Raw genomic sequence first — 72,089 nt, 5'->3', positions numbered from 1 at the left:
GGCCTACATAGGACAGGCTCTGAAGGTGGGTCAGAGTATGTAGATTATAGACTCAACTCCTTGTCCACAGCAGAGGAAGCCATAGATCTGCTCAAAAGGACACAATGTATGCATTCTAAGGCCGCCTGCACACGGGCGGAAATCCCGCTGCGGGATTTCCCGCGGGATTTCCGCCACTGAAAGTTTGCATAGGAGTGCATTACAATGCGCACTCCTATGCAGACGCCCGCAGTTTGGCCGCGCGAAGTTTCGCGCGGCAAACAAACCGCAGCATGTCCTATTTTTGTGCGGGACACGCACTCACCCGGCCGCCGGCTCTGGTCTGTGCATGCGCCGGCTGCGCGGCAGCCGGCACATGAAAGAGCCGGGGCCGCCAGGCGTGGGTGAGTACGCGCTCGTCCCTGCAGGCTCTCGGGTCGGGTCCCGCGGCGAGAATTCTCGCTGCCGGATCCGACCCGCTCGTGTGCAGGCGACCTAAGGCTCATCTGAGGTTATATAAAATTACTTCCAACAGTTCTGTTGTCATGAAAGCCTTTTAATTTAGCAATCACGCTATAGAAGTCAGAGACTTTATATCTGGGCCTAGACAATCCACCAGTACAGAGAAGTCTGGGCCTGAGATGGGACTTGTTGAACGAGTGCTTCAGCTTTCGAGTTAGTTGTTGAGACAAATCATTCACTAAACATGAAGTTCTCTCAGTAATGAACAGCCTATATGATCCACTGGGATTTGTAGCACCCTTGACTATACAAGGCAAATTTATGCTAAAACAGTTCTCAGAGATACAACCCTTTTTAGTGGATCATATAGGATCACCAATGAGAGATCTCCACGCTTAGTGAATGAACATCTCTTCCCACGTTTCAGAGAAAAGAAATCCATGTATTCTCAGATGCTTCCGCTGATGCCACAGCAGCTGTCACTTATTTGGAATTAACAGACTCCAGTAGTAAAACAGTTAATAAGTCCCAGATACCTTGCTATGAGCTCCTTGGGAGACATAGGGGGCATCCTGCAGGAGAAAGACCCTATCTATTCCTGAACATCGGGCTAAAGCTAGTCTGCCTGGCAACCACTCGCTTCTGATTGGCTGCTTGCTGTTAAATTCCCTGATTGGTGGAGTGGGAGGAGACGAGACAGGCCCGGGAAAGTGAGCAGGGTGGAGAAGGAAATGAGTCAACAGAGGGAGAAAAAGTGCAGGAAACTACAAGAGGTGAAGGAGTTGAAGGTGGAGGAGAGAGGAAGCAGCGTGTGGAGCTGCGGCAACCGGTGGTCAGGATTTGGAGTAAAGTGACCAGGAACAAGCCACAGTGAGTAGTAGGAAACAGACAGGAGGACTTCTGAATAGTGAGTGTAACTTGCCCCTGCGTAATTCGGAGACAGAGGGAGTACAGTCAACCCTACACCAGCCCCTCCATGCTTCTACAAATAACCGTCCGGAACAATCCCCAGATAACTGAGACTGGCGGGCTCATCCTCCCTAATCGAGAGAGAGAGTAAAGGAAATACTGTGTGTTATTTTCACCAATGGAAAACTGTTGCAGTTGATGCTGTTCTGGAATCTACAAAGTGTGAACTGTTATTTATCCACTTCCAAGTGTTGAGTAAACTTGGATTTATCCCTAAAGCAACATGGACTTGTCTCGTTATTTCTTCACTACAAACATGAGTCCACCCTCAAAGGTACTGGTATCATGATCAGAGGTCTATTGTAATCCTCCTACTGCACGAGAAGCCATTTTCGTCAGAGTAGCCACCTCTGTTGATCGCGCTAAAGTTAGTACAATCCACCCAGGCTGTCTATGTGCCCTTCTGCTCCCTGCAACACTTGCAATTTAACCTATGTTGGGTTCCTGTTTGGGAAAGCTAGATTAGCCTCTAAGCCTGAGCATACTACCATAGGTTCGAACTTTGTGGAACTGTACTAACTATAGACTTTGCAAACTTTAGACAGCGCAAGCTAGCTATCCATATAGATGACATTAGATTCTACACGGACAGCAAAGTTGTCCTGAGTTACATATACAACCAGACAAAACGCTTCTATGTTTAGGTCAGCAACCGCGTAGAGAAAATTAGCAAGACCTTGAAGTCTGAACAATGGCACTATGTTCCTTCTCATCCTTACCCTGCGAATCAGCCGGCTGTGATTGGCTGCTAGCGCTCAATTAGCCATTCACAGGGGTCGCTTTACTGGAGGCGGGGTATTCAAGGGCCCGTCACCAGGTAGAAGCTCAGCTGTGAGACAAGGAGGACGTATTTTAGCGCAGCGCCACCAAAGACCAATGGGAGGCATCGGGACGCCCCGGACCAGGTGAGTATAAGGCCCCCACCATCCAACCAAAAATAAGACACTGTGCGCTTTTTGGGGCAAAAATTTATATAAGACAGTGTCTTATTGTCAGGGAAACACGGTAGTTGTCAGGTTCATGACGCCACCGTTCCACATATCGTTATTCATACACAGCGGATTAATAAACACTGGACAAGTGTATTGTACCTTGGGTCTTCAGGAACGGTTGAGGCCCAGTAAAACTTTACTTGCATTAAAAGTTGTAAACAGGTAATTACAGGTACATTCAGGACAGTAGTTACAGGTAGGAGCTCAGAGGTTGGGAGGCAAAAATACACAGGAACAATACGATCCTGGACATTATATATATGCTCCGGAGGAGTTACAAAGACAAAATTATCTCTACATACACTCTGGTAAGACTTAGCTTAAATGCACCCCGCAGATTCTTCACGTGGGTGTGAAATTCATGTAGCTCTGTGTGGTGATCCTATTGTCGGGCGGCCACATAGCAGAAATGAATGCCGTAATTGTGAACGGGTACCTGTTTTCAGTAGTAATTTGGGTTTGGTGTGCTCTCTCTCTGGACTGGGGGCATACTAATCCTAAGCATACGCTCGCTTACCATATAATAAAACATATCTTATAATAACCAATACTTACAACTTCTTGCTGAAAACGTGGGTTGGCCACAGCTTTATTAACATTTTTTAAACATATATTATAACCTTTACTTTTAACCTAACTACCTAAGTCTAAATTCCTCACGCTTTCCCATGCCTAAACTGTTGAACTTTTATTACCGGAACGGCCACAGGACGTTCGTAAGCCCCTTGTTACCTCGGGCTTGCAAACCCTCCTCTAAGCCGTAGCCCGCATGGGAAGCTCCCGGCCTACAATCCCCCAGCTGTGACAACTTCCGCCTCTCTAGAACACCTTGCATCCTTGCACCCTACCCCTTACCTGGGCGGGTGGGTGGGCGTCTGCTCTCCTCCTACGTCCTTCTTCTTCCACTCCTCGGTCGTTTGTGGCTTTTCCCGCTCTTCTCCTTACTACTTCCTGTTCTAACTCCTCCCTCCCCACTACCTTTGCTCGCTAATTGACTAAACCCCTCACCCCCCTGCCCCCAGTCCCACGCCGCCTCGTTAATCACTTTGCGGCTTGCAAGACTGGGGGCATACTAATCCTAAGCATACGCTCGCTTACCATATAATAAAACATATCTTATAATAACCAATACTTACAACTTCTTGCTGAAAACGTGGGTTGGCCACAGCTTTATTAACATTTTTTAAACATATATTATAACCTTTACTTTTAACCTAACTACCTAAGTCTAAATTCCTCACGCTTTCCCATGCCTAAACTGTTGAACTTTTATTACCGGAACGGCCACAGGACGTTCGTAAGCCCCTTGTTACCTCGGGCTTGCAAACCCTCCTCTAAGCCGTAGCCCGCATGGGAAGCTCCCGGCACGCGGTATGCGCCGTATTCCTATGGCGCATCCCGCCCCACCACGCCAACCCTAGCCAATGCCATTTCCACACCGTCCTGGAGTCCTGACAAAAACGTGTCCAAACCAACATCGTTGAGGTGCACTCCATCCTCCCTAAGTGCTCCTCTTTCCTTGTCCTCGAGTTCCCAATGGCGAACTGCCACTCCGCCCAACGATTTAACGAATCTGGACATCCTAAGGTTGATTAATCTTCTTACTCTCTCAATCGCGTCACCGTCTCTGGCACCCCTCCAGCATCTCCTGGCCACGATGTCTGACCATACGAGCACACAATCCTGGAAACAGTCCCGGAAACGCATCATGTCCTGTTTCATGAGTACTAGCAATTCGTTCATTTTTGTTTTTCCTAAGTCGTTCCCCCCGGCGTGAACGACCAGTATAACTCTCCGGGGGGTCCACCTGCTGATTTTGAGAACGAATTGCAGAATCCTGGGCCATAGAAGCCCCCGCACACCCATCCAGTTTACCAGCGCGCCACTCAGACCCAGATTCCGTCCCATAGGTCGAGTGGCCGCTCTTCTCTCCGCCCAATAGATAAACGAATGGCCGATGATCCAAACATGCCATGGGTCAGACGCTGAAACAAAAGAAACATAGCAAATACCCGCAAATTGCAAGAAAAAACGCCTACAGAACGCTAAGTCTTTCGTACACATCAGTCCTATTCCAAAACCACGTCTACCGTACGATCCGGTCGTATGTACGACTTGTACGCTTGCGATTTCCATCGCCCCAATCGTTTTAAACCGTCCTCCGACATACCATGGGCTTCCGCTGTCGTAGCGGCCCCAATCCTAAAAGAATGCGTCCCGAATTCCCCCGGCTCCAAACCGCACTTCTTTAACGCCGAACGTAAAACCGCCGAAAATTGGAAACGCGTGAGCGGGGAACCAGAGGAATGTACTAAAAACTGCCCGCTCTGTGGGCGCTTTTTTAAGAACTCACTGATGACCTGAACCGGGCACCATTCTGCCCCTAATTGGTTAATGGTGAGCCATTCACCTCTTCCGTATACATCCGTTTTCGACTTCCTTATACCTATCCGTATGGCTGATCCCGTAGCTATCACGTCGGCGGCCCGTAGGCCACCCAACTTGACTTTACTCGCCGGGACCATCTCCCCGATACGTAAGGCCGCGAAAAATGCTAATGAAAAAGCCGTTCTAAACAACAGTGTTTCGTATTCGTCCGCACAGACCGTCTCCAAAACTGACAACAGGCTTGTCAACACTGGAAACGTGATTGGACGGCGTGTATCCGTCTGGACCTTTTCTTTTTTCCACCCGCGAATTATTTGTTGGAACACGAAATCCTTAGTCACATCTATCCTACCGTGTAATTTTAACAAAAACGCCACTCCCGCTAGATGCTTTCTGGCTGCTCCCACCGACAAACGCTTTTTACGCAACTCCGTCAGCATATCCAAGGTTGCTGACTTTGCCCTTTCCCCTCCTACCACTGCTCCCCCTGCAAATTTCAACCATAATAACCAGACTGAATTGTAATTTTTCCACGTTGCAGCCGCCACCGATGACTCCACCAGCTTCAACAACTCTCCTCTGCCAGATTCCATAAGGAAGGCGGGCAGCGTACCCCTTCGGCATCCGCCTGCGGGTACCGTTCCCTGAACAGCTCCATCTGTGAACGAGAGAGTGCATCAGCTGCTCTGTTGTCATATCCCGGGACATGCTTCGCACGCAAATACATATTGCCCTGTAAGCATCTTAGCACCACGTGTCTCAACAAAGCCAAAAACGGCGGGGAGGCCGACGATTGTTTGTTTATCGTCTGTACGACCGCCGCATTATCCGACCAAAAACAAACTCTCCGATCTCGTAACTCTGCTCCCCATAACTCAATTGCTACCACCACCGGGAAAAATTCCAGCAGAGTTACGTTCTTCGTCCACCGTTTTTCTCTCCATGACCTTGGCCAGGACTCCCTGCACCAATGGCTGTTGAAGATCACGCCAAAACCGCTCAAACCCGCCGCATCGGCAAACAAACTGATTTCAGTTCCTTCCACATCTTCCCTAGGGCATACCACCTGCCCGTTGAAAGAATGCAGGAAAACCGTCCATAAATGCAAATCAGCCTTAATTCCTGCCGTCACACGTATAAAATGATGTGGTTCGCGGACCCCCACGGTTGCCAATGACAGTCTCCTGGCAAACGGCCGCCCCATGGGAATCACTTTGCAGGCGAAATTTAAAAGACCCAACAAAACTTGCACCTGCCGCAGCGTCACCTTTTTACATTTAGCCACTTCGCCCACTGTTTGCCGCAACCTGGCCACTTTATCCGCCGGCAACCTGAACACCATATCCACCGAATCAATTTCTATACCTAAAAACGTTAGGCATGTAACTGGGCCCATTGTCTTTTCCTCAGACAATGGGACCCCCGCTAAACGCATTAACCTCTTAAAATTTGTCATTAGGAAACCGCAATCACCCGATGTCTCTGAGCCGACGAACAAAAAATCGTCCAAATAATGGATCACCGATGTGATACCCGTCTCATGCTTTAACATCCATTCAAGGAAGGAACTAAATAACTCAAAAAAAATAGCATGAGATCGAGCATCCCATCGGTAAGCACATGTCGACGAAAAACTGGTCCTCGATTCTACAACCCAAAAGATGAAAGCACTCCGGGTGAACCGGAAGCAAACGGAACGCTGATTCAATATCAGCTTTAGCCAAATGCGCAAATCTACCCGCCGACCTTACTAACCGAACCGCACAATCGAACGACGTGTAGGCTACCGCTGCTTCTTCTTTTGAGATGCCATCATTGACCGATCCCCCTATTGGGAACGATAAATGATGTATCAGTCGGAACTTCCCGGTTTCCTTCTTAGGTACCAGACCCAAAGGAGACACTCGCAAGTTCTCGAAAGGAGGAATACTGAAAGGGCCAGCCATCCGGCCCAACTCCACTTCCTTTTGAACCTTCTCTTTTACCAATTCGATATCGTCCCTTGCCGATTTCAAATTGGGGCATAACATAGTGGCAGGCTGATGCGCGTACGGAATTCTAAAGCCTTCTCGAAATCCTAACCTAAGGATTTCTGCTTCCTGTTTCCTGTGGTACATGTTTAACCACGGATCCAGGTATTGGCTTCTCACCGGAGTTCGCATTTCCGCCGGTGCTACCCACCGCGGGTACCGACCTCTGTTTCTTGAAACAGCGGATCGCTGCATGCTGCCCCCCGCATACCGAGCACTCGTGCCGGAATTTGCAGGTTGCGTAAAATCGACAATGGCCCTCATTGTACAACCAACAGGAGCCATTCGGCCTTGGAGATGCCGCGGGTGGTTGAGATGCCCCTCCCGCGGCTCCCCCGGGAAAGGAAGTCCTAGCTGGACGCTGCGCTAGGATCAGCTGAATCCATACATCAGTAGCCTTAGAGGCCCAACTCGTATGCGTTCCCGACACGCGACGCCGAAAATCTTCGTCATAGCGCCACCATGCTGCACCTCCGTGCAACCGATACGCGCTATAAATGGTATTTAGATATACCATCATCTCCGTCGCTTTGCGCGGCTGAAACTGGCACGTTACATGAACCAAAATCACAAAAGCCTGCAACCAATTACCAAAAGTTTTTGCAATCTTCGGGTTTTTGTCAGCACCTCGCTCTGCCGACCGCTCCTTGTCAACCATTACGTGGTCCGAAGAAAGCAAAGACCATATATCAATATACAAGCCATTTTTAATCTTTTCCACTACATCATCGGGCAGACCCACCCCCAAAGGGGCAACACCACAAAACAACGAATCAGCATATTGTAAACTATCCGTTGGAACACTTTCTGTGCCCGCTGCTGAGCAAGCACCAATATTACCCGCAGGCGGGCCTGCGCCCCCTGGAGCCACACAGGACACTGAAAGCCCCTTTTCTGAATCAACCTTGCTCAACAGCGACCTCAGAACCGACACCAAATCATCTTTTTCCGCACCCGCTGCGGGATCCGACACACTTTTAAGGACATTGTATAAGGTAGACTCACCGCCTGGACGGACCTCCGGCGTTGCCAAGGGTGATGCCCTCGCTGTACCGCTCCCTTGGTTCCGTCCTACTTCATACGCGGGCTGCCGACCAATCGATTGCCGAACCCTCCTTGTGTCATCCGATTGGGACGTGCCAGGCTGGTCCGGCCCTGACCGATCCTGCGCAAGCTCTTGCCACCTCCTGCGTTCCCGGACCTTCCGATAAAGGGATGACTGCGGGTCCGCTCTCCGTGGCTGCTCCCTTCGCACGCAATACTCGTCCTGATCACTGCTAGGCACTTCGTCGCTTGACTCGCGCGGCCTGCTGCTGGCACTACGCCCTACGCTGGCCTTCTCTAGCTGCGCCTGGAATTCTCTATCCTGCCTCTCCTGCCTGGCTCGCTCTTTCTGCCTCTGCCTAGCGCCTTGGCCCTGCTTCTTAGAGCTCCGTCGTGGGACCTGGCTATGTGTGGGAAGGTAAACTGCGGGGTCTGCTGGAGGGGGAATGTAGTGGGGGTTAACATAGCACTGTCTGTATTCGTTGGTCTGGGCTGGTGGGCGCTGGTACAGGGTAAAGGAGGGTGGGAGTTGTTGTTGGTGGGGGTGGCAGGCCTGAAATGTGTCCATGTACCGGGGGGGTGGGGGGGGTTGGCTAGGCCATGTGTCTAAATGTACCCTCCCCGCTCCCCCCTGAGGGCTATGTGGGGTCCTACATGGCCTGTTTCCTTCCCTGTATTGTGCTGACCCTGCGCCCTGTGCTGGCACTGCAGGGTAGCGTGACCTGCCTCCCCCCTCCCTGCTACTGCTGGACCCGCTGGTGCTACCCGGGCTGTGTGTCAGGGGGGGGTTGCGTGGGCCCCAGCTTTCCGTGCTCCCCCTCTCTTTCACTCTCCCCCCACCCCCTCCCCCCCTGCCCACCGGGCTTCTTCTTTTTCGCGCCCTCGGCGCTGCCTGTGCCGCCACGTGCGCTGCGCCGCCATCTTGCGGGGACGTGCGGCCGGACCGCGCGCTCCCCTGCTCCTCTCCGCTGCTTGCACTCAGCTCACCTCGCACTAGTCCGGTCATCCTGCGCCCGGCTGCGCGATGTTGCCTCAGTTCGGCGCCCGCTGTCACTCCCGAGCGCCGTCCTCCGAGCTCCGGACCCTCCGCTGGCACAGTCCTCTGAGCCTCCGATGCCGGTCCTCCCGCCGTACCTCTCAGTGCCGGCGCCGACTTCCGGTTAGCTCCTCCGTTCTTCCTGGTGCCTGCGCTGCCCTGGCTGGCTCTTCCTCCTCCTCTCTTCGGCGCGGGGCTCGGACTGAGCCTCGCCGGGGGCTGCTTTCGCCGGCGCGGTCTCCCTCGCGGTGCCTCTTGCGGGCTGACTGGCTCCTGTCCCGATCTCCGCTGCGGTCTCCCAGGCGGTGTATCTTGCGTGCTGGCTGGCTCCTTTCCCGGTCTCTGCTGCGGTCTTCCTTGCGGCGGTTCTTGCGTGCAGGCTGGCTCCTCTCCCGATCTCCGCTGCTGTCCTTCTTCTCCGGCTGGTTCTCTGGCTCCGGCGATCGTCCTGCAGCTTGCCAGCACCTCTTCAAGCCATCCGGTGCCGTCTTGCATCACTGCTTCTTGGATCATGGCACGTAAGTCGTCCATTTTCTTTCTTCTTCCTCCGCTGTTACTGTCTTCCACCCGACTCTTCAAGCTTGTCAGTTGATGGCTTCTTTCTTGCCCGACTCCTGTCTTCTGCGCTCCCCGACTTGCTTTTTTTGTTCTTTGTCTTTTCTGCTTCTATCTTTCTTCTGCTCGTCCTTCTTCTTCCACTCCTCGGTCGTTTGTGGCTTTTCCCGCTCTTCTCCTTACTACTTCCTGTTCTAACTCCTCCCTCCCCACTACCTTTGCTCGCTAATTGACTAAACCCCTCACCCCCCTGCCCCCAGTCCCACGCCGCCTCGTTAATCACTTTGCGGCTTGCAATGGAAGAAACTCACTCCTCTACATCCATACTTCATACGCTGCGGGATGTCGTTCCTCCTCTTCCATCTCCCCCAACATGAAAGCTGATGGTGCTTCCATGCGGCTCTGTGTTAGCACTCCAGGTCAAGATGAACAGAACTCCAGAACTCCTTTCCTGCTCCCAGACACTCACATTTATAACCTGACTTGTACCACATGACAGAGCAGAATAGATACATTCAGCAGCAAAACTGACAGAAAATGATTTTAGCACAGTTAACCCTTCAGACGCTGCAGCTGTGCAACACACATACAGAAAATTGACATGGCAGTTTTGCACAGTGCATCCACATAAGACAATACATGTATGACAATTATGGAGGGGACCAGGATAACGTTCTGGGACACTACAGGAGCATAAAGACAGATTAACCACCCAACTTACCAATGTGTTCAGTGTCTCAAATCAAAGGGAAAATCACAACAGCAGCAAATATTGATCTACTATCTATACAGGACCGTGCTGAGCCAACTTCTACTTATGTTAGTTTGGATGTTTTAGGAAGTCACTGCCCATAGAACCAGAGGTGGCTATATGAACTGCAAACAATGGGCAGTGTTGTTTACATGCATGAGTGTATATGCTATACTCTGTGGATACTTCTAGATTCATAATCTATGGATACTTCTAGATTCATTAACGCCTTAAGATGAACTATCACAATCAGGGAACCAGTAAAGTTATTGAGGTTTGACCATGGAACAAACTTCACAGGTGCTTGTCAAGAATTGCAGATAAACTCGAAAGCAGTCAAGGACTACTTAGTCGACAATGGTTGTACGTTGGTCTTTAACCCTCCTCATGCTTCTCATATGGATGGTTCATAGGAAAGGATGATAGGCATCAGTTGTAAGATAGTGGATTCTATGCTCATGCTTTCACATTTCTCAAGGTTTACCTATGGGACTTTAACCACCTTCTTAGCTGAGATGTTTGCTATTGTCAACTCAAGGTCTCTTGTTCCTGTATCCATGAATCCAGAATCCCGGCCATTCTCACTCCAGCAAGTCTTCTCACTCAGAAGCTTGGAACTGTTCTTAGTCCACCTCAAGGCCGCTCTCACAAAAACGAGTCGGATTCCACATGTTGGAGTTTTCAGCAGAATCCGGCTCTGACCCCGGCTGTTGACCCCGCGTACCTTATTTTCCTGCACTGCAGATGACCGCGGACACTCGCTGTCAGTCATGTGCAGTGCAGATTTAAAAATATATATTTGTATTTTCCACACCGTTACTAGGCGATGACAAGGGGTACCATCTGACATTGCAGATGAGCTGCGGGTCAGACGGTCTCCATTGACTTCAAAGGAGGCCGTCTGCGAGAAGGCTGCCATCAAAATAGAGCATGTGTGATTTTTCCTCTGCTTGTGGAAATTCATGTGAAGGAAAAAGTGAAAGTATATACCTTTCAATGCATGATGTTTGCTGCGGATCCTCTGTGTGTACGCCAGCCACAGATTCCACAATAGAAAACCAATCATATGAGACCGGCCTAAGATCCTACCTCCGGCAATGTATATCGTAAACGATGGAAACATGTTAAACATCTGTCTGTTTCTGGGATAGATGGAAGAAAGAGTACTTTACTATTCTTCAAGGATGGAGAAAATGACAGGATGCTAAACGGAACGTGCAAGTAGGTGATAATGTCTTCAGAAAGTGGAAAGTAACGCATGGACTATGGGACACATCCCAAAGATCTTCCCTGGAGAAAAAGGATAGGGCTGTAGCGGGGGGAACGCAGACCCCCTTTAAGTGGAAGCCCATCATGACACGGGGGATAGATAACCAGGGAAGCAGGTAGGGAAGGGTTGAAGTTGAGGGATGTTTGGGATTTTTCTGGAAGGAGGGGGGCGATAGTATAGTGATTGGAGGGGAGAGAAGGAGGCGGGGGGGTTATTCAACGAAGGGGGTCGCAATCAGTGCCATCTTTATTAAAAAAAGACAAATGATAGTTGGTTAGGTGAGGGAGAGGTTTTTCTTGTCATGGCAGCTTGGCGAGTGGGGGGTCCTTGGAGTCGTTGGAAAGTGTTTTTGGGGAGTTGGGTGGGCATGGTCTCACCTGCTCAGACTCCCTCCTTATGCCTAATGCAATTGGGCGGATTTCCGGTGCGTATTGCGCAGCGAAAATCCACAACGTTGCCCCGCAGCTATTAGGTTCTATTGAACCTAATAGTGCAATGCTCACGGTGCAGAATTCCGACGTGGAATTCCGCCCCATGAAATCACCCGTAATCACCCGCGGCACGCTCTATTTGCCTCAGGCGTACACGCCGACGGCTTCCATTGCAGTCAATGGAAGCCGTCCGTCACGCTATCTTCCGCTGTAGCACACGGTTGTGACGGGCTCCGAAAGCGGAATTCCGCAGCAAAGTCCATCACGACGCCCCCCCCCCCCCCCCCAGAATATGTGGCCTACTGCCTGTTCCCAGATTGTGTCTGTGCTCGGGCGTCCTGGGAGACCATCATTACAACCCCCCATTTCGGGAGCAGCAACTGCACCTACCTGCTGGAGTAAGTAGCCATAACTTTGAACCTTGCCTTGGAGGCTGCCGTTAACGCAATTCATCTTCCATCCCACGAAGAGAACTGTGAATAGTTGTGCAACAGTATTCCTTCTATAGACTGTACTCCCGCTTAGCGAGCGCTCCAGAGACTCTCTTGGTATTGTATCTTGAACCCACTACACAGGAAATAAGTGACTATTTTAGTTTAATAAATTCAATTATTACAGGCCAGCGATCGACAGTATTATGGGACCCATGGGTATGGTGGCTGAGGAGCATGTAGCCGACCTCAAGTGTCTGCGGCTGGCCCTTGAGGCAAGACCCCCCCCCATCTCCTGCAGTGATGGAACCCCCCTTTCCACTGTGGGACTCCTCTTATAGAAACTCTGGACTGACGGTGGCCAGCTCAGCACCCGGACTCTATTCCTGCAAAGCCATGCTGTTGTGATTGATGCAGTATGAGGTTTAACATTGTCTTGTTGAAATATGCAAGTCCTTCCCTGAAAGAGACACTGCATGAGAGCATGTTGTTCTAAGACCTCTATATACTAGTCAGCATTGAATGTGCCTTTCAAGATGTGTAAGCTGCCGATGCCATAGGCACTAATGCCACCCCATACCATCTGAGATGCAGGCTTTTTAACTGTGTGCTTATAACAAGCTGAATGTTCCCTCTTGAGTCCGCAGGACACGGCGTCCGTGGTTTCCAAAACGATTTTCAAATTTTGATCCATCGGACCACAGAATTGTTTTCTACTCTGCCTCGGTCCGTTATAAATGAGCTTTGGCCCAGGGAAGATGCCAGCATTTCTGGATTATATTGATATATGGCTTCTTCTTTGAAACATACAGCTTTAACTAGTATTTGTAGATTGCACGGCAAACTGTGTTCACAGACAATGATTTCTGGAAGTATTCCTGAGCCTGTGCAGTGGTTTGCATTACAGAATCATGCCTGTCTTTAATGCAGTGATGCCTGAGGGCCATTAGATCTGGAGCATCCAATATTGACCATCGGCCTTGCCCCGTGTACACATAAATTTCTTCAGATACTCCCAATCTTTTGATATTTTTTACTGTAGATGGTGATAAATTCAAATTCTTCGCAATTTTACGTTAAAGAGCATTTTGTTTTATTTATTGATTTACAATTTAAGATGCATTTTTCACAGATTGGTGACCCTCTGTCCATCTCTGCTTCTGAGAGACTCTGCCTCTCTAACATGCTCTTTTTATACAGTCATGTGACTTAGGGTTCAGTCACATGGCTGCATCGGCATCCGTACACCGGCGCTGATGCGCCCGTGTGACTGCAGGAAGGAGACGGACGTACCTGAAGATGGCCGTCTCTCCTCAGCGCCAGAGGAAAGAACACATGACCGGCAATGAAGTCCGTCACATGTTCCTTTCTCTGGCGCTGAGCAGAGACGGGCGTCTTCAGGTACGTCCGTCTTCTTCCTGCAGTCACACGCGCGCATCGGCGCCGGTGTACGGATGCCGATGCATCCGTGTGACTGACCCCCTAGTAAAAAACTGACCCTCCCGCTGTGCTTCATTAGTACCACTTACTTTTCCAGATTTTTGTTAAGCTGTCCCACCTTTCTTAATGTGTTGCTGCCATCAATTTCTAAATGAGTTAATTTTTTTTAATGAAATGGAGGAATGTCTTCCTTCCCCCTTCTGATGTGTTCTTTGTTCTGTTGTAAATAAAATATTTGAGATTTCAAACTGATTTCATCGCATTCTTTTTTTCTTAACATTTGCTTACATTTTACACAACGTCCAACTTTATGGAATTGGGGCTGTATATTCCCTGCAGAATATCCATCACTAAGAACAGACCCTGTTTAGTATCGGCATATAACCATGATGCAGCTTCTCTGCCCTGCGCTCACGTCTAAAATAAAGGACTGCAAAAACAGAAAACTGGTGGCTCGGCGCAGCGATGCAGCAGATACCTGAATAATCAGAATGACTAGATGGAAATTCCTCCTTTAATTCTCAATCCTTCTGGTCTGTTTTATCAATTTAAATTAGAAATTTCCATCTAGTTGTTCTGATTATTCCAATAATTTTTGGAGCGCTGCGCCGAGCCACCAGTTTTCCGTTTTTGCACCCCACCATACACTCACGCCCACTTAGGTGGTGCGTCCTCTGGTCAGCAGCACCTCCAGAATCTCCTGCACATTTCAGACCTTCACGGCCCTTGCCTGTATTTTGGGCCACTCAGTTTGCAGCATTTTCTAGATTAGTACCAACCTCTGATCAATACTTATTAGCAGCAGTGAGCACAGTTGCTTGCTGGGAGATGTAGTCCGTCAGGCTTTTATGTGGCCACGTGGACAGAAATTCTAATACCTGACCGATGCAAAGGAGACGCAGTAATGATACAATGAATGGCCTGCCCAGAGATCACATTCATACCTTTTTAAGCATTTCTGAACCGCAGCAAAAGAAAAACAATATAAAAACAGTTTCTAAATTTGCGTACTTTTTTTTTGCTGCAGTCCAGAAACACGCTAAAAACGCCGAGCGTTAACAAGTCCTTAGAGCCCAGACTACCCTTGTCTCCTATAATGCTGAATGTAGGTATTCACTGTCTGGTGCCCGCGGCTGCGCAGATTCAGTAACCACATATTAAGTTATGTAGGGCCTGTAAAACATTTGTATCGTACAAAATACCAGACTTTGGCGCGCGTCTCACCATATATTACACCCGCTGCCTTTCCCCTCGCATGTTTTAGAAAAACACCCTATTAGGGCTTTTACCCGCTAGCGTCTTTTTTAACGCTGCGATATCGCTGTGTTTTTTTCAATGGGACTTTCTAATGTTAAAATCGCATCTCACAAAACTCACAAAAGCACAAACTTGCGATTTTTGTGCGATGTGATTGTAACATTAGAAAGTCCCATAGAAAAAAATGCAGCGATATCGCAGCGTTAAAATAAACGCTAGCGGGTAAAAGCCCTCAGGATGAGGACAAACCCACATGCAGCACATTTGCAGCGTGAATTCCACATTACAAAACTGCAGCAATTTACAATATGAGGGAAACCGGGTCTTCACATCCCCATCCACACGGGGCACAAGAATGAGCGCACGCAGGGGGACTGGCGGAATGCTACCCTCCCATACTACCTTTACCTGAAATCAAGAAACTCAAACTCCTTCTGGCTTTTTAGTGGGATGGCCACAGCTTCATTAATAACCTTAGAAAACCTTTGAAAACTTTAAAACTTCTATAACCCACCCCTTCCCATGTTCCTCAACCCCTTTAAATCAGTACCCCCAAAAGGTGTTCGTAAGCCCCCAATGGAGTCGGGCTACAAACCGCCTTGCTCCTCATACATGGGAAGTCCTTCCACCTACCTGCTGTGACAACTTCCAACCTTCCATACCTCCCTTCCCGCCCAACTCCCCAGCCTTCTCCCGGAAGGGTGGGCGGGCATCTTCCAACCGATACACCTTCCTCTTCTTTCTTCTTCATTCTCGAACTCCTCCTCATCCCTTACCACGGTTTTGCATTGGGGCCCAGGAGCTTCAAGTTAAGCCTCTGGTTACAATGCATACAAAAACATTCAAAAATGTCAATAAGCATATGTTGTCAGCAAGAATTGTTCCCCGTTACAATCAGTGGCGTAACTACAGGGGATGCAGGGGATGCGGTTGCACCCGGGCCCTGGAGCCTTAGGGAGCCCAGTACTCTCTTCTGCATATCGGGGGCCCAGTACTATGAATAAACCATTATAGTTGGGGCCCTGTTACAGGTTTTGCATTGGGGCCCGGGAGCTTCAAGTTACGCCTCTGGTTGCAATGCATACAAAAACATTAAAAAAAGTCAATAGGGCATATGGAGAGTGGTTGACATCCATTGTTATGCACTGTACCCTTTGCCACCTCTCCCCGGCCTGCTGGATGCCACTCGACCAGGGGCATAACGATAGAAGTGCACTGGAGCACTAGGGGCCATAAGGTCTCTCTCCTCAATAAGAGGAGATCAGTACTATACATGAAGTATTAGAGTTAGGGAGCCCTGTGGCAGGTTTTGCATTTATCTACAAGTTACATCTCTGGAGAATGGATACCAGTGAGCGCTGCAGTTTGCCATATGGTTAATGCAGCCCTGAGAAACCCAACTATAAACCTGGCAATATCTTGTACACAACCGCTCATCCCCCAACTTCAGATTGGACACTGTTAAATTTGTTTGGTAAAGTATTTATGGGGCTCAGTGTAATAAATAAAGTCTTACTGCTTCTCAGGCCTTATAATGGCGTATATACATTACTGCGCCAATTTACAGCCCCCAACAGTAACTCACACCGGGACCGCTTATTTATAATGACCCTTTTCTAGCATTTTACACCTCCGAATAATCCATCATTGTGGATGACCTCCATAGCAGCATAGCAGCATCTCTGCCTGGTACCCCCAGATCTGCACTGGCGAGGGCGCTGCCCATTGTAACCTATGGGAATACTCATCATGTATCTGGATGGACACTTATTGAATGGCTTTATTATTCCTGCCATTAGTACACTTTATGGTTTATTCCTCCACTGGGTTCATTTCAATTACCACACTATTTCTGATGAACTATGGGCACCGCTGCCAACCCAGACATGAAGTGCCATTCCTTTCTCATCTATTAATGTGGCACTAGAAGAACCAGCCATGAATTTTTCCATGTCTCTGGGCATTAGACCATCACTCATGGTGCCCACAGTACTGTGTATATGGCAGAGCAGGGTACTGGCAAGCACTTGCCAGCAGCAGCTTCACTGACCTTTGAACTCCACTTGGCCAACTGCCATTTACTTCCAACTGTCAACTGCAGCGATTGCATTGACGGATACAGAAGTGCGAAAAATGGCGTCCAATGGACATGAGAAGCGCAAGAGAGAAGAGAAGAGCGTGAGCGGACTCACGAATATAAAGAAGAAGAGGAGCGGAGAGAATAACATAATAACAGAGCATGAGGAGCCAACAGCGGGCACCAGCCAGGACCCCGGGCCATCAGACTCCGGATTTCACATCAGTCGCTTCACCCGCCTACAGACATTGGGTAAAGGAGGCTTCGGAGAGGTAAGTTTTATAACTTCCCATTTTCTGGTAAAGGTGCAGTGACCCTAAATATATTGTATTTCTATTTACTGTGTAACTGAATGCAAACTAGTGTCTTCTGTTATCAGCCATTTCATCCACATCAGAGGCTTAGGATACATTCACATGTAGCATCAAAATCCTGTATATAAGAATGGATGTCTATAGGTTGTCTTTAGGGGTGGTATGGCAGTATTACTCAGACAGTGTATGTAGTAGTATGTATTCACCTGGGCAGCATTTTGGTGGGGGGTTGGTCTGTTTAATATCATTTTTGTAAGATCTATTTTTCCCACTTTCCTGTCCGTTCTCATTTGACTTTGAAAAAAAAAGTATTTTGAAAGTGGATCTCCCAAAATGTGATCTGAAATCAGCCGTACTGGTTTATAGAATGGCAATACTATATGGCTGAGGTATTATTTCATCAATATACAGTATGATGATATCTTTGGGTGTAATAATGGTAGGATTGGAAAAATGTGTTGTAAATATTATTTGAGCAATGGATAGTGCTGGTTATTATGCATGTATGATGGCATTAGTTACCATAATATGGCAGTATTATATGGGACCATATGGACAGACAGACAGACAGGTAGGCAGATAGATAGATAGATAGATAGATAGATAGATAGATAGATAGATAGATAGATAGATAGATAGATAGATAGATATGAGATAGATAGATAGATAGATAGATAGATATGAGATAGATAGATAGATAGATAGATAGATGATAGATAGATAGATAGATAGATAGATAGATAGATATGAGATAGATGGATAGATATGAGATAGATAGATAGATTAATGATAGATAGATAGATAGATAGATAGATAGATAGATAGATATGAGATAGATAGATGATAGATGATAGATAGATAGATAGATGATAGATGATAGATAGATGATAGATAGATAGATAGATAGATAGATAGATAGATAGATAGATAGATAGATAGATAGATGATAGATAGATAGATAGATAGATAGATAGATAGATAGATAGATATGAGATAGATAGATGATAGATGATAGATAGATAGATAGATGATAGATGATAGATAGATGATAGATAGATAGATAGATAGATAGATAGATAGATAGATAGATAGATAGATGATAGATAGATAGATAGATAGATATAGATAGATATGACACTTACTCCTCACACTGAAGCACTGCTGCCATAGAACATTGTCAATATTGCTAAAATGTTTGCACCTGTATTGTAAGGTTCTACAACTGTCTGTTGGATTGAAGTGAACCTATCGCTGATGCGGCTGCCAAGTAATGCCTCATGCCCACGGCCGATTCGGATTCCAATTGAGAAATCTTGCAGCGTAATCAGACCTGGCGCCCCCCAGAGACCCCAAATCTCCTGCGCACGTTGTCCTGCGGTGCGGATTGTAAATCTGCAGCTTGTTACATTTTATTGCAGATTTTTAACACAAATTCTAGTTTTCACATGAGGGTTTGTGTGTTTCCTGTAGATGTGATGCAGATTCGCTGTGCATGGACCCGGCCGTAGGCAGCAGAATAACCTAAAACCCCTACTGATAAATCCCCCATGTAATAAATGTATATGATTGTCCCCCCTGGCCGCTGTCAGTGATCATTTCCTACTTGTTTTCTTAAGGTGGTCCTGGCCTCATTCCCTGGCAGAAACATTTTCACAGCCATCAAGATTGTGAACAGAGGAAGCGGAGCAGATATGATATTGAGAGAGCGACGGATACTCCTGAAGGCCCAAGACTGCCCCTTCATATGCCATCTATATGCCACACAGCAGTCTGCCAACAAAGCCTACTTCATCATGGAGTATCTGTCTGGAGGAAGCCTGAGGGCAATGATCAGGATGTGCGGCCGCCTGGACATCAGCAGTGTGAGGTGAGTAAATGACTTTGGATGCCGCAAAGTGTTTAGCGAGGCGGCGTGGGACTGGGGGCGGGGCGCGAAGGTGAAGGAGATTCGAAAATAGTGAGGGTTTAGAGGGAAGGGGAGGAGCTACAGACAGGAAAAGACGAGAGCGGGGAGCGGGAAAGCAGTAAGGTGTTAGTCAGCGAGAGAGAAGGAGCGCTAGAGGAAAAACGGGATTAAAAGTGAAAGACTGCGTGAAGAACGGTGAGAGCGGAGTGAAGAGACGGCCGGAGAAAGCCAGGAGTGTCGGGTGGAAGAGGACGCCAGAGGAGAAGAAAAGGAGGACCGGGACCAGCGTGTGGAAGAAGGCAGACGGCGAAAGGAGTAGAGCGGGATTATCGAGTGGAAGTACAGGCCGAGGAGGCGAAGAGAGTGCGGGACTATCGAGAGAGGAAGCGTGCAGCGGAAGAAGAGGATCGTGCCAGCGCCAGCCCAGAGGAAAAGTTCCCTTGGACTTACAAATATGGAGGACTTACAAGGCCTGATCAAGGAAGCGGTGAAAAAAGACGGGACCCGGTGGCTCGAGGAGCTGCTGGCGGCATGCCGGACACCAGCGGTCCAGGCAACGAACACCGGGCAAGAGGAACGTCGCCAGGAATCGGGAGAAGATGTCGGCATTCAGGAAGAGGCTCCACGAGGCCGGCCGAGGAGAAGGAAGCAGCCGCCGGTAAGGCTCAGCCCGAGCCCAGCAAGGAAGAGGGGGGGGCGGAGGGACAGCCGTGTCGGCGATTGCCCGAGAGGGTCCGGTAGCCCCGGCGGAGGAGGGGCGCCGGTACCTCGGCGCGCGACAGAGAGACCGGCAGCACAGGCCCTACGGTCGGCAGCCAGCGGGGACACCGAAGGCCGAGGACGGACTTCGGCAACGGGGACTGGCTCCAGGCATCGTCATGAGCGCGCATCCGGGCGCAGGACAACGACGGCGGCAGCAGGTGAGCTCAGGCCGAGCGAAGAGCGGCAGGGAAGCGCGCGGTTAGGCCGCTCGTCCTCCCAAGATGGCGGCACAGCACGTGGGGGGGGGAGGGTAGCGCACGAGGTGTGCAGCAGCTTTGGCCCAGGCAGGCATATAGGAGGCAAAGGTAGGGGGAAGGGAAAGGAGAAGGCAGCCAGCAGGCCTGCATATAACCCCCCTACACATAGTCCGGAGAGTTTTAGCAGCGAGTATAGCAGCAGTAGGGAGGGGGGGAGCAGTTTAGGGGAGCCCATAGGGGAACCAGCTAGTTCCGAAGAGGAAGGCCACACAGGGAGGGGGAAAGGGGCAAGGAGGCGACAGCGTTTTCCCGCCAGCAGGCCTAGCAATCGCTTACAGCTGCAGTCACCCCGGCACGTAGCAACCCCTTCACAGGATACAGCCATGGCGAGGCAGCAGCCTCCGGGCCAGATGCCATTCTATGACCCTAACGAACCGACGGTTTCCTACCGTCGGTGTTATGTTAACCCACGATACACTGCCCCGCAAGCTGAATACTCTGATTACACCTACCCACAACCCCAGCCCCCGCGCAGGAGCTCCAAGCGGCAGGGCCAGGGGGCAAGGCAGAGGCAGAAGGCGCGAGCCAGGCAGGAGAGGCAGGAGCGGTTAGAGCGGCAGCGAGCGCAGCAGTCAGGCTTGGCATGCGTAGGCAGGGAAAGGGGCCGCGAGTCAAGTACCAGCAGCGGGCTAGAGGAACCGCAGCGATTGGTGGAACAGCCTCGGCAGTCGGACCCGCAGTTATCCCTCTATCGCGAGGACCGGGAACGTCAACGGTGGCGAGACCACGATCACAGTCGCTCAAGGCGGGAACAGCCTGGCACGTCGCAACCCCACAGCGGAGGAAGGGCACTGTATACGGCAGTGCATCAGCCCGGATATGAATCGGTCATGAGCCGCGGGAGCGGAACAGCGGGGACAACACCCTTGGCAACGCCGGAGGTCGGTCCAGCTGGTGAGTCCGAAATTTATGATTTGATAAAATGTTTTATGGATCCCGCAGCGGGTGCGGAGAGGAATGATGTGGTTGAGTTGTTGCGGTCGCTGCTGAGCCGGATGGAACAAAAAAGAGGGCTTTTAGTGTCCTGCGCTCCAGGGGGTTCAGGCCCGCCTGTGGGTAGCACCGGTGGTAGCTCAGCAGCGGGTTCGGAAATAGACCCGTCAGCGGGTTTACAGTTTGGTGATTCGATGTATTGTGGTGTCGCCCCATTGGGGGTGGGTCTGACGGATGAGTTGTTGGAGAAGATTAGGAGTGGTTTGTATATAGATATATGGTCCTTGCTTTCGGCGGACCACGTAATGGTCGATAAGGAGCGTGGGTCAGAGCGCGGTTCTGACAAAAAGCCTAAAATTGCGAAGACCTTCGGTAACTGGTTGCAGGCGTATATGGTAATGGTACACGTTACGTGCCAGCACCAGCCCGCAAAAGGTCCGGAAATGATGGTGTACTTAAACACCATCTATAGCGCTTATCGGCTGCATGGGGGTGCGGCCTGGTGGCGCTATGACGAGGACTTTAGGCGTCGCATTTCGGGAAAGAGCCACATCAGTTGGGCTTCTAAGGCCACTGATGTGTGGATACAACTAATTTTAGCGCAGCGTCCGGCTAAGGCGTCCTTTCCAGGGGCAGCCGCGGGGGGCACATCCCAGCAGCCCGCGGCCTCCTCTAGACCAAACGGCTCTTGTTGGCTATACAACGAGGGCCACTGCAGGTTTTACGCCACCTGCAAGTTTAGACACGAATGCTCGGTTTGCGGGGGCCAGCACGCAGCAGTGCGCTGCTTCCGCAAGCAGAGAGCAACGCCCGTGGTGGGCGGCGCCGGCGGCCATGCGAACACCGGTGAGAAGCCGCTTCCTGGATCCGTGGTTAGACAGATACCACAGGAAACAGGAAGCAAAAATCCTTAGAGCGGGATTTTTGGAGGGCTTTAGAATACCTTTTTATGAGCAACAGATAACGACGCTATGCCCTAACTTAAAGTCGGCAAGAGACGACATTGAGTTAGTGACAGAGAAGGTGATGAAGGAGGTGCAGCTGGGCCGTATGGCTGGCCCCTTTAATGTTCCTCCATTCGAAAATTTACGGGTATCCCCGTTGGGCCTCGTGCCTAAGAAGGAATCCGGAAAGTTTCGGCTCATCCATCATTTATCGTTCCCAAGCGGGGGATCGGTAAATGACGGTATTTCGAAGGCAGAGGCAGCCGTAGCTTACACGTCGTTCGACTGCGCGGTACGTTTAGTGAGGTCGGCGGGCAGGTTTGCACAGCTGGCAAAAACCGACATAGAATCGGCTTTCCGGCTGCTGCCGGTCCACCCGGACTGTTTTCATTTGCTCGGTTGTAGGATCGAAGACAGGTTTTTCGTGGACATGTGTTTGCCGATGGGATGCTCCATTTCATGTTATTTTTTCGAATTGTTTAGTTCGTTCTTGGAATGGATGGTACGTTATGAAACGGGCATCTCATCGGTGATACATTACCTGGACGATTTTTTGTTCGTCGGTTCAGAGACATCGGGCGATTGCGGTTTCCTATTGGCGAATTTTCAAAGGCTGATGCGTTTAGCGGGGGTCCCGCTGTCGGCAGAAAAAACGGCGGGTCCGGTCACGTGCCTGACCTTCTTAGGCATCGAGATCGATTCGGAAAACATGGTTTTTCGGCTACCGGCAGATAAAGTCGCAAAGCTGCGCCAAGCGGTGGGGGACGTGGCCCACTGCAGGAAAGTGACACTGCGCCAGATGCAGAGTCTCTTGGGCTTGTTAAACTTCGCGTGCAAGGTTATTCCGATGGGGCGGGTCTTTTCCAGAAGATTGTCCTTAGCGACGGTGGGAGTTCGCGAGCCGCATCACTTCATACGGGTAACAGCAGGAATGAGGACAGACCTGCACATATGGAAGGTTTTCCTCCAGTCCTTCAACGGGCAGGTGGTATGCCCCAAGGAGGATGTGGAAAGCCCGGCGATCAGTTTGTTCGCCGATGCGGCGGGATCGGGCGGTTTCGGCGTAATTTTTACAACCCATTGGTGCAGGGAACCCTGGCCGATACTATGGAAAGAGAGAGGTTGGACAAAAAATATCACGTTGCTGGAATTCTTTCCGGTGGTGGTGGCCATCGAGGTATGGGAACCAGAATTACGGGACCGGAAGATTTGTTTTTGGTCCGACAATGCGGCGGTGGTGCACACCATAAACAAGCAAACTTCAGCGTCACCGCCGGTGTTGTCATTGTTGAGACACGTGGTATTGCGGTGTTTGCAAAGTAACATTTATTTGCGTGCAAAACATGTCCCGGGTTGTGACAACGGAGCGGCTGATGCACTCTCTCGTTCACAGATGGACCGGTTCAGGGAGCGGCACCCAGAGGCGGATGCCGAAGGGGTACGGTGCCCGCCTTCCTTGTGGAACCTGGCCGAGGAGAGCTGCTGAGGCTGGTGGAATCATCGGTGTCTGGGTCAACGTGGAAAAGCTATAATGCGGTTTGGGCAGCGTGGTTGAGTGTGGTAGGAGGAACGGTAGTAGGAGGTGCTAGAGCAAGGGCGGCAACGTTGGACTTGTTGGCAAAAGTGCGGGATAATGGGTCGTCCGTGTATGTGGCCAAGAAACAGCTGGCAGGGGTGGCCTTCCTATTGAAGTTACACGGTATGGCAGACGTGACAAAGGAATTTGTGTTCCAGCAGATTATCCGGGGTTGGAAAAAGGAGAAGGCGGGCGTGGATGCACGGCGACCCATTACGAAAAAATTGCTATTTAAGTTGTTTCAGGCGTTGGAGAAAGTGTGCTCGGATGCATTTGAAGTTTCGTTATTTAGATCAGCCTTTGCGCTCGCTTTTTTCGCGGCACTGCGCATCGGCGAGCTGGTCCCGGCGAGCAAAGCAAAACCGGGTGGCTTGGGGCAAAGGGACGTGATTGCCACGGAATCAACGGTTAAAGTCTGCGTCAGAAAGTCTAAAACGGATTTGTACGGTAGAGGCGACTGGCTGTCCATTAGCAGTTTGCAGGATAGATGGTGCCCGGTGGGCATATTGAGGCGTTTTATCGCAAAGCGCCCAGCGGTGGACAATTTTTTAGCGCACGCATCGGGGGCACCGCTTACCCGTTTTCAGTTTGCGGCGGTGTTGCGTTCGGCGCTGAGGGAGTTGGGTCTAAATCCGATGGAATTTGGAACCCACTCGTTCAGGATCGGGGCCGCTACGACTGCGGAAGCGCACGGCATGTCAGAAGATGGTTTAAAAAAGTTAGGAAGATGGAAATCGCAAGCCTATAAGTCGTATGTTAGACCAGATCGGGTGATTGAAATTGGTGAGGATTGAGAGGCAGTTTAGAAGCGTGGATGTTTCGTCGGTTATATGGCGTCGTAGTTATATGTTTTAAAATATTTTGGGTTTTTGTTTTGCTATATCACCTCTCTATTGCAGCGCACGAGCCATGGCATGTGTGGATCATTGGACACTCGTTCATATATTGGGCAGAGAAGAGAGCGGCAACACGACCCATGGGCAGGAACTTGGGTCTGAGCGGAGCGCTGGTAAATTGGGTGGGAGTGCGGGGGCTGCTTTGGCCCCGTTTGCTACAACTGGTGCTAAGAATTAGCAAGTGGACCCCCCGGAAGGTTATACTGGTCGTTCATGCCGGGGGGAACGACTTAGGATGCACTAAGATGAATGACTTGTTGGTACTCATGAAGCAGGATTTGCTTCGTTTCCGGGACTGTTTTAATGACTGCACCCTGGTCTGGTCGGACATAGTGGCACGGAGAGTTTGTAGAGGGGCCAGAAACACGGACGCCATCGAACGTGTAAGGAAGGTCATAAACCTGCGCATATCTCGTTTTGTGCAATCGCTGGGTGGAGTGGCAGTCCGCCACTGGGAGCTGGAGGACAAGGAAAAAGGGGCCCTGAGGAGGGACGGCGTGCACCTCAATGAGGTGGGTTTGGACACCTTTTTGTCCGGACTGCAGGACGGAGTGGAGATGGCACTGGAGAGGGTTGGCGGGGGGGGGCGGTATGCGCCATAGGCGTACGGCGCATGCCGCGTGGCCGGGAGCTTCCCATGCGGGCTACGGCGCAATAGGAAGGTTTACAGGCCCATGTATAGGGGCTTACGAACGTCCTCTGGGCCGTTACAGTTTTGACAAGAGTTCAGTTAGGCATGGGAGGTTTAGAGTTAGAAAAGTTAGTAAAGTTAAATTTAAATAGTAAAGTTAATATATATGTTGGTATTATTTAATAAAGCTGTGGCCAACCCACAATTTTCAGCAAGAAGTCGTGTTGTTATGTTTTTTGGGTACAGGTCAAACGAACTATAGGTAAGTAAAAGGTGCCCCCAGTCTTGGATGCCGCAAAGTGTTTAGCGAGGCGGCGTGGGACTGGGGGCGGGGCGCGAAGGTGAAGGAGATTCGAAAATAGTGAGGGTTTAGAGGGAAGGGGAGGAGCTACAGACAGGAAAAGACGAGAGCGGGGAGCGGGAAAGCAGTAAGGTGTTAGTCAGCGAGAGAGAAGGAGCGCTAGAGGAAAAACGCCCACCCGCCCGCCCAGGGGAGGGTGGAAAGGGGGTTGGTTGTAGGGAAGTAGGAGTAGGTAGGAAGTTGTCACAGCAGGAGTTATGGCCGGGAGCTTCCCATGCGGGCTACGGCGCAATAGGAAGGTTTACAGGCCCATGTATAGGGGCTTACGAACGTCCTCTGGGCCGTTACAGTTTTGACAAGAGTTCAGTTAGGCATGGGAGGTTTAGAGTTAGAAAAGTTAGTAAAGTTAAATTTAAATAGTAAAGTTAATATATATGTTGGTATTATTTAATAAAGCTGTGGCCAACCCACAATTTTCAGCAAGAAGTCGTGTTGTTATGTTTTTTGGGTACAGGTCAAACGAACTATAGGTAAGTAAAAGGTGCCCCCAGTCAATCAGGAGACAGACGGACGGACGGACATGGGGGGGGGCTACATAACTGGTCAGATGTACAAGAATGGAGGACATACAGGCTGCCATAAACAGCGCCTCCTCTCTTCTGGTGGGACTGGGGGCACTTTTAACCTAACCTATAGTTCGTTTACCTGTAACCAAAAAACATACAAACACAACTTCTTGCTGAAAAACGTGGGTTGGCCACAGCTTTATTAAATAATACCAACATATATATTAACTTTACTATTTAATTTTAACTTTACTAACTTTTTTAACTCTAACCTCCCATGCCTAACTGAACTCTTGTCAAAACTGTAACGGCCCAGAGGACGTTCGTAAGCCCCTATACATGGGCCTGTAAACCTTCCTATTGCGCCGTAGCCCGCATGGGAAGCTCCCGGCCTCACTTTCTGCTGTGACAACTTCCTACCTACTCCTACTTTCCAACAAAAAACAACACCCCCTTTTTACCCTCCACTGGGCGGGCGGGTGGGCGTTGTCCTCTAGCGCTCCTTCTCTCTCGCTGTCTAACACTCTACTGCTTTCCCGCTCCCCGCTCTCGTCTCTTCCTGTCTGTAGCTCCTCCCCTTCCCTCTAACCCCTCACTATTCTCAAATCTCCCTCACCTTCACGCCCCGCCCCCAGTCCCACGCCGCCTCGTTAAACACTTTGCGGCATACAAGACTGGGGGCACTTTTAACCTAACCTATAGTTCGTTTACCTGTAACCAAAAAACATACAAACACAACTTCTTGCTGAAAAACGTGGGTTGGCCACAGCTTTATTAAATAATACCAACATATATATTAACTTTACTATTTAATTTTAACTTTACTAACTTTTTTAACTCTAACCTCCCATGCCTAACTGAACTCTTGTCAAAACTGTAACGGCCCAGAGGACGTTCGTAAGCCCCTATACATGGGCCTGTAAACCTTCCTATTGCGCCGTAGCCCGCATGGGAAGCTCCCGGCCACGCGGCATGCGCCGTACGCCTATGGCGCATACCGCCCCCCCCCCCCGCCAACCCTCTCCAGTGCCATCTCCACTCCGTCCTGCAGTCCGGACAAAAAGGTGTCCAAACCCACCTCATTGAGGTGCACGCCGTCCATCCTCAGGGCCCCTTTTTCCTTGTCCTCCAGCTCCCAGTGGCGGACTGCCACTCCACCCAGCGATTGCACGAAACGAGACATGCGCAGGTTTACTACCTTCCTTACACGTTCGATGGCGTCCGTGTTCCTGGCCCCTCTACAAACTCTCCGAGCCACTATGTCCGACCAGACCAGGGTGCAATCATTAAAACAGTCCCGGAAACGAAGCAAATCCTGCTTCATGAGTACCAACAAGTCATTCATCTTAGTGCAGCCTAAGTCGTTCCCCCCGGCATGAACGACCAGTATAACCTTCCGGGGGGTCCACTTGCTAATCCTTAGCACCAATTGTAGCAAACGGGGCCAAAGCAGCCCCCGCACTCCCACCCAATTTACCAGCGCTCCGCTCAGACCCAAGTTCCTGCCCATGGGTCGTGTTGCCGCTCTCTTCTCTGCCCAATATATGAACGAGTGTCCAATGATCCACACATGCCATGGCTCGTGCGCTGCAATAAAGAAATGATATAGCAAAAACAAAACCCAAAAGTATCTCCAAATTATATTACTACAATACCATTGACCGAAGAAAAACCCCACCGCTGAACTGCCTCTCAATCTACACCTCCTTCAATCACCCGATCTGGTCTAACATACGACTTATAGGCCTGTGATTTCCATCTTCCTAACTTTTTTAAACCATCTTCTGACATGCCGTGCGCTTCCGCAGTCGTAGCAGCCCCGATCCTGAAAAAGTGGGTTCCAAATTCCATCGGATTTAGTCCCAACTCCCTCAGCGCCGAACGCAACACCGCCGCAAACTGAAAACGGGTAAGCGGTGCCCCCGATGCATGGGCTAAAAAGGTGCCTACCGCCGGGCGCTTTGTGATGAAACGCCTCAATATGCCCACCGGACACCATCTATCCTGCGAACTGTTAATGGTCAGCCAGTCGCCTCTACCATACAAGTCCGTTTTTGACTTTCTGACGCAAACTTTGACCGTTGACTCCGTGGCAATCACGTCCCTTTGCCCCAAACCACCTGGTTTTGCTTTGCTCGCTGGGACCAGCTCGCCGATGCGCAGCGCCGCGAAAAAAGCGAGCGAAAAGGCTGATCTAAATAACAAAACTTCGAATGCATCCGCGCACACTTTCTCCAACGCCTGCAGCAACTTCACTAGCAATTTTTGCGTAGTGGGTCGCCATGTATCCGCGCCCGACTTCTCCTTTTTCCAACCTCGGATAATCTGCTGGAACACAAACTCCTTTGTCACGTCTGCCACCCCGTGTAACTTCAATAGGAAGGCCACACCTGCCAGCTGTTTTTTGGCCACATACACGGACGACCCATTATCCCGCACTCTCGCCAACAAGTCCAACGTTGCCGCCCTTGCTCTAGCACCTCCTACTACCGTTCCTCCCACCACTCTCAACCACGTTGCCCAAACCGCATTATAGCTTTTCCACGTTGACCCAGACACCGATGACTCCACCAGCCTCAGCAGCTCTCCTCGGCCAGGTTCCACAAGGAAGGCGGGCACCGTACCCCTTCGGCATCCGCCCCTGGGTGCCGCTCCCTGAACCGGTCCATCTGTGAACGAGAGAGTGCATCAGCCGCTCCGTTGTCACAACCCGGGACGTGCTTCGCACGCAAATAAATGTTACTTTGCAAACACCGCAATACCACGTGTCTCAACAATGACAACACCGGCGGGGACGCCGAAGTTTGCTTGTTTATGGTTTGCACCACAGCCGCATTGTCGGACCAAAAGCAAATCTTCCGGTCCCGTAATTCTGGTTCCCATACCTCGATGGCCACCACCACCGGAAAGAATTCCAGCAACGTAATATTTTTTGTCCAACCTCTCTCTTTCCATAGCATAGGCCAGGGTTCCCTGCACCAATGGGTGTTAAAAATTACGCCGAAACCGCCCGATCCCGCCGCATCGGCGAACAAACTGATCGCCGGGCCTTCCACATCCTCCTTGGGGCATACCACCTGCCCGTTGAAGGACTGGAGGAAGACCCTCCATATGTGCAGGTCTGTCTTCATTCCTGCTGTCACCCGTATGAAATGATGCGGCTCGCGAACCCCCACCGTCGGCCAAGGATAATCTCCTGGAAAAAACCCGCCCCATCGGAATAACCTTGCACGCGAAGTTCAATAAGCCCAAGAGACTCTGCATCTGGCGCAGTGTCGCTTTTTTGCAGTGGGCCACGTCCCCCACCGCTTGGCGCAGCTTTGCGACTTTTTCTGCCGGTAGCCGAAAAACCATGTTTTCCGAATCGATCTCGATGCCTAAGAAGGTCAGGCACGTGACCGGACCCGCCGTCTTTTCTGCCGACAGCGGGACCCCCGCTAAACGCATCAGCCTTTGAAAATTAGACAATAGGAAACCGCAGTCGCCTGATGTCTCTGAACCGACGAACAAAAAATCGTCCAGGTAATGTATCACCGATGCAATGCCCGTTTCATAACGTACCATCCATTCCAAAAATGAACTAAACAATTCAAAAAAATAACATGAAATGGAGCATCCCATCGGCAAACACATGTCCACGAAAAACCTGTCCTCGATCCTACAACCTAGCAAATGAAAACAGTCCGGGTGAACCGGCAGCAGCCGGAACGCCGATTCTATGTCGGTTTTTGCCAACTGGGCAAATCTGCCCGCTGACCTCACTAAGCGTACCGCGCAGTCGAACGACGTGTAAGCCACGGCTGCCTCTGCCTTTGAAATACCGTCATTTACCGATCCCCCGCTTGGAAACGATAAATGATGGATGAGCCGAAACTTTCCGGATTCCTTCTTAGGCACAAGGCCCAACGGGGATACCCGTAAATTTTCGAATGGAGGAACATCAAAGGGCCCGGCCATACGGCCCAGCTGCACTTCCTTCATCACCTTCTCTGTCACTAACTCAATGTCGTCTCTTGCCGACTTTAAGTTAGGGCATAGCGTCGTCATCTGCTGCTCATAAAAAGGTATTCTAAAGCCCTCCAAAAATCCAGCTCTAAGGATTTTTGCTTCCTGTTTCCTGTGGTATCTGTCTAACCACGGATCCAGGAAGCGGCTTCTCACCGGCGTTCGCATGGCCGCCGGCGCCACCCACCGCGGGCGTTGCTCTTTGCTTGCGGAAGCAGCGCACAGCCGCGTGCTGGCCCCCGCAAACCGAGCACTCGTGTCTAAACTTGCAGGTAGCGTAAAACCTGCAGTGGCCCTCGTTGTATAACCAACAAGAGCCGTTTGGTCTAGAGGAGGCCGCGGGCTGCGGGGATGTGCCCCCCGCGGCTGCCCCTGGAAAGGACGCCTTAACCGGACGCTGTGCTAAAATTAGTTGTATCCACACATCAGTGGCCTTAGAGGCCCAACTGATGTGACTTTTTCCCGAAATACGACGCCTAAAGTCCTCGTCATAGCGCCACCAGGCCGCACCCCCGTGCAGCCGATAAGCGCTATAGATGGTGTTTAAGTACACCATCATCTCCGGACCTTTTGCAGGCTGGTGCTGGCACGTAACGTGTACCATCACCATATACGCCTGCAACCAGTTACCGAAAGTCTTCGCAATTTTAGGCTTCTTGTCAGAACCGCGCTCTGAACTACGCTCCTTATCGACCATTACGTGGTCCGCCGAAAGCAAGGACCATATATCTATATACAAACCACTCCTAATCTTTTCCAGCAACTCATCCGTCAAACCTACCCCCAATGGGGCAACACCACAATACATTGAATCTCCAAACTGCAAACCCGCTGACGGGTCTATTTCCGAACCCGCTGCTGAGCTACCACCGGTACTACCCACAGGCGGGCCTGAACCCCCTGGAGCGCAGGACACTAAAAGCCCTCTTTTTTGTTCCATCCGGCTCAGCAGCGACCGTAACAAATCAACCACATCACTCCTCTCCGCACCCGCTGCGGGATCCATAACACATTTTAGCAAATCATAAATTTCGGACTCACCAGCTGGACCGACCTCCGGCATTGCCAAGGGTGCTATCCCCGCTGTACCGCTCCCGCGGCTCCTGACCGATTCATATCCGGGCTGATGCACTGCCGTATACAGTGCCCTTCCTCCGCTGTGAGGTTGCGACGTGCCAGGCTGTTCCCGCCTTGAGCGACTGTGATCGTGGTCGCGCCACCGTTGCCGTTCCCGGTCCTCGCGATAGAGGGATAACTGCGGGTCCGACTGCCGAGGCTGTTCCACCAATCGCTGCGGTTCCTCTAGCCCACTGCTGGTACTTGACTCGCGGCCCCTCTCCCTGCCGACGCATGCCAAGCCTGACTGCTGCGCTCGCTCCCGCTCTAACCGCTCCTGCCTCTCCTGCCTGGCTCGCGCCTTCTGCCTCTGCCTTGCCCCCTGGCCCTGCCTCTTGGAGCTCCTGCGCGGAGCCTGGGGTTGTGGATAGGTGTAATCAGAGTATTCGGCTGTTGGGGCAGTGTATCGGGGGTTAACATAACACCGACGGTAGGAAACCGTTGGCTCGTGAGTCATGGAATGGCATCTGGCCCGGCTGCTGCTGCCTCACTACGGCTATATTCTGTGAAGGGGTTAATACGTGTCGGGGTGACTGCTGCTGGAAGCGATTACTAGGCCTGCTGGCGGGAATGTACTGTCGCCTCCTTGCCCCTTTTCCCCTAACTGTGTGGCCTTCCTCTTCTGAACTAGCTGGTTCCCCTATGGGCTCCCCTAAGCTGCTCCCCCCTTCCCTGCTGCTGCTATACTCACTGCTAAAACTCTCCGGACTATGTGCAGGGGGGTTATATGCATGCCTGCCGGCTGCTTTTTCTTTTCCCTTCCCCTTACCCCTGCCTCCTATGTTCCTGCCTGGGCCAAAGCTGCTGCACACCTCGCGCGCTACCCTCCCCCCCCCACGTGCTGGGCCGCCATCTTGGGAGGACGAGCGGCCTAACCGCGCGCTTCCCTGCCGCTCTTCGCTCAGCCTGAGCTCACCTGCTGCCGCCGCTGTGGTCCTGCGCCCGGATGCGCGCTCGTGCTGATGTCTGGAGCCAGTCCCAGTAGCAATAACCAGTCCTCCGCCTTCAGTGTCCCCGAGGACTGCCGACCGTAGGGCCTGTGCTGCCGGTCTCTCTGTCGCGCGGCGAGGTACCGGCGCCCCTCCTCCGCCAGGGCTACCGGACCCTCTCGGGCAATCGCCGACTCGGCTGTCCCTCCGTCCTCCCCTCTTCCTTGCTGGGCTCGGGCTGAGCCTTACCGGCGGCTGCTTCCTTCTCCTCGGCCGACCTCGTGGACCCTCTCGCTGGATGCCGCCATCTTCTCCCGATTCCTGGCGAAGTTCCTCTTGCCCGGTGGTCGTTGCCTGGACCGTGGGTGTCCGGCATGTTGCCAGCAGCTCCTCGAGCCACCGGGTCCCGTCTTTTTTCACCGCCTCCTTGATCAAGCCTTGTAGGTCCTCCATATTTTGTAAATCCACGGATATCTTTTCCTCTGGGCTGGCGCTGGCACGATCCTCTTCTTCCGCTGCACGCTTCTTCTCCCGATAAATCCGCGCTCTCTTCGCCTCCCCGGCCTGTACTTCCACCGGATAAACCCGCTCCTTCTCTTTTGCCAGCCGACTTCTTCCACCCGCTAGTCCCGGTCCTCCTTTTCTTTCCTCCGGCTTCCTCTTCCACCCGATACTCCTGGCTTTCTCCTATTCTTTCCGGCCGTCTCTTCTCTCCACTCTCTCCGTTCTTCTCGCAATCTTTCACCTTTAATCCCGTTGTCCTCTAGCGCTCCTTCTCTCTCGCTGTCTAACACTCTACTGCTTTCCCGCTCCCCGCTCTCGTCTCTTCCTGTCTGTAGCTCCTCCCCTTCCCTCTAACCCCTCACTATTCTCAAATCTCCCTCACCTTCACGCCCCGCCCCCAGTCCCACGCCGCCTCGTTAAACACTTTGCGGCATACAATGACAGACACATTGATGATGACATGATGTTCGGGGACTGATTTCATGTCATTGATACTACACTCTTCTCTTTGTCAGATTCTACACAGCGGAGATTGTATGCGGCCTCCAGTTTCTGCACCAACACAACATCGTCCACCGGTGAGCAGAATTTCCCACACTTCTCTGCTTCCTTGTAATAGTGTCCCAGCTTTCCCAGAGTCCTGAATTAGGCCCGGTTTGCTGTCCTACATCCCCAAGTCTTCTGTATCTGCACTGATTTGCATTTGTCTTTTCTCTTTTCATTGCAGAGACATAAAGCTGGACAACATCATGGTGGACAGAGATGGACACATCCGCCTGATCGACCTGGGGCTGGCCCAAGACGGAGTCACCTCGTCTAATAAGATTTGTGGAAGGACGGGCACAGTTAAATATATGGCCCCAGAAGTGCTTCTTGAAAAGGAGTATGACACAGCAGTGGACTGGTGGAGCCTGGGGATTGTTGTATCCAGGATGGCGGCAGGACAGTCCCCTTTCTACCATGGCTCCAAGAAGGAAAAGGTCATCGAATCCATCACCACAGAGCAGCCAAAATTTTCATCTTGGCTTGATGCCAACTTAAAACATCTTCTTGAGAGACTGCTGCGCAAGAATCCTGAGAAGAGGCTGGGTGTCTGCAAGAATATCCGAGGTCACCCTTTCTTTACCACCATAGATTGGGAGGAACTGGAATTGAAAAGATCACGGCCGCCATTCAAGCCATTCAGGAGACTTTTGGAGAATAAAAACCTGCAGTGGCCGGAGGATGGGACACCCCTTCACCCCGTGGACGGATTCGATTTCACTTCACCAAGCTGGACCCGGTAGGATTTTACTCCTCTAGGGATGATGTTCTTCAGTCTGCCCTCTGTGTTCACCATCATTGTTCCTCTGGTGTCAGACAGGAGGTCATATAGTAATCCTGCTTCATGTCACCATGTCAGGTCCGCAGTCTTCTGCCTATTTGGCTTCATTATTGTTGCTCCTGTAATTACTGTCTCTGCTTCTTCTTAGGATGACGAGAAGAATCCGATAGTGAATGAAGCCACAAGCATCTGGTAAGTACCCTCTATATACACCTACACATACATATCTGTACACCTATATACACTTATACACACAGGAGACCTACCATTATATCCATACATTGTAACAAATCTTCACATGTCTTAAAAAGTTTATTTTAAAAACATTTTCTCTCTTATGTCTTGCAGGCTCAGCCCGTGCCGACTGTCTCCAGAACCCACGACTCTGCTGCTGTAGAAGACCTCAGCTTGCCTAAAACATCCTCTCCATCAACTCTGCTGCATATTTCCACCACGCTTCCCTCAACCCTGACATCATCTGCTGTAATAATTGGCTGACATCGGGCATCATCCTCTGTTGAAGACCCTCTTCACCCCCGCAGCGGCCTGTGCTTGATTGGCAGCTGGCGAGTTCAGGAAAAATAGCCCGAGTGACTATTATCCCTGAACTCCTGGTTACCAGTAAGACCTCGGCACAGGCCAGGTAAGTAGCATGCACATCATACATTAAGATAGACACAAGTGTAGACATTAACACATACATAGACACAAGTACACACACTGATAGGTGTAGATTTCGGCTTTGATTCTGGGACTTGTTCCGACCGCCATATTTGGGGTCAGGAAGGAATTTTTCCAACTTGAGGACAATTGGCTCGTACCTCAAGGAGGTTTTTGCCTTCCTCTGGATCAGCTCACAGCCTTAAATAGGGTTAGGTTTTATTTATAGAGAAGTAGCCACATAAATAATACAATATAAATACATATATATAATCTTCAGCTTTGTAGGGTTTCTAGCTGACATCACATACACCAGGGAGGTGAGCTGCTGGCGTTTGATCCTGAGATTTATTCTGGTCGCCATATTTGGGGTCAGGAAGGAATTTTCCCCCCTTAAAACAGGATAATTGGCTCTTTCCTCAAGGGGGTTTTCGCCTTCCTCTGGATCAACACAGTCTATAAACAGGTTTAGTTTGATACACTTTATATTTCACACATGCAGTAAATCGTAATAACTGATTGTATATCCAGATTTATGAATACAAAACAATATGCTTTATAAAGTCAGTCAGATTTAATCTCGGCTTTGATCCTGGGACTTGCTCTGATTGCCATATTTGGCACCAGGAAGGTATTTTTTCTCCCCTTGGGTACGTTGACAGGTAGTAGAAATACTGTGAAATACTGCAGCGCACATCCTTTACGCGGCCACCGCTACTGAGCCCGTGGCCACCGCTGCTGCTGGTCAGGTGATGCGCCCACTTCTACATCACCTGACCAGCGGCAGCGGTGCTCAGTAGTGGTTTCCGGGTGAGGAATCTTTCCGCTATGTGTGAACAGACCTTTGGCTCGTACCTCGAGGGGTTTTTGCATTTCTCTAGATCAACTCAGCCTCAAAATTCCCCAACCTAAAATTCACCATTGCCTATAACTAAAAATAAAATGTTCTCTCTCCCCTTATATCTTTGTGTCCGTGTCTTTATTTCCACTGGTTGTCTCTGTAGTTTTCTCATTAATGGGTCACACACAATATGCCGTATTTTTGCAAACTGAAAGTCCCCACAGAAGTCTATGGGAGGGACACAAATGCTCACAAAATATGTGCAGAGTTGCAGGAGCTGAGCAGCTTAATATATTGTTTTATGAGGATGCAGTGCATGACAGTACATACAGGGGGAGCTGTGTATGACAGTACATACAGGGGGAGCTGTGTATGACTGTACATACAGGGGGAGCTGTTTATGACAGCACATACAGGGGGAGCTATGTATGACAGTACATACAGGGGGAGCTGTGTATGACAGTACATAAAGGGGGAGCTGTGTATGACAGTACATACAGGGGGAGCAGTGTATGACAGTACATACAGGGGGCGCTGTGTATGACAGTACATACAGGGGGAGCTGTGTATGACTGTACATACAGGGGGAGCTGTGTATGACTGTACATACAGGGGGCGCTGTGTATGACAGTGCATACAGGGGGAGCTGTGTATGGCAGTACATACAGGGGGAGCTGTGTATGACAGTACATATAGGGGGAGCAGTGTATGACAGTACATACAGGGGGAGCTGTGTATGACAGCACATACAGGGGGAGCAGTGCATGACTGTACATACAGGGGGAGCTGTGTATGACTGTACATACAGGGGGAGCAGTGTATGACTGTACATACAGGGGGAGCAGTGTATGACAGTATATACAGGGGGAGCTGTGTATGACTGTACATATAAGGGGAGCAGTGTATGACAGTACATAAAGGGGGCGCTGTGTATGACAGTACATACAGGGGGAGCAGTGTATGACTGTACATACAGGGGGAGCAGTGTATGACAGTATATACAGGGGGAGCTGTGTATGACTGTACATACAGGGGGAGCTGCGTAAGACAGTACATACAGGCGGAGCTGCGTATGACAGTACATACAGGGGGAGCTATGTATGACAGTACATACAGGGGGAGCAGTGCATGACTGTACATACAGGGGGAGCAGTGTATGACAGTATATACAAGGGGAGCTGTGTATGACAGTACATACAGGGGGAGCTGCGTATGACAGTACATATGGGGGGGGGGAGTGTATGACAGTACAGACAGGGGGAGCAGTGTATGACAGTACATACAGTGGGCGCTGTGTATGACAGTACATACAGGGGGAGCTGTGTATGACAGTATATATAGGGGGAGCTGTGTATGACAGTACATACAGGGGGAGCAGTGTATGAGAGTACATACAGGGGGAGCTGTGTATGACAGTATATATAGGGGGAGCTGTGTATGACAGTACATACAGGGGGAGCAGTGTATGACAGTACATACAGGTGGTGCTGTGTATGACAGTACATACAGGGGGAGCTGTGTATGACAGTACACACAGGGGGAGCTATGTATGACAGTATATATAGGGGGAGCTGTGTATGACAGTACATACAGGGGGAGCTGTGTATGACTGTACATACAGGGGCCGCTGTGTATGACAGTACATACAGGGGCCGCTGTGTATGACAGTACATACGGGGGGAGCAGTGTATGACAGTACATACAGGGGGAGCTGTGTATGACTGTACATACAGGGGGAGCAGTGTATGACTGTACATACAGGGGGAACAGTGTATGACAGTATATACAGGGGGAGCTGTGTATGACTGTACATACATGGGGAGCTGCGTATGACAGTACATACAGGGGGAGCTGCGTATGACAGTACATACGGGGGGAGCAGTGTATGACAGTACATACAGGGGGAGCTGTGTATGACTGTACATACAGGGGGAGTAGTGTATGACAGTATATACAGAGGGAGCTGTGTATGACTGTACATACAGGGGGAGCTGCGTATGACAGTACATATGGGGGGAGCTGTGTATGACTGTACATACAGGGGTTGCTGTGTATGACTGTACATACAGAGGGTGCTGTGTATGACAGTACATACAGGGATAGCTGTGTATGACAGTACATATAGTGGGAGCTGTGTATGACTGTACATACAGGGGGAGTAGTGTATGACAGTATATACAGAGGGAGCTGTGTATGACTGTACATACAGGGGGAGCTGCGTATGACAGTACATATGGGGGGAGCTGTGTATGACTGTACATACAGGGGTTGCTGTGTATGACTGTACATACAGAGGGTGCTGTGTATGACAGTACATACAGGGATAGCTGTGTATGACAGTACATATAGTGGGAGCTGTGTATGACTGTACATACAGGGGGAGCTGTTTATGACGGTACATACAGGGGGCGCTGCGTATGACAGTACATACAGGGGGAGCTGCGTATGACAGTACATACAGGGGGAGCTGCATATGACAGTACATATGGGGGGGGGGAGTGTATGACAGTACAGACAGGGGGAGCAGTGTATGACAGTAGATACAGTGGGCGCTGTGTATGACAGTACATACAGGGGGAGCTGTGTATGACAGTATATATAGGGGGAGCTGTGTATGAATGTACATACAGGGGGAGCAGTGTATGAGAGTACATACAGGGGGAGCTGTGTATGACAGTATATATAGGGGGAGCTGTGTATAACAGTACATACAGGGGGAGCAGTGTATGACAGTACATACAGGTGGTGCTGTGTATGACAGTACATACAGGGGGAGCTGTGTATGACAGTACATACAGGGGGAGCTATGTATGACAGTATATATAGGGGGAGGTGTGTATGACAGTACATACAGGGGGAGCTGTGTATGACTGTACATACCGGGGCCGCTGTGTATGACAGTACATACAGGGGCCGCTGTGTATGACAGTACATACGGGGATAGCTGTGTATGACAGTACATATAGTGGGAGCTGTGTATGACTGTACATACAGGGGGAGCTGTTTATGACGGTACATACAGGGGGCGCTGCGTATGACAGTACATACAGGGGGAGCTGCGTATGACAGTACATACAGGGGGAGCTGCGTATGACAGTACATACGGGGGGGGGGGGAGTGTATGACAGTACAGACAGGGGGAGCAGTGTATGACAGTACATACAGTGGGCGCTGTGTATGACAGTACATACAGGGGGAGCTGTGTATGACAGTATATATAGGGGGAGCTGTGTATGACAGTACATACAGGGGGAGCAGTGTATGAGAGTACATACAGGGGGAGCTGTGTATGACAGTATATATAGGGGGAGCTGTGTATAACAGTACATACAGGGGGAGCAGTGTATGACAGTACATACAGGTGGTGCTGTGTATGACAGTACATACAGGGGGAGCTGTGTATGACAGTACATACAGGGGGAGCTATGTATGACAGTATATATAGGGGGAGCTGTGTATGACAGTACATACAGGGGGAGCTGTGTATGACTGTACATACAGGGGCCGCTGTGTATGACAGTACATACAGGGGCCGCTGTGTATGACAGTACATACGGGGGGAGCAGTGTATGACAGTACATACAGCGGGAGCTGTGTATGACTGTACATACAGGGGGAGCAGTGTATGACTGTACATACAGGGGGAGCAGTGTATGACAGTATATACAGGGGGAGCTGTGTATGACTGTACATACATGGGGAGCTGCGTATGACTACATACAGGGGGAGCTGCGTATGACAGTACATACGGGGGGAGCAGTGTATGACAGTACATACAGGGGGAGCTGTGTATGACTGTACATACAGGGGGAGCAGTGTATGACAGTATATACAGGGGGAGCTGTGTATGACTGTACATACAGGGGGAGCTGCGTATGACAGTACATACGGGGGGAGCTGTGTATGACTGTACATACAGGGGTTGCTGTGTATGACTGTACATACAGGGGGTGCTGTGTATGACAGTACATACAGGGATAGCTGTGTATGACAGTACATATAGTGGGAGCTGTGTATGACTGTACATACAGGGGGAGCTGTTTATGACGGTACATACAGGGGGCGCTGTGTATGACAGTACATACAGGGGGTGCTGTGTATGACAGTACATACAGGGGGTGCTGTGCATGACAGTATATACAGGGGGAGCAGTGTTTGACTACATACAGGGGGAGCTGTGTATGACAGTACATACAAGGGAGCAGTGTATGACAATACATACAGGGGGAGCAGTATATGACAGTACATACAGGGGGAGCTGTGTATGACAGTACATACAGGGAGAGCTGTGGATGACAGTGCATACAGGGGGAGCAGTGTATGACAGTACATACAGGGGGTGCTGTGTATGACAGTACATACAGGGGGAGCTGTGGATGACAGTGCATACAGGGGGAGCATTGTATGACAGTACATACAGGGGGTGCTGTGTATGACAGTACATTCAGGGGAGCAGTGTATGACAGTACATACAGGGGGTGCTGTGTATGACAGTACATACAGGGGGAGCTGTGTATGACAGTACAGGGGGGAGCTGTCAATCACTGATAGCTCCGCCCATCGGACTGTTCAGCTTAGAAAATGCATAAGTATAAATAAATAAAATACAAGTTCTTCTGAATCTTTCTCCATAAAACTATATACAATCCGCTCAGCTCCTCCTGCTCTATAACATGATGTCTGCAGTTCGGACCACATGTCCAAGATGACAGATTTCCTTTAAAGGGATTATGTCAAGTTCTAAAGATATTCCCTATCAATAGGATAGGAAATAAGTGATTGATGTGGGCCCAACCGGTGGGACCCCCGCTAATCACGAGAACAGGGGCCCCTTATCACCTATATGAAAGGTGGGGGTCATCAAGCCTGTCCGCTGCTGCTGTATTCATTTCTATGGAACTAGTGCAGATAGCCATACATTGTAAAATCATGTGAGCTCCCATATTCTTATATCACTTTGCTTTATTTTGAGGAAATTGCCCTTAAAATATTATTGTCTTCTTGCATTATTCCCAAAGTACAATGAAACACAAAGTGCAAAAACATTGTACAATTCCAGAAGCCAAACCAAGGAAACCATTAGTGTTATCTGACCGTATAGTTACCTGTAGTCTGCATACATTCACCGGGCTGCAGAATATGCTGGCGCTCTGGAAGTAATAGGAAATACACTAAATAAATGAGAATATCCTCAAATGCCAGACCAGATGGAGTGTGTTAGTAGGCATAATAGTCGGTGCCTGTTCTTTGCACTTTCACCCACCTGCTATATTGTATCCTTAAAGGGGTTGTCTCGCGCCGAAACGTTTTTTTTTTTCCATAGGCCCCCCGTTCGGCGCAGGACAACCCCAAAGGATGTGTTAAAAAAAAAATAATAATTTACCCGAATCCCCGCTCTGCGACGTCTTCCTTCTTCCTTCACCAAGATGGCAGCCGGGATCTTCACCCACGGCGCACCGCGCGTCTTTTCCCATGGTGCACCGTGGGCTCTGTGCGGTCCATTGCCGATTCCAGCCTCCTGATTGGCTGGAATCGGCACACGTGACGGGGCGGAGCTACGAGGACCAGCTCGCCGGCACAAGCGGCCCCATTCACCAGGAGGAAGACCGCACAGCGCAAGTGCGTCTAAAAAAGCAAGAAGACATCAGAATTAGACGGATCCATGGCGACGGGGACGCCAGCAACGGAGCAGGTAAGTGAATAACTTCTGTATGGCTCATATTTAATGCATGATGTACATTACAAAGTGCATTAATATGGCCATATAGAAGTGTATAACCCCACTTGCTGCTGCGAGACAACCCCTTTAATCTTAGATTAAAAACTTGCAATTTCCAGAGACCCCAAAGTGGGCAGCTGTTTCCTTCTAATTTCTTGCTATTTCATATTGGACTATTGTTGCTGCAGAATACCCCCGGGTTTGCATGTATCTCCTGTTCCACCTGGACTATTGATGTTGTTGTAGTGCCGACAATTCTATCTTTTGCTAAGAATGTCCATGTACACATCACATTAAAATGTCTCTGAGTCAGAAGGGTATAAGAGAACAACAGCCAACTGATGAACATCTGACAATACAATTGTACTATGGTATGGAGAACCAATGACCGAGTGTAATCGGACAACTATTTCAGTAAGACATTGATTTAAAATGAGGTTGTCCACATCTTAAGGGCTCCTTCCCACGGACGGATTTCCGCAGCGTAGAACGCGGCGAAAATCCGCCACGTTGCCCGCAGCTATTAGGTTCTATTGAACCTAATAGCTCAATGCTCACGGTGTGGAATTCCATTGCGGAATTCCGCACCGTGAAATCACGCGTCCTCACCCGCAGCATGCTCTATTTGCCGCGGGTGTACGTGCGGACGGCTTCCATTGCAGTCAATGGAAGCCGTCCGTCTGGCTATTTTCCGCTATAGCACAGTGAAAGATAGCGTGAAACCGCTTCCCTGCCCACGGCCAGCCGCGTCATGTGATGCTGTGGGCGTGTCATATGACGCGGCCGGCGTGTCACGTGCTCTATTGCGCATGCGCGCCGAAGCGTCATGCGGAACGGTAGACGCCGGATCCGCATGTAAGTATTGGGGTCTATGGGGGGCGCCGTGACGGCCTTGTGCAGCCAGTCTAACTATTAATGACCTTTGTTGAAGGTCAGAGGAAACAGTACTTGTGTTACCAACCTAGGCCGCTGCAATATGTACAGAGTACAGTGTTCTTGCTCCATATACACAGTCAGCGGCCGACAAACAGCTGATCAGTAGGGGTCTTGAGTGATGGATACCTGCTGATCAACTATTGATGACTTGTACTGAGGATAGGTAATCAGTAGTGAATAGATAGACAACCCCTCTAAAGGGTTATTCCAATCTTAGGCACAGGATATGACATAAATCTCTGATAGGTGAGGGTCCCAGAGTTGAGAACAGCACCTATTAGGAGAGTAGATGGGTTCACACTGTACATACTTGGCTGTTGGTGGACTGGAGGTAAATCTTGAAATAAGTAGTGACCTAGTGTTCTGCAAATCATGTCCTATGAGGAACGGTTAAAGGATCTGGTTAAAGATGTTTAGCTTGCAAAGAAGAAAGCTGAGAGGAGACTTAATAGCGGTCTACAAATATCTGAAGGGCTGTCACAGTGCAGAGGTATCAGCCCTATTCTCATCTGTACAAGGAAAGACTAGAAGCAATGGGATGAAACTTAAAGGAAGGAGACACAAATTAGATATTAGACAGTGAGGGTGATCAATGAATGGAACAGGTTACCATGGGAGGTGGTGAGTTCTCCTTCAATGGAAGCCTTAAAAACAGAGGCCGAACAGACATTTGTCTGGGATGATTTAGTGAATCCTGCATTGAGCAGGGGGTTGGACCCGATGACCCTGGAGCATGGGCATAACTATAGGGGATGCAGTTGCACCCGGGCCCAGGAGCCTTAAGGGGCCCATAAGGCTACTTTTCTCTATATACGGAGCCCAGTACTATGAATAAAGCATTTTATTGGGGGCCCTGTTACAGTTTTTGCATGGGGGCCCTGAAGCTTCAAGTTACACATCTGCCCTGTAGATGCCTTCCAACTCTTCCTTTCTATGATTCAGGACCCTCAGGATATCATTATACAAAATGCAATCCCCCAACCTACTCCTAGGCAGAGTCTGCTGTGGTTGGGGGTAGCCTCCCTTCAACCCATTATGGCACAAAAGTTTAGGGTAAGAGCTGTCAACCACCCAGCTGTCAATATATGCTCCTGTGGAGGATTTGTGATATGGTGGCATCCTCTAGATCCTCTAGATGCTAGCAAGAGATTGCTTCTGGTTTTGAAACTCTGCAACCATTAAATGGATTTTCCAAGTCTACAAAATTAATGACCTATTTTATATGCGATCAGTGGGGGTCCCATGCTCAGGACCCTGGTGGACCAGCTGCTCACTGGGCCTGTCTTGCAGGCACAGCTCCTATTGAAGTGAATGGAAATTGTAGATAGGTCAACAATTGTCAAGGCCTGGAAAACTCCTTCAACGTGGATGTTTACCACCAAATGTAAATGAAACCAATAAAGGGAATCTGCCACCATGTTTATGCTGCCATCTTTGAGGATAGTCACACTTATTAGCAACCTAGGTTCCTGTAAAGTTCTTGGGGGTTTTCTCTGATCTTCTTCAGTTATCTGCATAGTGAAATGCACCCTGTAATGGGTGACACCAAGCAGGGAGGAATCCTTATTGGGGATAAATTAGGCTTAGTTCACCCTGGATAAGTATCACAGGGCTCGCCTAGGACACTTGGTACACGTTGCGAATCGCTCACTTCTCATTCAGTACTCGCGGTCTATGCGATACCCTGAGCGGGGAGCGCATTAACCCGAAGGCGAGAAGTCAGCGAGCCGCAATGTGATATTATTCTCCCAAAAAAAGCATCAATGATCATTGACAAATCGCAGCGATTTTTTTCCCCGCTGCAATATCGCGATTGCCCATGTGGAAATAGCCAAAAGGAGAGCCTCATCCTTGTGAACATCAACTTTGGGCCGGTGAACAGCCTGTCGATAGGGGTACCAGGAAGCAGCCCCCACCCCTCCTCTGTCAATCTACTATTGAGGGCCTATCCTAAGGGACCGTGTAGATGAAACCATTTTCATTTGAATGAGTGAACAAGGTCAGAGTTCGTTCGTTCAGCCTGCTTATACAGACAGATATATCGTTCGCTTGTTTAAATGAGCCGTCATTCATTCACTGTACAGCGGATGGAAGCGACTGAACGATCGGCATTTAAACCGAACAGTTGGTGAACGAGCCAACAGTGACTTCTATGCTTGCATAAAATTAACGATGAATGAAAAGTCCTTCACAATTTAGACAGAAATTTATAAAAACGAATCTTTTTATGAGATAATTTTTTTAAAACACATATAAAACACAAATAGGGCCCTACACATAGACCTCCACATTTTGTAGAGGTGTACAAGTCTCAAAAGAGAGACTTACTACCACTTGCTGCCTATAGTGTTTGCCTTTTCCTGATATACAAAGGAGGGTACTAGTAGGTTGTATCAAAGATAAAGCAATGTGGTAGGCAAGTAGGTCTAAGAAAGAGTTCTACACTCAGAACTCAGGATATCATTCGCTTGCTATACATCCTTCCCCGTTGTCAGTCTGTTAGTGGATCGCTGTTCGTCAGTCCTACTAGCACTTGAGTATATTAGTAGATAATGCTGACACGTGAATTCATGAATGGGTGTGAGTGGGACCTGCCTCTGATTGGCTCAGGCTGAGACAATCAGGGGCAAGTCTGAGTCACACCCCCTTCACACCCACTGCAGGCCGGCCGCGCGGATGTCCGGCTGCCGGGAGCAGGTGAGTATATATATATTTTTTATTTTAACACTTTTCTGGATGAATTGCAGGGAAGGGCTTATATATTTAAGCCCTTCCCGACAATTCATCCAGCGCTGTCCGGAAGCCCATTGCTTTCAATGGAGCCGGCTGTATTGAATTCAATGGGCAAACATCGTTCTTCTCTGCCACAGCTGTTACAGCTGTGGCAGAGAAGAATGATTTGTCTTCTATATGTTCTCAATGGGGTCGGCGCTGCTGCCGCTGGCCCCATTGAGCGCATATAGAGAAGAGAACAGGAATGGCAGATCACAGATAGGTGCGATCTGCGATTTCTGTTCTATAATTTATCAGACGAGCGCATAAAAAGCGCTCATGTGTCCGATACCATTGCAAAGCAATGGTTTCAAAAAATCGCCGGACGCATGCGCAAATCGCGTGAAAAAACGCCCGAGTGACTAAGGCCTTACACTGTATTTACCCGGGCCAGTGCGATATAGGTCAGAGAAAATTGCAGCTGTAAACCTGCGTTTTTCAGGTTTCTGGGAAATGTACCCAATCCTCTGCCACGGCTGTCACAGAGTGGGAGAAACTCGCTTTTCTCCCCCATTGCTTCCGACGGCCCAATTGAAAACAATGGACGCTGCGATGCGAGATCACGCAGCTGATTTGTTTCCCGCATCGCATCGCTCATGTGTATGACTCCATTCAGAAGAATGTGGTTCAGATTTGTACATCTCAAAACGCACAAATGTTGCGTGATTGTATCACCCATTGTATCACCCATGGTGCCCATAGTTCAGGTCGGAGGAGTCCGGGGATGTGAGTGAGACTTTTCAGTCAGCGCAGGCGCATACCCTTAGAGAACAGTATGTGCGCACACTGACTTTAGAATCAGAGACCACATGTTGACTTCCAGGGGGGGCAGCTCAGGAACACGGAGCTGGGGAGGTAAGCAGAACACATCCTGGACTCTTCCGGACCCATCCTATGTGCACCAAAACTTCATAGTGCTTATAGGGGACAGCTGGTTGCTTTTAAAGCGGTTGTCCAATTACCGGATGGTATCTCTCTAAGGCCTTAGTGAGACGGGCGTTTTTTCGCGCGATTTGCGGATCGCATGACGGATGCGCATCCGCAAATCGCGTGACCGGTGCCCGAAAATCGCCCGAAAATCTGCTCCTAGCCGCGTTTTATTAGAAACGGGCCGGAGCTGTACAGCGCATTGCATTCAATGGAGCTGGCAATACAGCGGCTCCATTGAAAGCAATGCGCTGAGCCAATCAGGGGGCAGGTCTGACTCACACCCCCTTCACACCCGCTGCAGGCCGGCCGCGCGGATGTCCGGCTGCCGGGAGCAGGTGAGTATGTATATTTTTTTTATTTTAACACTTTTCTGGATGAATTGCAGGGAAGGGCTTATATATTTAAGCCCTTCCCGACAATTTATCCCGCGCACGCCGGCAGCCCATTGCTTTGAATGGAGCCGGCTGTATTGCCGTTCCATTGAATTCAATGGGCAAACATCGTTCTTCTCTCTCACAGCTGTTACAGCTGTGGCAGAGAAGAATGATTTGTCTTCTATATGTTCTCAATGGGGTAGGCGCTGCTGCCGCTGGCCCCATTGAGCGCATATAGAGAAGAGAACAGGAATCGCAGATCGCAGATAGGTGCGATCTGCGATTTCTGTTCTATAATTTATCGGACGAGCGCATAAAAAGCGCTCATGTGTCCGATACCATTGCAAAGCAATGGTTTTAAAAATCGCCGGACGCATGCGCATGCGCAAATCGCGCAAAAAAACGCCCGTCTGACTAAGGCCTAAAGCTGTGTTCACACACGGCGTTTTTTGTTACGGTTTTCAACTGCAATTAAAAACTGCATTAAAGAAATCGCAACAAAAAACGCCATGTGTGAACGCAGCCCAATAGGGCTGTCTACTAAATTAATAAATTGCTATACTTACCACTCTGATAGGATCCAGCGCTGCAGTTCCGCTGCGATCCTGGTGTTTATTGTGATCGCGGCTGTCGCAGGAAGTCAGTTGATTGCAGCCAATCAGAAGCTGCAGCGTCACGTTCCTGAACTCCGGCCATCATGGAGCACCAATGCCAGGAAAACAAACAGTGACGATGTGGCCTATATTCGGCTGCAGTGGTCACCTGACTTCTTGTGACGGCCGCTGTCACAACAACAGTCGGGACCGCAGCGCTGGATCCCGGTTATGGTGGAGGGGTCCGTATAGCTCTTTATTATTTTAGTACAGCTGGTCTGATTACTGGGATCACCCTACTTTCTCAGAAACACTACCACACATGGCCCTGGCAAAGCACCGCGCTTTTCCGCGCTTTTACTTTGTTTTCAGAGGGAGCGCTCCGGTCTCCAACAGTGGCTTTAGCACACCATATCATTGATGAAGTGCGCTAAATGCAGAAGATAGAACAGAAAGCGCTAGAAAATTGCGGCGCTTTCCATCGCAAGGGTGCGAGCATCACAGCATTCAAAAAGTTGCAGTAATCGCAAAAATATGTCTCCATGAGAGTGGCCTAAGGCTAATTTTACACTGGCGAGTGTGATATCGGGCCATGAAACACAGCCTGATATCGCACTCGCCAATATGCGAATTCACTACAGATGTGAGGCAATTTCATATCAAAAGCGTCTCACATCACTCCAGGACTGGGGGCACTTTTTACTTACCTATAGTTCGTTTGACCTGTAACCAAAAAACATACAAACACAACTTCTTGCTGAAAAACGTGGGTTGGCCACAGCTTTATTAAATAATACCAACATATATATTAACTTTACTATTTAAATTTAACTTTACTAACTTTTTTTAAACTCTAAACCTCCCATGCCTAACTGAACTCTTGTCAAAACTGTAACGGCCCAGAGGACGTTCGTAAGCCCCTATACATGGGCCTGTAAACCTTCCTGTTGCGCCGTAGCCCGCATGGGAAGCTCCCGGCCTTACCTCCTGCTGTGACAACTTCCTACCTACTCCTACTTCCCTACAAAACAACCCCCCTTTCTACCCTCCCCTGGGCGGGCGGGTGGGCGTTTGTCCTCTAGCGCTCCTTCTCTCTCGCTGTCTAACACCCTACTGCTTTCCCGCTCCCCGCTCTCGTCTCTTCCTGTCTGTTGCTCCTCCCCTTCCCTCTAAAACCTCACTATTTTCAAATCTCCCTCACCTTCACGCCCCGCCCCCAGTCCCACGCCGCCTCGCTAAACACTTTGCGGCATACAAGACTGGGGGCACTTTTTACTTACCTATAGCTCGTTTGACCTGTAACCAAAAAACATACAAACACAACTTCTTGCTGAAAAACGTGGGTTGGCCACAGCTTTATTAAATAATACCAACATATATATTAACTTTACTATTTAAATTTAACTTTACTAACTTTTTTAAACTCTAAACCTCCCATGCCTAACTGAACTCTTGTCAAAACTGTAACGGCCCAGAGGACGTTCGTAAGCCCCTATACATGGGCCTGTAAACCTTCCTGTTGCACCGTAGCCCGCATGGGAAGCTCCCGGCCACGCGGCATGCGCCGTACGCCTATGGCGCATACCGCCCCCCCCCGCCAACCCTCTCCAGTGCCATCTCCACTCCGTCCTGCAGTCCGGACAAAAAGGTGTCCAAACCCACCTCATTGAGGTGCACGCCGTCCATCCTCAGGGCCCCTTTTTCCTTGTCCTCCAGCTCCCAGTGGCGGACTGCCACTCCACCCAGCGATTGCACAAAACGAGACATGCGCAGGTTTATTACCTTCCTTACACGTTCGATGGCGTCCGTGTTCCTGGCCCCTCTCCAAACTCTCCGAGCCACTATGTCCGACCAGACCAGGGTGCAATCATTAAAACAGTCCCGGAAACAAAGCAAATCCTGCTTCATGAGTACCAACAAGTCATTCATCTTAGTGCATCCTAAGTCGTTCCCCCCGGCATGAACGACCAGTATAACCTTCCGGGGGGTCCACTTGCTAATCCTTAGCACCAATTGTAGCAAACGGGGCCAAAGCAGCCCCCGCACTCCCACCCAATTTACCAGCGCTCCGCTCAGACCCAAGTTCCTGCCCATGGGTCGTGTTGCCGCTCTCTTCTCCGCCCAATATATGAACGAGTGTCCAATGATCCACACATGCCATGGCTCGTGCGCTGCAATAGAGAGGTGATATAGCAAAACAAAAACCCAAAATATCTTAAAACATATAACTACAATGCCATATGACCGACGAAAAATCCACGCCGCTGAACTGCCTCTCAATCTTCACCTACTTCAATCACCCGATCTGGTCTAACATACGACTTATAGGCCTGCGATTTCCATCTTCCTAACTTTTTTAAACCATCTTCTGACATGCCGTGCGCTTCCGCAGTCGTAGCGGCCCCGATCCTGAACGAGTGGGTTCCAAATTCCATCGGATTTAGTCCCAACTCCCTCAGCGCCGAACGCAACACCGCCGCAAACTGAAAACGGGTAAGCGGTGCCCCCGATGCGTGGGCTAAAAAATTGCCTACCGCCGGGCGCTTTGTGATAAAACGCCTCAATATGCCCACCGGACACCATCTATCCTGCAAACTGCTAATGGTCAGCCAGTCGCCTCTACCGTACAAATCCGTTTTAGACTTTCTGACGCAAACTTTGACCGTTGACTCCGTGGCAATTACGTCCCTTTGCCCCAAGCCACCTGGTTTTGCTTTGCTCGCTGGGACCAGCTCGCCGATGCGCAGCGCCGCGAAAAAAGCGAGCGCAAAGGCTGATCTAAATAACAAAACTTCAAATGCATCCGAGCACACTTTTTCCAACGCCTGAAGCAACTTAAATAGCAATTTTTTCGTAATGGGTCGCCGTGCATCCACGCCCGCCTTCTCCTTTTTCCAACCTCGGATAATCTGCTGGAACACAAATTCCTTTGTCACGTCTGCCACCCCGTGTAACTTCAATAGAAAGGCCACCCCTGCCAGCTGTTTTTTGGCCACATACACGGACGACCCATTATCCCGCACTCTCGCCAACAAGTCCAACGTTGCCGCCCTTGCTCTAGCACCTCCTACTACCGTTCCTCCTACCACACTCAACCACGCTGCCCAAACCGCATTATAGCTTTTCCACGTTGACCCAGACACCGATGATTCCACCAGCCTCAGCAGCTCTCCTCGGCCAGGTTCCACAAGGAAGGCGGGCACCGTACCCCTTCGGCATCCGCCTCTGGGTGCCGCTCCCTGAACCGGTCCATCTGTGAACGAGAGAGTGCATCAGCCGCTCCGTTGTCACAACCCGGGACGTGTTTTGCACGCAAATAAATGTTACTTTGCAAACACCGCAATACCACGTGTCTCAACAATGACAACACCGGCGGGGACGCCGAAGTTTGCTTGTTTATGGTTTGCACCACAGCCGCATTATCGGACCAAAAGCAAATCTTCCGGTCCCGTAACTCTGGTTCCCATACCTCGATGGCCACCACCACCGGAAAGAATTCCAGCAACGTGATATTTTTTGTCCAACCTCTCTCTTTCCATAGCATCGGCCAGGGTTCCCTGCACCAATGGGTGGTAAAAATTACGCCGAAACCGCCCGATCCCGCCGCATCGGCGAACAAACTGATCGCCGGGCTTTCCACATCCTCCTTGGGGCATACCACCTGCCCGTTGAAGGACTGGAGGAAAACCCTCCATATGTGCAGGTCTGTCCTCATTCCTGCTGTCACCCGTATGAAGTGATGCGGCTCGCGAACTCCCACCGTCGCTAAGGACAATCTTCTGGAAAAAACCCGCCCCATCGGAATAACCTTGCACGCGAAGTTCAATAAGCCCAAGAGACTCTGCATCTGGCGCAGTGTCGCTTTCTTGCAGTGGGCCACGTCCCCCACCGCTTGGCGCAGCTTTGCGACTTTTTCCGCCGGTAGCCGAAAAACCATGTTTTCCGAATCGATCTCGATGCCTAAGAAGGTCAGGCACGTGACCGGACCCGCCGTTTTTTCTGCCGACAGCGGGACCCCCGCTAAACGCATCAGCCTTTGAAAGTTAGCCAATAGGAAACCGCAATCGCCCGATGTCTCTGAACCGACGAACAAAAAATCGTCCAGGTAATGTATCACCGATGCGATGCCCGTTTCATAACGTACCATCCATTCCAAGAATGAACTAAACAATTCGAAAAAATAACATGAAATGGAGCATCCCATCGGCAAACACATGTCCACGAAAAACCTGTCTTCGATCCTACAACCTAGCAAATGAAAACAGTCCGGGTGAACCGGCAGCAGCCGGAAAGCCGATTCAATGTCGGTTTTTGCCAGCTGGGCAAACCTGCCCGCTGACCTCACTAAACGTACCGCGCAGTCGAACGACGTGTAAGCCACGGCTGCCTCTGCCTTCGAAATACCGTCATTTACCGATCCCCCGCTTGGGAACGATAAATGATGGATGAGCCGAAACTTTCCGGATTCCTTCTTAGGCACGAGGCCCAACGGGGATACCCGTAAATTTTCGAATGGAGGAACATCAAAGGGCCCAGCCATACGGCCCAGCTGCACCTCCTTCATCACCTTCTCTGTCACTAACTCAATGTCGTCTCTTGCCGACTTTAAGTTAGGGCATAGCGTCGTCATCTGCTGCTCATAAAAAGGTATTCTAAAGCCCTCCAAAAATCCCGCTCTAAGGATTTTTGCTTCCTGTTTCCTGTGGTATCTGTCTAACCACGGATCCAGGAAGCGGCTTCTCACCGGCGTTCGCATGGCCGCCGGCACCACCCACCACGGGCGTTGCTCTTTGCTTGCGGAAGCAGCGCACTGCCGCGTGCTGGCCCCCGCAAACCGAGCATTCGTGTCTAAACTTGCAGGTGGCGTAAAACCTGCAGTGGCCCTCGTTGTATAGCCAACAAGAGCCATTTGGTCTAGAGGAGGCCGCGGGCTGCTGGGATGTGCCCCCCGCGGCTGCCCCTGGAAAGGACGCCTTAACCGGACGCTGTGCTAAAATTAGTTGTATCCACACATCAGTGGCCTTAGAGGCCCAACTGATGTGACTCTTACCCGAAATACGACGCCTAAAGTCCTCGTCATAGCGCCACCAAGCCGCACCCCCGTGCAGCCGATAAGCGCTATAGATGGTGTTTAAGTACACCATCATCTCCGGACCTTTTGCGGGCTGGTGCTGGCACGTAACGTGTACCATCACCATATACGCCTGCAACCAGTTACCGAAAGTCTTCGCAATTTTAGGCTTCTTGTCAGAACCGCGCTCTGAACCACGCTCCTTATCGACCATTACGTGGTCCGCCGAAAGCAAGGACCATATATCTATATACAAACCATTCCTAATCTTTTCCAACAACTCATCCGTCAAACCCACCCCCAGTGGGGCGACACCACAATACATTGAATCTCCAAACTGTAAACCCGCTGACGGGTCTATTTCCGAACCCGCTGCTGAGCTACCACCGGTGCTACCCACAGGCGGGCCTGAACCCCCTGGAGCGCAGGACACTAAAAGCCCTCTTTTTTGTTCCATCCGGCTCAGCAGCGACCGCAACAGCTCGACCACATCACTCCTCTCCGCACCCGCTGCGGGATCCATAAAACATTTTATCAAATCATAAATTTCGGACTCACCAGCTGGACCGACCTCCGGCGTTGCCAAGGGTGCTGTCCCCGCTGTACCGCTCCCGCGGCTCCTGACCGATTCATATCCGGGCTGATGCACTGCCGTATACAGTGCCCTTCCTCCGCTATGTGGTTGCGACGAGCCAGGCTGTTCCCGCCTTGAGCGACTGTGATCGTGGTCTCGCCACCGTTGACGTTCCCGGTCCTCGCGATAGAGGGATAACTGCGGGTCCGACTGCCGAGGCTGTTCCACCAATCGCTGCAGTTCCTCTAGCCCGCTGCTGGTACTTGACTCGCGGCCCCTCTCCCTGCCGACGCATGCCAAGCCTGACTGCTGCGCTCGCTGCCGCTCTAACCGCTCCTGCCTCTCCTGCCTGGCTCGCGCCTTCTGCCTCTGCCTTGCCCCCTGGCCCTGCCTCTTGGAGCTCCTGCGCGGGGGCTGGGGTTGTGGGTAGGTGTAATCAGTGTATTCAGCTTGCGGGGCAGTGTATCGTGGGTTAACATAACACCGACGGTAGGAAACCGTTGGCTCGTGAGGGTCATAGAATGGCATCTGGCCCGGAGGCTGCTGCCTCACTACGGCTATATCCTGTGAAGGGGTTACTACGTGTCGGGGTGACTGCAGCTGTAAGCGATTACTAGGCCTGCTGGCGGGAAAGTACTGTCGCTTCCTTGCCCCTTTCCCCCTACCTGTGTGGCCTTCCTCTTCAGAACTAGCTGGTTCCCCTATGGGCTCCCCTAAGCTGCTCCCCCCCTCCCTGCTGCTGCTATACTCGCTGCTAAAACTCTCCGGACTATGTGTAGGGGGATTATATGCAGGCCTGCTGGCTGCCTTTTCCTTTCCCTTCCCCTTACCCCTGCCTCCTATATGCCTGCCTGGGCCAAAGCTGCTGCACACCTCGTGCGCTACCCTCCCCCCCCCACGTGCTGGGCCGCCATCTTGGGAGGACGAGCGGCCTAACCGCGCGCTTCCCTGCCGCTCTTCGCTCGGCCTGAGCTCACCTGCTGCCGCCGTTGTGGTCCTGCGCCCGGATGCGCGCTCATGGCGATGCCTGGAGCCAGTCCCAGATGCCGAAGCCCGTCCTCCGCCTTCGGTGTCCCCGCTGACTGCCGACCGTAGGGCCTGTGCTGCCGGTCTCTCTGTCGCGCGCCGAGGTACCGGCGCCCCTCCTCCGCCGGGGCTACCGGACCCTCTCGGGCAATCGCCGACACGGCTGTCCCTCCGCCCCCCCCTCTTCCTTGCTGGGCTCGGGCTGAGCCTTACCGGCGGCTGCTTCCTTCTCCTCGGCCGACCTCGTGGAGCCTCTTCCTGGATGCCGCCATCTTCTCCCGATTCCTGGCGAAGTTCCTCTTGCCCGGTGTTCGTTGCCTGGACCGCGGGTGTCCGGCATGTCGCCAGCAGCTCCTCGAGCCACCGGGTCCCGTCTTTCTTCACCGCCTCCTTGATCAGGCCTTGTAAGTCCTCCATATTTGTAAATCCAAGGGAAACTTTTCCTCTGGGCTGGCGCTGGCACGATCCTCTTCTTCCGCTGCACGCTTCCTCTCTCGATAGTCCCGCACTCTCTTCGCCTCCTCGGCCTGTACTTCCACCCGATAATCCCGCTCTTCTCCTTTCGCCGGCCGACTTCTTCCACCCGCTCGTCCCGGTCCTCCTTTTTCTTATCCTCTGGCGTCCTCTTCCACCCGATACTCCTGGCTTTCTCCGGCCGTCTCTTCACTCCGCTCTCACCGTTCTTCTCGCAATCTTTCACTTTTAATCCCGTTTGTCCTCTAGCGCTCCTTCTCTCTCGCTGTCTAACACCCTACTGCTTTCCCGCTCCCCGCTCTCGTCTCTTCCTGTCTGTTGCTCCTCCCCTTCCCTCTAAAACCTCACTATTTTCAAATCTCCCTCACCTTCACGCCCCGCCCCCAGTCCCACGCCGCCTCGCTAAACACTTTGCGGCATACAAGGAAGTAATTTCAAAAGAGAAACCTGGCATCGCACGGCATGCACCCAGCACATGGTACGATGATGCCGCCGGCTCCACTGAAATCTATGGGAGATGTGATGCGAGGGCACGCACAAAGAAAGGCTGCAGGGGCCATATATACCTGTATAAAGGTACAGGTGGTATAAGTTATTCATCTCCTGTATATTGTCCAGCATGATAATGCTCGGCCGCACACACAAGGGGGTCACAGCAGCCCCCACAACATTGTCACACTTCTGTAGCTGCTCAGTCACTGGATTATTATATGGGACCATCTGGAACGCCAACTTTGACAGTCAGCGAGTTTAGATGATCTAGACAGAGGCTCAGTAATCGCAAATGTGGAGCGATATGCCGCAGGGTATCATACAGAACCTGTATATCTCCATGCCTGCCTATATTACACCGTGTATCCAAGCCATAGGCGGTATAACAGGGTACTAGAGCCTCCATGCCCACCCATATCACACCTTTTATCCACGCTAGAGGCAGTACAACAGGGTACTAGAGCCTCCAGGTCTGCCTGTATCACATCTTACATCCAAGCTAGAGGCAACACAACAGGGTACTAGAGCCTCCATGCCCGGCCATATCACATCTTGTGCCAAAGCTAGAGGCAACACAACAGGGTACTAGAGCATCCATGCCCGGCCATATCACATCTTGTATCCAAGCTAGAGGTGGTACAACAGAGTAATAGAGCCTCCGTGCCCACCTGTAGCACATCTTGTGTCAAAGCTGGGGGCGGTACAACAGGGTACTAGAGCCTACATGTACACCTATATCACATCTTGTATCCAAGCTAGAGGTGGTACAACAGGGTACTAGAGCCTCTATGCCCACTCGTATCACATCTTGTATCCAAGCTAGAGGCGGTACAACAGGATACTAGAGCCTCCATGCCACTTGTATCACATCTTGTATCCAAGCTAGAGGCGGTACAACAGGATACTAGAGCCTCCATGCCACTTGTATCATATCTTGTATCCAAGCTAGAGGCGGTACAACAGGGTACTAGAGCCTCCATGCCCGCCCGTATCACATCTTGTATCCAAGCTAGAGGTGGTACAACAGGATACTAGAGCGTCCATGCCACTTGTATCACATCTTGTATCCAAGCTAGAGGTGGTACAACAGGATAGTAGAGCCTCCATGCCACTTGTATCACATCTTGTATCCAAGCTAGAGGCGGTACAACAGGATACTAGAGCCTCCATGCCACTTGTATCACATCTTGTATCCAAGCTAGAGGTGGTATTAGATCCTCCATGCCCATCCGTAACACAGAGTTTATCCAAGCCAGAGGCTTAGCAATGAATCACAGCGCAGAGACAGCTTAGACAGCTTTTATAACAGTGTAGTGCCATGATCCGCTCTGGATTTACACACACAGAGTCCTGCAGACACTGATTACCCCTGGTCATGTGATCCCTGACTCCTCCCACACAGGTACCATCATCACAGGACCTAGTATCTGCTGGCCAGTGCTGCAGGCATATTAGCCTTTTATTCTCTCAGTACTATGGAGCAATTCCAGCAACCTCATTGGTTCTGATTCACAATTCCAGCAACCAGATTGGTTGTTTGGGCTGTCTGATTCAGCCTGGATGGTATGTTTGTTATCCCTGACAAAACTCCTTAGAATATAACTTTTATTATTAGAATACTAAAATCTAGAAAATTGTGGCTTTTGCACAAACAACATAAACAATGGTCTACTAAGGGACAGAAGTGGGGGCCATTTAGGTAGATGAAAGTGTGAGGGTAAGACCAAAAAAGTAATAATGGAAGGTCTAATAACCCATAGAGTGTGCGAGAATCAGGCCAGATACAGGGCTCTACAATAGAAATAGGCCCAGTTTAAGAAGGTATGGGTTCTGGGTGGTTACTCAGCACAGTCATGCGGTTCACTGGAAACGGTTCTAGTATGGCTCGACGCGTTTCTGTCATTGACACGACTCTTCAGGAGCCTAATTTAAAAATGAACTGTAAAAGTATGACAAAATGGACAACTTAGTAGATATCCTACTAGACCTAAGGGTGACCCTAAGAGGTGAGGGCAGTGCCTAGTAAAAGCTAGAGCACCACAATCCTAGAAATGGTCTAGGAATTGTAAAATGTAGGGATAATCCCTTGTTATGCTAGGTAGGGCGGTTCTCAAATGGTTAATCTCCGCATTAAGAATTACGTATGTCACCATTTGTGTTTACATAAACCCATTAATATAAATAGGTGACACAGGGCTAATTGCCATAGAGACCCTCTTCCTATACTCAAAATTCAGTAATAATGCAGAAAACTACTAAGATGCGACTATAGAAAGGACCAATATTCCGATGAATGCTAGTAGATACTAGCTAAATAAAGAAAATGTATAGGTAAGAGAACCCAAAATAATAAAGTCCAAAGCCTAGCAGCATCTCCAGCCTTGAAGGTAGGCTGGAGGTATATGGGCATGGTGAGACTAATGCTGTCTTATAAAGCTAAGTCTAGTCACGCCTCATAGGGGGTAGGTGCCCCTTCATCCAATCAGACAGTCCGTCACCGCCCCTGTTTCCAATCAAGTAGAGTAACTTATACAAAGTATGGGAAATCCTTTTGCTCAAGAAAGAAAAGAAGCCGTCACCCGTGCATGAGTAGATTGTGACACCCAACCCGGTACCCGATCGCCGCTGGCATACCTAGATGTGCGGCGAAAGCGAGGCCCCGTGTCGCTGTGCACAGCCGGGTTCACGTGTGTGCGATCACGTGACGCGTGGCAAAATAGTTGCCGCCCACGTAATCTCTGGTTCCTCCCACTAGGTCACGTGATCCGAATAGACACGGCCCCATGACAAGCTGTGGCAACCGGCAGCCGCATTGCATGGAGTGGGATCGACCACCGGTCTCCATACATAACCTGAACCCGCAGGACGTAACTGTACGACATCTAGTGTTAGGGGTTAAAGGGGTCGTCCCACAAAATGGAAATTATTCCACAGGATAGCGGATTACTACGTGATTGGTGAGGGTCCGACCGCCAGGACTTCCACAGATCATGAGAATGGGCGTCCCAAATAGGGTGTTGATGGAGCGTGTGCATTGCCTTGCCACTTGTTTCATGTGCAAGAGCTCGACTATCTCGTGGCAGTCCCATTGACATGTATTAATCAGCAGCACCTACTTTTAGCCCCTTCTTCATTCCGGGACCTTCGAGTCCCCCTGTCCTTGTGATCATTGGGGGTCTCGGTGATTGGATTCTCACAGATCAGAGGGCTATTTGATAGGTGAGAGTGCGCTAACCATCTGATTAGTGAGGGTCTGACTCCTGGGACTCCCCACAAGAACGGGGGTCACTGAGGTACCTGCATGCAGCAGCGGCTGGGAACGGCTCCACCGCTTCATTCATGAACAGGATAGAACTTCATTTAAAGGCTCAGGATTCGGCCATTTATTTCTAACCCCTTAACGCTGCATAAGGTTTCATCATGAGAGGTCGTGGTCTGTATGGAGTGGGATCATGGGGTGACCCCCCTCTATACAATGCGGGGGTAAGCTGTCTTTCATGCTGATCGCAACTGTTAACCCTTTAAATGCCACCATCAGTGCTGATAGCGACATTTAAATGCCTCCATCAGAGTTCAGTGATCCCAAACGACCCTCCCGTGATGAGACCGTACGAGGGGGGAGCTTCAGTTGTGATGGCAGCCGGCAGCCTTCTGAAGGCTGCCATTGCAGGTGGCCTATGAAGCCATGCCTGTGGCTTAGGGCCGCTTTCACACTGGCGACAAAATCGTACGATTTTCTCGCGATGTGACAGTGCTACAAATCACATGTATGTGAAGTCCATGCTTTCCTGTGGGTTCCTTCACATTAGCGATGTTTTGTAGGCTGCAACATTGCGAGAAAAGAAAATCGCGGCAAGCAGAATTTTGCCATGATTAGCGATGTTTTGTAGCCCATGTTTCCCAATGGAGCCTTCATGTTGCATCATACCGCACAAAATCGCGGTTTTCATGCCGTGCGATGCAACTTTTACAGTAGGAGGTCCTATTGTTTGTCTCTAAAATAAGCCCTGGATGCATTAAATAAAACAATAAGCACAATACATTACCTAACAGGCGCTGTCCGCTCCGCCGCACGTCTTCTCCAGCAGTCCCGCGGCACTTGCTTGTTTTCCTCAGCCAGTGTTTTCTGGTCATGGGGTTCAAAAATCCTGCTTCCAAGAAGCACAAGCTCTGATTGATTCTCGAGCGCTGCAGTTCAGCCAATCACTGTAGCGATCAATGAACCAATCACAGCCAAGCAAGTGCCGCAGAACTGCCAGAGAAGTGGAGCGGACAGTGCCTGTTAGGTAATGTATTGTTTCATTTTTTTTTATGCAGCCAGGGCTTATTTTCAGGGTAAGGCTTATATTTCAAGCCCCCCCCCCCCCCGAAGATCAAAGCAGAAGAGCGCTACAAAGTCAAATGACTTTGTAGCGCCACAAAATCGCAACATCGTCATGAGAAAATGTAACAATATCGCACAGAACACAGCTGCGACATCGCCGCAATTTTCTCACAATGATATCGCTGTTGCCCGTGTGAAGGAGGCCTAATCGACTGCCTGTCAGATAGCAGTGTAACGTGATACTTAAGAAGCGATCAAACAATTGAAAGTTCAATTGAAAAAAAATATGTAAAAATGTGTTAAGAAAACTTTATTTAATATAAAAGTAACAAAAAAACACCTCTTCCATGTTTAGGAAAATTAAAAATAAGTTTTATTCAGAAGTCAAGGAGACATCTAAGGGTGCATTCAGACGATTGTACATCGGCTGGGTTTTCACGCCTCGCCGATATACGGCGTCCCTCTCTGCAGGGGGAGGAAGCTGGAAGAGCCGGGAGCAGTGCACTGAGCTCCCGCCTCCTCTCAACCCCCTCTCCGCCCCTCGCCACTATTTGCAATTGGAGGAGGTGGGACTAGGTGGAGCTAAGTTTCCAGGCGTAGCTCCGCCTCGTGCCAATGCAAATAGTGGCGAGGGGCGGAGAGGGGGCGGAGAGGAGGCGGGAGCTTAGTGCACTGCTCCCGGCTCTTCCAGTTTGCTCCCCCTGCAGAGAGGGACGCCGTCAGGGGCGTAACTATAGAGGATGCAGGGGATGCGGTCGCCCATATGGGGGGCCCATAAGGCCTCTCTTCTCCATATAGGAAGTTCGGTACTATGAATAAAGCATTATAGTTGGGGCCCCGTTCCAGGTTTTGCATTGGGGCCCAGGAGCTTCAAGTTACGCCTCTGGACGCCGTATATCGGCTGGGCGTGAAACCCCAGCCGATATACGATCGTCTGAATGCGCCCTAAAGGTGTGTATCAGTAAATGGTATAAATGGTGGTGGTCTGGAAGAATCCACTAAATGTAGATGTTTTTTACAGGACAGTGAATGAAAACTCTGTCCTGCACTCCTGTAGCGGGAGAGATGAGATGGTCTTCTGTAGTTTCCATGTAGACGGAGAAAACAATGTTGTTTAGTATTACAGAGAGCTTTGAGTCTCTTGCTAAAGCAGCAAGCCTAATGCCGCCCGTACACCTTCACCTGCTGGACGAACAGTGAGCTTAATGCCGCCCATACACCACCTGCTGCACAAACAGCGAGTCTAATGCCGCCCATACACCTTTACCTGCTGCAAGAACAGCGAGCATAATGCCGCCCCATACACCTTCACCTGCTGGACGAACAGTGAGCTTAATGCCGCCCATACACCTTCACCTGCTGGATGAACAGCGAGCCTAATGCTGCCCATACACCTTCACCTGCTGCACGAACAGTGAGCTTAATGCCGCCCATACACCACCTGCTGCACAAACAGCGAGCATAATGCCGCCCATACACCTTCACCTGCTGCACGAACAGCGAGCATAATGCCGCCCCATACACCTTCACCTGCTGGACGAACAGCGAGCCTCATGCCCCCATATACCTTCACCTGCTGGACGAACAGTGAGCTTAATGCCGCCCATACACCACCTGCTGCACAAACAGCGAGTCTAATGCCGCCCATACACCTTCACCTGCTGCACGAACAGCGAGCATAATGCCGCCCCATACACCTTCACCTGCTGGACGAACAGCGAGCCTCATGCCCCCATATACCTTCACCTGCTGGACGAACAGTGAGCTTAATGCCGCCCATACACCTTCACCTGCTGGATGAACAGCGAGACTAATGCCACCCATACACCTTCACCTGCAGAACGAACAGCGAACCTAATGGCGCCCGTACACCTTCACCTGCTGGACGAACAGCGAGCCTTATGGCGCCCATACACCTTCACCTGCTGGATGAACAGTGAGCCTAATGGCGCCCATCCATCTTCCCCCGCTGGACGAACAGTGAGCCTAATGGCGCTCATACACCTTCACCTGCTGGACGAACAGCTAACCTAATGCCCGCATAGACCTTCACCTGCTTTAGCAAAATGTGTATTGGTGTTTGCAGGAATGAATGGGTTAATGTCTGCAAATGAGCTGTCTCGGTCTGGAAATGTATCATTTTGTGTTGTGAGCTTGTTATCTGAGCATGCTTTATTTTAATGTTTGCAGTAAGTGAGTGCAAGTTAGGGCTCATGCCCACGAGCGATGTGGAATACGCCCACGGATTTACCCCGCGGGAGTACCGCAATTCAAAACAAAAAAGTGCCAGCGAGTGCTCGCGTTTGTCCACATGGATTTTCACGGTCTCCAGTCCTTGATATTAATGAAGCCCTCTCACAGCGTAAATCCGTGGTAAAGTAGAACATGCCGCAATTTTTTACCCGCTCGTGGAAATCTGAGGTGGAAATCCACATTGGCAGGCAGAAAGCTATTAGTTTCAATAGAACCTTGCCACTCGAGAATTCACGCGCGGATTTCCACCACAGGAAACGCAGTTCAAATCCATCCGTGGACATTCACCCTTAGTCTAAGAGGTGCTGCAAGAGTCCCTTGACTTCCCTTGTACAAAGCGCTGCGGGAGCTGTTGTGCTGCTTTACTGAAGGGAGAAGAGACGAGAGTGTTGCTTGTTTTTAGGTCACAGGCCGCTGTTTAAATTATTGGAACATTTCCTTTCTGACTTGCACAGCTCCCGTTCAGTCACCTACATGGGAGGCTTTAAGGTAAAAATGGAGCTTGATGTTGAAATGCCATTTTGTTTTAGTGATGGACTGAAACATACCTGCGCTGGTCTACAAGAGGTACGTACTTGGCCACTTTCCATCAGAGGGGAATTGCTCTTTGGGGTGGGGAATAATTCAAGCAGATCCAGAGGTTCAGCCATCAAGGAGGAGAACAACTCAGTGACTTTCCTCCATGTGAAAGGTATGTATGCATGTTTTGGATTAGTTTAATTTGTAGCTTGCTAGTTAATGACCACAAACAGATCTTGAAGGCCGTGAGGAAGTGATACAGAATGAACTCTATAGCAAATAAAAGCTATAGAGCTTTTATTTGCTGATATTGTAATACACCTGTTAGTTCACCAGGGGGCAGTAGTGGGCTCCTGTGCTGCCTCAGTATCAGTGGGCAGCTCTCAGCAGTCCCTGTGACGCTCATGTATGTTGTCCTGTTATCCACAGTTTTGCTTTAGACTTATTGCAGCCACAATATAAGGGTTTTAGGTAAAGTGGGAGTTTTTTGCAGCGCTCTTATGACATGACATTGCATCGCTGGCTTAAAGGGGTATTCTAGACATAGTCATGTATGATATATCCAGAGAATAGGGGGCCTCCGACCCACCAGGCGAGGTGGCTGCACATGTTCCTGGTTCTCTGCATTCACTTTTGAATGAGTTAAGGAGACAGCGAAGCATATTTGCCCGGCTAACCCCCATGAAAGTGAAATGGTTGGGGGTCCATTGTTGTCCACAAGTCGTCCCCCCCGCATCTATAAGACATTTGTTATTTCCTGTAGATATACAAGAAACGTCCATGTTTGGAATACCCCTTTAAATGATTGTGTCCTCTATGCGCAGGTAGATATAGCGGTCATTGTTTCTTTATAGTGTTTACAAGCAACCATTTCCCATCTTTGTTTTGTTGTAGGTGTCTTGTTACATTTAGCCCTCTTATGGACATGAAGGACGACCCTCCGGCCATTATTATCTGGGACACATTGACTGTGAGAGCTCGGCACATCGGCCAATTCTCAAGTATGTGAAATAACCTTGTATTTTTGGTCCAGTAGTCTTCACTGTAAACGTATCCCGTGTGACTGAGCATCATGAACTTACTTTGTGGAGTCACGTGGCAAGTTCTTCGCTAGAATGACGCCGGACACGCTCAGTATTCATGGAACTCCTGGAAGTATTTCACTGAAATCTGAAGTTTTGGGGGTGAGATGTGGAAAATTGCTTGTTTATATATTGCCATATAATTGCAGTTTAGGACATTTAACAGTTGTGGAGAAAATGTGTAATTGCCGAGTCCTGAGTTATGGAGTTGCTACTTGAGGTTTTGGCTACAGTTTATTAGCTGTGTATACGCTGGCCACTTTATTAAAGACACCGGCCCTTTAACAATTGAGCTGTCCTGTAAGGAAATTATCCTCGTGACCCCGAAGTGCAGCAGAAAATCACCTGACAAGTTTTCCGTGGATCAGTTTCAGGGTGCATTTCCACGAACGTATATCGGCTCGGTTTTTACGCTGAGCCGATATACGTTGTCTTCGTGTGCAGGGGGGGGGGGGGGGATGGAAGAGCCAGGAGCAGGAACTGAGCTCCTGCCCCCTCTCTGCCTCCTCTCCGCCCCTCTGCACTATTTGCAATGGGGAGAGGCGGGGGCGGGGCTAATTCTCAGAACTAAAAGGGGCACACTCTAGAAAAGTGGTGGCAACCCTATGGTTATGGTGCCAGAGACGGCACGCAGAGCCCTCTGTACAGGCACAAACCACTGAGAGCTGCTCACCACAGTAGTGATTACGGCTGGAGTGTCTTAGCTTCCCGGCTGATAACCACATAGCGGTGCTGCTGGCAGCACTGATCCTCCTCCTCTGAGTACTCTCCTCCTTAGTTCTGCAGGAAAGGACAGGGAGGAAACATTCCAGGCTCACACAGTGACGGCAGTGTGCACCCATGATCAGCACCAAGAAGATGAGGAGCAGCGCTGACTCTATAAGTGTATGGGGTGGGGTGATATTACTACTAGGGTTGCTGAAGGGGTCACTATTTCTACTGGAGCCACGTGGGAGCATACCACTGTCAGCGCTCCCTGGCTTCTGGTTACCAGCGGCTAGCTCAGGTGCAGTGCTGCTAGTCAGGTGAGGCCACTACAGGATGCAGAGAACCAGATGCCGGGAAGCGTTGACAGCGGGAAGCCCTTGGAGGAAGTGATGGGGAGCAACACATAGACACATAAACTGAATGGGCAAGGAAATCGCATCCACAAAGCATATACATACGGACGAAGATCCTGAAGAGGTCGTAGAAACATCAGCCTCTGTGTTAAGTAGTAAGGTTTTTTTCGAGACGCGCCATCTCCACTCTTTTGTTGGCGTGAGATCTCCTTTTTAAATGGATCCCTACAACTCCTCTACTTCCTTTTCAGCTCTTCCACTGGAAGAAAAAAAAAATTGAAAGTCAGTTACCTTGTTTTTCTTTATACCTTAAAAAATTCTGACAGTGGCATTTTAATCCCCTGATGTTTGGGTATCCGTATGGTTTCCCCGCAATGAGATAGCCTTCTGAAAGGTCCCAGGGCTGTCATAGTAATACCTGGGTAGCTAGATAGACTACCTGCTAGATAGCAGTATGATGCAATGCTATAGCATTATATCATACTGTAAGGGTGATCAAAGCATCGCATGTTGTGCTCCCACCCCTCCCCCCCAGGGACTAAAAGATAATGTAAAACAAAACAAAAGGTCATCAAAGTTCCAAAAAACCTCTTTTGCCATATTTACAATAAAAAATCTAAGTGATAAAGCAATACATTATTTACCCCGAACGCCATTAATGCGCTTTTTTTTAGACAACCTGTCATCAAGAAAAAATGTATTATAAAGTGATCAAAAAGTTGTATGTATTCAGAAATGGTTCAAATGGAAACGACAGGATGTCCCACACTAAATGAGCTATGTTGACGGAAAAATAAAAAGGTTATTTTGCACAGAAAATAATTGACAAAAATTAAATATATTTAACCTCTTCCCTCCCCATGACGTAAGGGTACGTCATGGCAGGGTGGTACTTCCCGCAAAATGACGTACCCTTACGTCATAGGGATAGCGCAAGATCATGACAGATCTCGCGCTATCCGGCTGCGGAAACTGGCTGTCACTAATTGTCGGCAATCGGAGATACGCCCCCACTGTTAACCTCTTCCCTGCTGTGATCAAAGTAGATCGCGTCAGGGAAACAGTTCATAGAGGGAGCGTGCTCTCTTTGTGACTTCAGACGTCTCTCGCGATGTTATCGCGGAGAGCCCGGCTCGTTGCCATGGCAACAGGACACCAGATACCGGCGTCCTGTATTACCTGTGCCTGTGATCGCTGTAATAAGCGATAAGGCATTGCAGGAGAGGAGTCCTGCAATGCCTTATCGTAGCAAACCATGGGACTACAGTGTAAGTCCCCTAGAGGGACAAAAATAGTGTAAAAAAAGATCAAAATAATGTAAAAAGAATAAAAATGAAAAAAAAACCCTATTTTTATGCTTTTTCTCACATTAGCATTTAAAAAAAAAAAAAAACATATTTAGTATCATTGTGTCCGTACAGGCAAATCATGAGAATGAGCGTCCCAAATAGGGTATTGATGGAGCGTGTGCATTGCCTTGCCACTTGTTTCATGTGCAAGAGCTCGACTATCTCCTGGCAGCCTCATTGACATGTATTAATCAGCAGCACCTACTTTTAGCCCATTCTTCATTCCGGGGCCTTCGAGCCCCCCTGTTCCTGTGATCATTGAGGGTCTCGGTGATTGGATTCTCACTGATCAGAGGGCTATTTGATAGGTGAGAGTGCGCTAACCATCTGATTAGTGAGGGTCTGACTCCTGGGACTCCCCACAGGAACGGGGGTCCCTGAGGCACCATCAGTGCTGATAGCGACATTTAAATGCCCCCATCAGAGTTCAGTGATCCCAAACGACCCTCCCATTATGGGACCGTACGAGGGGGGAGCTTCAGTTGCGATGGCAGCCGTCAGCCTTCTGAAGGCTGCCATTGCAGGTGGCCTATGAAGCCATGCCTGTGGCTTAGGGCCGCTTTCACACTGGCGACAAAATTGTGCGATTTTCTCGCGATGTGACAGTGCTACAAATCACATGTATGTGAAGCCTATGCTTTCCTATGGGTTCCTTCACATTAGCAATGTTTTGTAGGCTGCAACATTGCGAGAAAAGAAAATCGCGGCAAGCGGAATTTTGCCACGATTAGCGATGTTTTGTAGCCCATGTTTCCCAATGGAGCCTTCTTGTTGCATCATATCGCACAAAATCGCGGTTTTCGTGCCGTGCGATGCAACTTTTACAGTAGGAGGTCCTATTGTTTGTCTCTAAAATAAGCCCTGGATGCATTAAATAAAACAATAAGCACAATACATTACCTAACAGGCGCTGTCCGCTCCGCCGCACGTCTTCTCCGGCAGTCCCGCGGCACTTGCTTGTTTTCCTATGCAAGAAATGTGAATCTTTCCATTATAGTTTCTCTCCACTTCTGGTTTTGGCTTACAAATTACTGATGTAAGATACGCCCTTGTGAAGGAGCCCTAGGGCTTATTTACATGGGCGTTTTTCTCATGTGAGCTTTGTGCATTGTGAGATACACAAAACATGTGGGAATACAGCATTTATTTGGGTCTATTTACATGTGTGAAGGAGACCTAACAGTGATGCCCCAAGATAGTAAAACTGCAGCAGGTCCTATTTTTCTGATTCTGCACAAAACTTTTTCCTATAGGCGAGTTACAAATCACATTATTTTCTTAAGCTCCCTCTTCAGGATTGTCAGATTAGTTTTGATGAAGGAGCATTAAACAACCTCGAAAGCTCCCATATATAATACTTCTTCTGGTTGGCCAATAAAGGTATCACCTCTGTAAAACTTTTGTCTTTTTTTATACAAAAGTATTTAGCATTTCAGAAATCGTGTAAGAAAATATATTCAGTGAAACATCTTTGAGAGGATCATCCAAATTTACGTAGAAAAATGGTCTTCTAGGAAGTGGTCTTTTCAAAGATCATCAGTATGCATAATCTATGCTGTAACTGCATATCTGTCATGAGAAATCTGGTCTGTATGAGGGGTGGTCTTAAGGAGATGGGCATTTGTTCGGATGGTTCACTTACAACATAAATTAAATATAATTCTGTTATAGATTCTGACCTCATGCTGTGTGCTCACAGGCCTACCAAGTTGCAGCAAATTTGCAAGCCCATGTGTGCCATTCTGATAAATTCTCTGCAGCTTGTACCATTTTCACAAATTAGTATATCCATGCACTCTATGACACTTTTAGTACGTTTCCCACTTTGCTTTATTCTATATTTTAATTGTGCTTAGTCCTTTGTGTAGTCAATTTTTATGGGGGTTATCAATTATGCTGATGGCTGCTAACTTCTTATTCTTTTAGTGCAGGAATGGGGATCTGGTGTACATGGTCAAGATGAAGGATCTGGAGTGATTGGTCAAGATGAAGGATCTGCACAAGCTGAGGGATCTGGCGTGTTTGGTCAAGATGAAGGATCTGCACACGATGAAGGATCTGGTGTGTCTGGTCAAGCTGAGGGATCTGGCGTGTTTGGTCAAGATGAAGGATCTGCACACGATGAAGGATCTGGTGTGTTCGGTCAAGATGGAGGATCCGGTGAGTTCGGTCAAGATGAAGGATCCGGTGTGTTCGGTCAAGATGGAGGATCCGGTGTGTTCGGTCAAGATGAAGGATCCGGTGTGTTCAGTCAAGATGGAGGATCCGGTGTGTTCGGTCAAGATGGAGGATCCGGTGTGTTCGGTCAAGATGGAGGATCCGGTGTGTTCGGTCAAGATGGAGGATCCGGGGTGTTCGGTCAAGATGGAGGATCCGGGGTGTTCGGTCAAGATGGAGGATCCGGTGTGTTCGGTCAAGATGGAGGATTTGGTGTGTTCGGTCAAGATGGAGGATCCGGTGTGTTCGGTCAAGATGGAGGATCTGGTGTGTTCGGTCAAGATGGAGGATCTGGTGTGTTCGGCCAAGATGGAGGATCTGGTGTGATCGGACATGATGAAGGATCTAGTTATTAAAATAAGGATCTGGTATGGATTTTGTCACTGCAAAGAAAATATTTTAATCTAAAGAAAATGAATACTGAGGCGATCAGGAGATCGGACTATCAGCATGAAGGAGAGGACCCATCTTTTCTGTTGGTTTGATTTTTGCTTTTCTGTTTGTTTGTGTAACTTATTTTACGTAAAGAAAAAAGACAATCAGAGTGACCGGCTGATCGCGCACCCGGCCTCCTGCCCAGAGATCTATGAGAATTACCGTATCTTGTATTTTATTGCGTAAATAAAATTTTATTCTCGCTAACTTCTTAATTTCATATGAATTTTATTCACATTACACTGGGGAAAACAATAAAACAAATCATAAAGTGGAGTGCAACATATCTGGGCCTGAAATATGAAGGAGGCCACACCCAGCACCGCGCCAATGTTTATAGCGTACATTTGTGTTTATATACTATTTAGTATATAAAATTGGTTAAAATATCATAAACCCTACACTTATGGCCCTTGTACACTGGATGAATATCGCTCAGATTTGTTCAAATTTCCCCTTTCCCGCGGAAATTTGAATGATAGTCATCCCGTGTAAATGCATGCAATGACCGAACAAGAATTGTTCAGTTATTTTAGTTTCTGCATGCAGGAAACTGAATGACACACCATTCAGTGTAAGCAGCAGTCATTCACTTTTGAACGACTGTCTGCTTACAGTGAATGGAGGCGGAGAGGGGAGAACACTGCATGGCCCAGTCCGCCTCCATGCCGGCAGCACAGGAGTGGCAATCATTGGGACAAGCTGCTGGGCATCGTTTGCCCGACAGCTCGTTCTGTGTAAATGAGGCATAAACATGCACCCCCAAAAAGCACCTGGAAAAACATATTTTCATATTTAGAGCCTAAACATATGAGCATGCTACGCAATACAATTTTTTGCGCAGTGAACGAGTATGTTTAGCGCTTGTGCCTACACAAATATGAAGCGCAGTTGTGCAGTCACTGATCGTTCACACGGGCGGAGGAATCTGACCACCCTCATTTAACCCCTTAATGCTGCAGGATGTAAAGTTACGTTCTGCAGCTTTGGGGTATGTATAAGCAGTGATCACAGGAAGATCGCACTTCATACAGCTGACACCCGCCTGCAACAGCTCTGATAAGCTGCGCCGCTCATCGAAGCTATTAACCGATGTTTCGGGGTCCCATACGGACCCCCACGATGAGATCGCGAGTTGCCGTGCGGGTGTAATAGCTTTGTATCTACTCTGTGTAGGAGTATACACCATATACGCCATATACAGGAGGTTGTGTGAGTGGCTATCTCTTTGGTGTCCTCCACAGGTGTAATTGGCTCCCTCGTTTGCCTGCATGCTGAGGTTGGTGCACATATTTGCCCTCCTGTGTCAGTAAGTATATGGCCGTTTCTAGTGATTGTGTGCACAGAAAATGCAGTATTATAGCATGGCCGATCAGATGAATGGCTGTCCTGTAATAGTGAGGAACACAATGGCCACCAGAATGGGAGCTCCTCTTACAGAGCATCTGCCCATTCTGGTTCATAGAGTGGACTTCCAGGTTAGAGAACACTATGACATGGATATGCTCTAATAAGGCATATGAACAGAGGTTTTGCTCATGCCACAACCCCTTTAGTGTAATTAATGGAGAGTTTATATACTTGATGAGTCAGGTTCCCCAGTACTAAAACAAACCTCCCCCAAATAAACCCTTCAAAATAAATAAAGACCTAATACTAGGTTTTGGATTAAAGGGGTTGTCCCGCGCAAGCAAGCGGTGTTAAGCACTTCTGTATGGCCATATCAATGCACTTTGTAATATACATCGTGCATTAAATATTGTCCATACAGAAGTTATACACTTACCCCCTCCGGTGTTGGCGTCCTCGTCTCCATGGCGCCGACCGAAGCCTTCTTCTCCCTCGATTAAACGCGCTTGTGCAGTCTTCTCTTCTGTTCTGTTGAATGGGGCATGCGCAGAAGACCTGTGCGGCGCGAGCACGCCGGAGCGGCCCCATTCAACAGAACAGAAGAGAAGACTGCGTAAGCACGTTTAATCGAGGGAGAAGAAGGCTTCGGTCGGCGCCATGGAGACGGGGACGCCAACACCGGAGGGGGTAAGTGTATAACTTCTGTATGGCCAATATTTAATGCACGATGTATATTACAAAGTGCATTAATATGGCCATACAGAAGTGTTTAACACCGCTTGCTTGCGCGGGACAACCCCTTTAAATTATCCATAGCAACTATTTTATGAATAAATAACCACAATTAACATTTTAATAGCAATAAATTAAGAAGGGTTAAGAGTTTTTGGGGCTACAAAAGTCTGGCGCCCCAAGCATATTAACAAAATCTAATATTTACCCCCAGCCGACACCTGCTTTTAGCTTGGGGTACCACCAGCCACCAAGATGGCTGCCTTAATTAAACTGACTATTTAGGACTCAACCCTGTGCAAGTCCCAGATTAGCCAGATCAAGCACAAGAGCTCCATGAATTAAAGGGGCCATACACCTGATGACATCCCCTTTCATCAATTCACAACCAACTCCAAGGACCCCGCCACAGTGAGCAAGCCTTTGACCACTCAAGCTTGAGAAGCACCCCACAACAACAAAGCCCGCTCAATTCCTCCTTGAATCGCTAACGCCCAAATATCAATACCAACTGCGCCTAAATGCACCCCATAATTCAGCCAGTAGTTCCCATGCCCCGACTCCAAATCTAAATGCCGCACACTAATGCCCCCATTCCAAACAAGGAACGCTGAAATGGCCCTATTTAATGTTGCTTTGGATGAAACCATGATCAGTCCAGGGTGCTGGGACCAAAGGCGCAAGAGATCATAGCGAATGTCTTATCTGCTCATGGATTGACTGGATACCCAAATCATTACCCCCCAATATATAGGACTAACAGGTCCAGGACCCTGTCAAGCCAGGTAGAACGATCCATCTCCTGCAATACCCGGTTTCAGACCACACTGGTTCCCACAGTAGGGACCCGGCTTGGTATTACAGGCAGAAAATGGGAACTTTAAGAGAAATTATGTGATTTATGCCAGTTTTCTGGTGTAGAAAAGTTACTACTTTTTGCACAAGGCTTGCTTTTGCAAAAATTGTGGCTTCAGACCCAGCCTCGACACTTTTACCAAAAGTGATTGGGGCTTGCCAGAAAGAGCATGGCCACCCCAGACCAGATGTATAGTCATACCAGAAGTGCATGCCAGCTCCTAGATGGCGTAGATTTTCGTGTCTGTACACAGAGCTGCCAAGATGTGCCTAGTACATGAAGCCTCTTCATATATTAGTGGCTTTGTGCCCTGAGGGAAATTGTACCAAGACCAATGTTAAAAATGCCAGGCTTTGTAAGTTTTCCCCTTGGTCTGCAGTACCAAGCTCAGCCACAGGGATAAAAACAGAACTGTGTGCTCTCCACAGAAATTAGCTCTGTGCACAAGTGCATCAGTCAGCCAACAGCTGATCAGTGGGGGTCCCAGGAGGCCGACCCCTGTATTTTATCAATAGTTTACAACTAGACTGCCCCTTTAAAGTTTTAACAAAGTTTGGTGCCTCATAAGCAGTTGAGGGGTATTCTGATAAAACTTATTGTGCATCCCCTCCCCACCCTAATATAAAGACGACATCAGGGTGTAATTAAAGGAGTATTCCGGAGACTGGGCAAAGTCTTCAAAGTTTCCCCTAACGCTTCCACTTATTACCATTATTTCAAACATCCATCTACATCATCAAACTCTTTTTTGCCGACCTGCGCCACCACTGCTTCCCGGCCAGCTTCAGATTTCCACATGGTTATTTAAAGTGGCTACCGTAGAGTGCAAACACTACATCTCCCACAATGCCCCACTGCTAGTTACTGATGAGTGGGCATTCACAGCTGTACAGACTGTCATCATTCCAGAATGTGAAGGCACCAAGCATGCCTCACCAGTACAGGTCACAACCACTGAATGCCAATGGAGAACTAAGTGGCTAAGTGGGTGGGGGTTAAAGCCACGTCTCTAAAGCTTTGTAAGACAAGTTATAACATTATATTGGGAAATTACATGTCATCGCCTCATACAACGCTCACTGAGTCCTTGGAATACCCCTTTAGGAGTTGCACCAGAGGAGGGGGGGGGGGAGTTGTGCCAGATCTATTCCAATGTGGGCATCATGAGAGACATCAGATTAATTATCAGGTGTCTAAGGAACTATTCTTATGCAACATAAATGGGTCCACTGGTTGTATAAAAATAACGATTAAAGGGGTTTTGCTCAGCACCAAGATATTGGTCAGTGGGGTCTAACACGCCAATTGAAGGGGCCACAACATTCACCCAAGCACTGAGGCCTCTTTACAGGCCTGTGATGTCACATTTATTG

General features: G+C 49.6%; 1 protein-coding gene across 1 annotated transcript; it reads left to right on the top strand.

The window, feature by feature from the left end:
- Positions 1-17,168: 17,168 nt before the first annotated feature.
- Positions 17,169-34,473, top strand: LOC136581761 (protein kinase C theta type-like). Its single transcript, XM_066582383.1, has 7 exons — positions 17,169-17,384; positions 19,043-19,293; positions 33,268-33,330; positions 33,480-34,034; positions 34,112-34,118; positions 34,225-34,268; positions 34,425-34,473. The coding sequence occupies exons 1-7, from the start codon at positions 17,169-17,171 to the stop codon at positions 34,471-34,473; spliced, it is 1,185 nt and encodes a 394-aa protein (XP_066438480.1).
- Positions 34,474-72,089: the final 37,616 nt, after the last annotated feature.

This window comes from Eleutherodactylus coqui, chromosome 11 (assembly GCF_035609145.1).
Source record: "Eleutherodactylus coqui strain aEleCoq1 chromosome 11, aEleCoq1.hap1, whole genome shotgun sequence".
Taxonomy (NCBI): Eukaryota; Metazoa; Chordata; class Amphibia; order Anura; family Eleutherodactylidae; genus Eleutherodactylus; species Eleutherodactylus coqui.
This window is presented reverse-complemented; position numbering and strand designations above follow the sequence as displayed.

Coding starts and splice junctions, on each gene's coding strand:
- LOC136581761 (XM_066582383.1), top strand. CDS start 17,169: ATGGCGTCCAATGGACATGAGAAGCGCAAGAGAGAAGAGAAGAGCGTG. Junction 19,294..33,267: donor CTGGACATCAGCAGTGTGAG/GTGAGTAAATGA, acceptor TCTCTTTGTCAG/ATTCTACACAGCGGAGATTG. Junction 34,269..34,424: donor AATGAAGCCACAAGCATCTG/GTAAGTACCCTC, acceptor TATGTCTTGCAG/GCTCAGCCCGTGCCGACTGT.